At 42.6% G+C, this 65364-nt stretch overlaps 1 protein-coding gene across 3 annotated transcripts; it reads right to left on the bottom strand.

Annotated features, from left to right (window-relative positions):
• Window positions 1-10125: 10125 nt before the first annotated feature.
• Window positions 10126-60163, bottom strand: LOC139663872 (arf-GAP with coiled-coil, ANK repeat and PH domain-containing protein 2-like). 3 transcript variants are annotated; one of them, XM_071542641.1, is made up of 22 exons: window positions 60109-60163; window positions 56650-56769; window positions 55633-55686; window positions 53100-53158; window positions 51084-51267; window positions 46081-46125; window positions 45876-45971; window positions 40290-40364; window positions 30760-30872; window positions 29504-29555; window positions 28635-28735; window positions 28031-28136; window positions 26788-26996; window positions 24900-24969; window positions 24529-24623; window positions 23773-23975; window positions 21292-21384; window positions 20711-20943; window positions 19830-19939; window positions 18903-19013; window positions 17380-17441; window positions 10126-12903 (listed from the first exon to the last, which is right to left on the bottom strand). In XM_071542641.1, the coding sequence occupies exons 2-22, from the start codon at window positions 56746-56748 to the stop codon at window positions 12824-12826; spliced, it is 2250 nt and encodes a 749-aa protein (XP_071398742.1). In that variant the 5' UTR covers window positions 56749-56769; window positions 60109-60163; the 3' UTR covers window positions 10126-12823. The 3 variants fall into 3 exon arrangements, with proteins under 3 accessions (XP_071398742.1, XP_071398743.1, XP_071398741.1); XM_071542642.1 differs by having other exon boundaries at window positions 20711-20903; window positions 21297-21377; window positions 23826-23975; XM_071542640.1 differs by lacking the exon at window positions 10126-12903 and having other exon boundaries at window positions 17294-17441.
• Window positions 60164-65364: the final 5201 nt, after the last annotated feature.

Here is a 65364-nt window from a genome sequence, read left to right as displayed (position 1 = left end):
AAAGATAATCTTGCCATGAGATTTTTATCTACCTTCCACTGGAATAAAGACTTTGCAGAAACCCAGCTCTGATTTGAAGAAGACCATGTTGATCATCTGTTATTTTGGTCTTTTCATTTCCTAAACGCAGCTCATTAACGCTTAACGATGACTTCAGTAGGAAGACTCCTGATGTGAGGAGGCTGTTGCTAATTGAGGTCAAGTGGCACATGCTGTTTATTCCTCTCAACACTTGGTTTTGGTTTGGTTTGTTTTCAAAAGCCTGCAGTTTTTCAGGCTGCAAAACACCAGGTGGGGGTTGAAGGTCTGGGGGAGCGTTTGATATTTGACACTAGAGGCAGCTTAAGCGTTTAGTGTATCCCTCTTTTTATCATCGCCATCTGGGGAAAAGATGATGTTCATGTGAAAGTCTTGTCACGAAGAAGCAAAGCAAACGGCACATCTGGTGACATGCCAAGCTGCAACAGACTTTTATGTACAAATCAATGATGAAGTGGTAAATAAAAAGATGAGCAGTCCGTGGCCTCCAGCCGATGATTATCACAAGGCAAACATTCACAAAAATCAATTATATGGTGAGAAAAGCATTACGGCGTCACCTCAAAACAAACATTTATTCATAGTTTTCATTTAGACTTCAAGCATTTGGCTGACACACTTTTGCCTGGAATGGAGGAACTTGCAACAAACCAGTAGAGGAAGCATAAATTCCTTGATCCCCAACATCACAAGGAATGCAGAGCCACAGAGCCCAATGTTGATTATTCCTGTGACTGGAGAATGATCATATACAATGGCACATTTCATATAATATAGCATACTTCCATCAACACTCATGTTGCTATCATATATTTACACCTGCCATTAGATTTCTATCGCACATTTTAAAGCTACTCAGATGGAAATACAGCAACAAAATCTAACACCATCAATAAAACATAAATTATTAGTACATGATCATTCTAGGGATACAGGTGTATTTGTTATATTGCTCTGACCTTTGCACTCGATTATTGGTTACCTTTAATGCAGGCAGTCTAGGACTTGAAGCTTATTCTATTGCAGCGCTCTCGAGAAGGACATCAGCCAAACGTTTTCAAATAATGTAAATGTGATGTAAATTTATACAAATGTTCCTTTTGTAGTGCCAGGTGAGCTGAAGTATAAGCTCCTGTCAGATTAGTCAGAACTCACATCACAGCTTCATTAGATTGGGTTCCCCAGTTGAAATAGTCAAGTAAGGATTTTTTTCATGGAATAACTTCCTAAACTTCTAGTAAAATTTAACTTCTTGTCTCCATCGAAGTGATTATTTTGTTCCTTTGCATTATAGAGAACAAGCTGCTCCTTCTCTGCTACTGAAGTAGTGCAGTCTTGACGTGCAAATATAATTTTGATTCTGTTTAATAGAATGAGCTAATCTGAGAAAATGTTGTCTTGAGTAATTATACGTCCAAATATCCATTATCAGTAATGCATCCAATCCGTCCGGCTTGTGAACAGATTGAAGACTGCAGCAGCATTTATTGGGGTTTTTTTTGGTTGTGGGGCATTGCCCCAAGAGTATGTTCATCATCTTCAAGTGCCCGGCTTTTCTTAACGTAAGATGTATACCGGTAATCATATTTGGTAGATCAGCTTTATTTGGAAAAATATGTTTTTGTGAAGCCTTTGGGAAATTCTAATAGTCTACAGGCAGTTGTTTTCTGCTCGATATATATTGGAATGTGTCTCACTTTGTTTTTCGTCCATAAAACTGGTGGAAAACTTCTGTGCTGTGCTTGTCGGAGATGATTTGTTGCCCGTCTACTCCCATCAATGAAATAGCATGTAAATTTTGGCAAGACTTTGTAATCATCCCGTACCTTCACATTCCCAGATACAAAGTCATGGAGGAATGTATAACAAGACTTTTTTTTTTTTAATTGAGAGAGCGTCCACACTTTACATTCCTAAATCTTTCCTCATATTCGTCGTCTAGGATTGTGATTCTGAACAAGACGTGGATGGAGAACACACACACACACACACAGAGGAATATACTTGACTGAGGTCTGGTTGAGTTTGACCTAATGACCGAATCCATCATCATTATCACTCAGCATCTAGATATTTGATCCAGTGAGGCCTAAGAGGCGTCTCGTGTTTGACTAATGTAGAGCGATGACCTGCTCCGAGCGGGTCAACGTCTGATTCGACACATTCTAAATATAGCGACTGGTCACACCGGCCAGCGTCTGAGGGAACGTATGAGCGATGTACTTTCTATTATAGGATCGCATTCCTGAAGATGCGGTAACACCGTGCATTCCCCACAGGAGGGAACGTTTAGTCACAGCTCAGCTCCTCCTCCTCATTCTCTTTTCCCAATGAAGATGAGAGGGCCACCGAAGCCTTCACTTCCCGTACGTCCCGGTAACGCGGGTGGGATGCGATGTAGATTTGTCAGTGTGTGTGGAATGTCTGCCTCTGTTTGCAGCCACATCTCTTACATCAGACCACTCAGACATTTCATCCTCTAACATTTTTTCTGTGATGTTCAGTAACAGGCGGTGGACTTTTTCCTCTTCCTCTCTTCCTGGCAAACTAACATGCAAAGCGAATCGGCCGTCTACCGTGGATTATTCAGCCTCACAGAGCTCTCCATCATTCTTGCCACGAACCTTTCTTTGACCTCAGAGCAAAAAACGCATAGCTTTGGAGCTCTGTCACATCCATAAGTACTGTGAGTCTACATCTAAAAAAAATCAACTTTTGAGCTCAATACTCACAAGCACCATCAGTCAATAAAAGGAATGAAAATTGGTGCACTGATATTTATATTTTAGGCATCTAGCTGACACTGTTATTGAGATGGACTTACTATGAGTGAGCAGGTAGGGAGTCAGCATCTTGTTGTTCTGTACTAGATCCAAAATTGCCTTTTGTAGGGATCGAGTCTGGGTTACGGGATGGTCTCTAACCACGAGGCCGCCCTAACCACTTGTGCTTTTTAGGAAGTGTGAAGAAAATTGTAAGCTCCCGTTTCCCTAATGGGTACGACCACGAAGCACCATACAAGGCAAGAGGTTGGTCGTGTCCAGTCAAGCAGGCCAAGCCATGGACTCTGGAGAGTAGTTAGAGACGGGCAGTAGACCGATGCCGCTAATGTCTGTCAGTAAACTGACAAACCAAACCGTCGAGGGGGAGGAGGAGGGAGGTAGCGGCGGCGGCATGAAGGAAAGATGACGGCTGCATGTGAGCAGACGCCACGCATGCCTTCGGCCATGTAGTCACCGTCTGTCGAGGCAGCGGCGCTGAGTAAGCCTCGACGAAAGGATGGCAGGGTCAACAGCGCTGTTTAAGCAAACAAGCGGACCCACCAGGTTGTTATTGGCCTGGGTAGCGAGCTTGGAGGCTTGGAGGCAGGGGTGAGTGCGTGGCTGCAGGCCTGCGGACTGAGGTCAAGGTCCCAGAGAGTTCTGGCTGGACTTATGGACCAGCGAGTGATGTGCCGGTGGTCCGTGGGAGTGCTCTGGACAGGTCAGACTGTTTTGACTCATCTGGATGGAAGTTCACATTTTAACAGAGGCAGGCTGTTGTGGATGTTGGCCCAAGTTGCTCGTTCCTCGTAAATCTTCTGCTATCTCTCGCAGCTAAAAGATAGAGGACCTCCCACGAGGAACAAGTAGTCTGAAGCAACATGGGGGAGACTTGTGTGTAGTGAGCCTGAACATGTAGTTCAGCTGTTTTTCTCATGTGTGCTTCAGGTCTCCTGATGACAATCCCAGCTGACTTTTATTGAATGAACATACCTAACTATTTGATGTGTTCTCTTCTTTCATTTTTAGTCAGTCATAAGCCACAGGTTCCCTCTAACATTGCTTCATCTGTGTTCAGAAAGGCTGGCAATCTCCCTTAATCAGTCACTGTGAACTTTGGCTGTTGAATTTCAATGTGCAGCACTGTTCAGCAATGTTGTTGCTTCTGCACAGGATGCCGGCTGCAATGTTTGGCTGTATTATAAAGAAATTGTTGCCTAAATTAAAAAGAAATTCTGTACAGGTAGAGCAATGGATTTAACATTGCATCAAGAATGGTTGCTCTCACACAAGGTAGCTTTCTCATGTTTAGTCTGATTGCAACAGGAGCACTGGGGTTTTTTTTTTTTTTTTTTTTACTTTTGCAGGTGGTTTGTGTTCTTCATCAAGAGAAGCAGCCAGGTTTGGTCTCAATGTTCAGGTGGTACATCCAACCCACCAAGGACAGCGTATATGATGATGGGAGTGTTTCTGGAGGAACTAGGTTGTGTAACTTCTCTAGCAAGGACCGGTGAGGTTGTTCCACCACCCGTTGGAGCGCTTCAGGAAGCACATCAAGTTCCCAGTCAGTTGCCACATGCGTTGCCTGTTTACCCAACCTGCCCTGCCCCAATGACCAAAGTTTAGAGTGTGTTGACATACGCTTGGCCCCTGTGAGCCCAGATAGCACAACGGATGTCAAAACACAGTCTGAAGAGTTATATAATTCTCTCCGTTGTCACTGGCATCCGTCAGTAGCAGCTGGGCAGGACAAGTGGCAAGTCTAAGCACTGCATTTAATCCCTGAGCAACACGTCTTTGATTAATTACCTTCTTGAAGCCTCTGAGCTCTGTGCTTGAATTCCACAACTGATGAGAACTGTATGAAACCCCATTGGCTGCTGACCCAGAGGGGCAGTACTCTGTAGATTCCTGTGTTTTCTCTTGGCCGGCAGCGTGGCCTAGTGGTTAGAGGAACCGTCCCGTGATAGAACATTCACAGATTTGATTCCCACAACAACAAACATTGTGCAGACAAAAAAGAAAAATAAAGTAGAAAGACCAGCCTTTGTACTTTAAACTGGAGGACCTCAGTTGTAGCCCCAGTGTAGACGAGCATCCGCCCTGCCGAAGTGTCCTTGAGCAAGACACAGAATCCCTTCCAGCTCCAGGGTTAGTTGTTGTTCTCTAGCTGAGCCTGAGTATAAAATGATCAATGAAGTATCACATTATTATAATTTTTATCCTTTATTTATCCAGGGAAAGTCGAGTGAGGACGCTTTCTTTCTTCCAGTGACGCCATGCTTTACATTCATACAGTTTCGCACACTCCCACTTGCTCAAGTGCACCGTGTTGTTGAGGGAGGGGAGAGTGTTGCTCATTTACTTTCCCCACCCACTGCTTCTCGGCTAGTCCAGGAATTTTACCCGGCAAACTTCTGGCCACAAGCCCGCTTCTCTGACCTCTGACCATCCAAATATTATTATGATAAGTCACTCAGGATAAGAGCATCAGCCAAATGCTTAAAATGTATGTTCTCCTTTTGAGTTCCCTGTAGCTGTCTGAGAGGACGGCTCCGTCCCGAGGATCTCAGAACAGCTGGACACCAGACCTGGTGGCGGTGGAGCAGCAGGCTCGTTTTTCCCCACAACCTGTTGGACAGGCTGACCGCTGGCTGCTCAGTGCGGTGTGGAGGGCAGCTCTCCGGGGAGCCCTCACTCAGAAGAAGAATCTCCTCAAAAAATATAAAAATAAGGGGAGGCAGCAGGGCCGGCCCATTCTGGGAACCCAGGCTGGAGACATAAACTAAACAACCGCTAGCTCTGGGGAATGAGGGAGAGATCTGGAGGAGGGGGGTCGGGGGTGGTGGATGGTACAACACGTTACTGCACGTTGTCTAACACCTCAACCACCACCACCTTTTTTTCCCCTCGTCAGTGTGAGTGTGGTAGAGGATATTGCGGTATGAAAGAATGCTTGTAACACTGCGCCTATTCATCCCGTCCGTCCATTCATCATCAGCATTTAGAGTATACAGGCAGGGCTGTTTAGATTCCCTGAACAAGGCCGCTCCAAAATATGAAACCCTAGCCATTCTATTCAGTGTGAACACTAGAGTAAGCATTAGTGCTACAGGCCGAGTGCTGGAGGTCCTGTTGACGCTGTGTAGCTCAAGTGCTAGAGCGTGGCACTAATACTGCCAGGGTTAGGGGTTTCATTTGCAGATTCAGGTTTTGGTATCACAAACATTTCTCGGAGGCAGAGCTGCTCTGGAGACAAACAATCTTATTGGTTGAGTTAACGCTCAATGGGCGGAGCCAAAGAATCATTGTTTTTCTGGCTAAGTAACATGACTGATGCCCAGTGAAAAAGGCAAGAGGTAAAAGAGGAGGTAGCTAATATTATGAAGTCTAGTGCTCTTGATACTAAGCTACTATAGGTAAGCCTAGCTGGCCTTCCAAGTTCAGACTCGCCATATTAGCCTATAGCTATCCACGTAAGCTAGTTAGCTAGCCTGCTGATTTTTCAAGATCATAAATGCCATGGTCATGAATGAATGAAAAAATAAGTAATTTATTTCCATTCATATTTTTATCTTGACTACAGTTCCTTGCCATTTAAAATTGCCATTTAAAATTGCCAGTTCACAAAGTTGCGCTCTGAAGCACTGTGGTTTAGCTCTGCCCATTGACGTTTCACTCAACCAATGAGATCATTTCTGCCTCCAAGAGATGTTTGTATAACTAGCCTGCATATCTTCATCCTGTGTAGCTCAAATGCTAGAGCCTTGTAAGCACTATTGGGGTTAGGCGTTTTATGCTGACTGGGGCCACCTATGGTGAAAATGTATGCACTTATGGTACTATAAGGTTGGATAAAGGTATATTTCAAGGTGCAGTGATGTGAGGATAGAGGGGAGAACTGATCTCTGGCGGACACTTGTGAAATCCAGTTGTATTATTTAAAATGAGTTATGACCTTTTCTTGTGACAGTTGGTTTTGTCTGTACCTGATGAAAAATTATGGTCCTCCCTTTAATGCAAACTTGGACATAAATTACTTCAGTGTTTCTACCACTTGAGTACCTCGGTAATACAGCATCAGGCAAAATGAAAGGAGCACCCCCATATATGTATGTGTATGGGGGTAGTGTAAGAAGTGTAGTATAAGAAGTGTACTAACTGGTAAACTATCACTTTACTTTTAAATGTACAATTGTGTTACTTGATGGGACCAAATTGCCACACTTTTTCGTTTATAGAAGTGTACTTGTAGGTATACTTTAAGTTAGATAACTTAACATAACTTACTACTTCACTTTTAAGTTTATAAAAATATACTTAGTATCATTAAAAGTACAAGTTAGCCTAAGTATACTATTGTCAGTACTTGTTGGAAAAGTGAAAAATGTATTCAACAAGTATGCTATTTTCAAGTGTACCTTTTGCATTTCAAAAGTATATAAAACAAAAGTATACTTTCTTCTTATACTCTCTAGTTCTAAAGAAGTATACAAGCAGTATACTAATAAGAGTGAAATATACTTTTTTATAACCGAGGAATTTCTTGAAACAAGTGACAATTATCTTGAAATGAGGTCACCACATGTCCCTTAATTAAATAATCTTCTTGAAAGCTGATTTGCATTGGAAACCAGTGAAAAATTTGACCCCACTGGTAGATTCTGTGCATGTTTCAAGAAAAATAAGATGTTAAGACTCAATACTAGCCTTGTTAACATGGATATTTTCAGTGGTTTACTCCCTGGCAGGCCCTGTGCAGAGACCCTTGGATGTCACGGCGGGGTGAGTGGTATTAATGGAGCTTGGCCCTCTCAGCGTTTGTTCACATGGTGTTTTTATGGAGGGAAACGTCTCCAGCGGCGGCCCTCCATTTCCCAACAGGGGAGCAGACCGCAGACTTCCTGGAAAAGGTCTGGTGGCCGATCCAAAGACTCGGTCCATAAGCTAGGCACAGTGGCTGGACCGGCTCTGATCGATTGATCTTGTTCCCATGGTGGCCATTTTGAAGTTATGTCATACTTGGGGTGAGAAACTACTGGGAGACTATAAAACTAGTGCTACTTCAACACACACCAGATAAACCAAAGCTATCAAATTAGCTAGTCAGTCTCAGAACAACTATGACTGCTTGAGTTTAGCAGGGAAGTTAGCTTACTTGCTAGCTATAGCTACTAGCTAGCTACCTAGGCTAGAGTCTGGTAGCTAGCTATAATGGGCCAAATATATTACCTTAAAATGTGAATCTTTATCCCTCCCTGTTAGTTTCCAATATGTTTTTCAGAAGCCAACTTGAAATGATAAATGTATGATGTGCATCAATTGGGACACAGCTGGGCTGCATGAACTCTTTCAGGTAGTTTGCTAGAGTGAAATATTTTTGAAAATGGCCGCTGTGGAAATACGGTCCTTGATAAGGTTTGGTGGCTTGACTGTCTCCTTCAACCCAGCAGCTGTTGTTCTGTATACTGACAGTACAGCTGGACGTTTTATCATGTCCCCATCTTGTTGTCACACAAGTTGTTTTCTACACTGCTATACCAACATTTTGAACTGTGATTTAAGGAAACACAACCTCAGAAGGTGTAGTTAGTACAGCATGACTGATAACACGATAGTATTTCCAGTAGCATTCAGGTAATTTATTCTCTTGCTATTGTGGAAGCATGATGTGTTTTCAACATTATCTTGCGGCAGACTAAACAGTCGTACTGTACACACTGAGAGATAACTATAACTCATTTTAAGTGGTGGGCACTACTGGCCTGGATGCCTTTCATTTGAACACCAGCAGAAATAAACAAGCCATAATTATTAAAGGTAGAATAGGACTGGGTAACATATTCATGGATGTATGTCAAGATTGACTCTGGGAGGAATTCACTTTCATGTAGTGACTTCACTGGTGTATTCAAAGATAACTGAGAAGACTTGAAAAATCCTCTATTAACCCATTTGAAAATCAATGGTCATTTTTTTTTTCCCCATCTGAGTTTATGGTTAGGGATAAGGTCTTGACTGAGGTTAGGGCTTTATAGGTTTAGTTTATTTGCAGTGATAATACAGCTGAGTGGAAAAAGTAAAATAAACTACAACCCTAAACAAAGAAGAGTGTGAAGAGAAACACAAATTTCAAGATCAACAAAAAACCCAAAGGGGGCTTATAAAAACCCAAACCGTGGTTCGGTTTATAATCAACTTTTCAGGTAAAAACTGAGTTCCAGCTTTGCAGCAAAGTCAGTAAATAAAAACCCGAAGGACACTCAGACAGATTGTATTCTGTTGCCTTCAGCGATATCGAGGAATGTCAAATTCAGCACCAAGTGAAGACAATGTAGTGGAAGCAAGTGAGTGAATTGTCGTATCACTATGCGAACTTCTTTAGGGTTGCGAGACAAAAGATATTCATGAAGCCAGCTCCATTTTTGGGCTATACAGGTCAAGATTTTTCCTCCAAAGATGAAGGAATGACCTGCCCTCCCTCTACTTGGCAGACCAACAGATTAGACTGCTGTTTTCTGCAAGACTAAACACAGGACACCATGTTGGAGATGCGACAACAAAAACATTGTCTTTATAACGAATCATCTTTTCCTCCCTGACAAAACAAAGAAATTATTAATTTCTGTGCAGTGGTAGTTTGATCCAATTACACTATAAAATGAGGGAAAGATAAAGGAAAGAAGAGGCAATATCGTTATAACTTCCTTTTTGTCATCACTCTGATGCTGGAAACTACTACAAATATTCAGTTAAAAGCCTCTAAATGAGACCATGTAGGATTTCTGCTCACATACACAAACATGTACTTACTAAGGACATGAAACACTTGCACATATATTTGAGATACTTGCCTAATGTATGTATGGAGGCTACTTGCACTGATGGAGAATTGTACCTTTGTTTTGACAGGTCGGTCCTCTGCCAATCAGTATTTTTCCATCTCTGTACTTTTCCCATTGAGATGAACAGAAACCTTATTGTTATGACGGATCACTGCGATCCAAAGCCAGTGTTTTGAAAACCATGGAACCATGAAAAACACATTTGAAAGATTTTGGATGCTATTCTTGGCGTTGTCATCTTACATTCACATTTAAAGCATTCAGCTGATGGTCTGATTCAGAGTGACTTAGAATGAGTCCAACAGTAGGATAAGCTGAAATTTGTAGATTAGTAAAAATACAAGCAACAAATAGTGAAGAGTGGAAGAGTCGGAGCCCTAAAAACATCCCTAGAAAAAGAAATAAGATCTAAGAAGTGCAGTAAAAGGTGGTTTTGTTTTGGATGAGAGCAAATTAAAGCGAGTTGCGGAAGATGTGAGTCTTGCTCCATGCCACACCTTTTAATAAGAGTGTTTACAATTTCAAATACCTTTTCGTAGACTATGGCACCGGTGCAGCCCTGTTGGTCGGAGCCAGGGTTAAATGTGCAGAGTCAGACCGACTCCATGCTGACACTTACATTCCAATAATGACCTTAATAGCACTAAGAAAGGCAAAGTGGTTGAAATTAACTCTTGTGATACAAAGCAAACAAAACAGATTCAACATTCAGCAATGAATCTTCAGTCCATATTTTGCAGCATATGTATTAAAGTCCTTAGTTATTACAGGTATAATATACATGTATACTGGTATACAGACAGGCAATATAAAATGGGCTAAAATTACCGAAAGATAAAAAGAACAGCATTTACAAAAGCTTATTTAATGATTCAAGTACCACTACTTTATACTTCAGTTCTCTGGTGTATTCAAAAGCATCTGTACAAAATGTACAAGAATTGTATCCCATGTTGCATTGGCGAATGATGGTTTCCTCTGCGCTGCACTTTACATTGCACTTCAGATCACATCTTGCAATACACTGTGACTGTCAAACAGAAGTGAGGCTTTTACAGTTTTATAAATGGAGCACAAAAACAAAACCACAGTCCCTACAATACATATCTTCCATTTTGAAATTCCAGACTTAATTACTTGACTTGCAGATTTTGGTGTTGGTAGCTGGGGTTACACTAGGCCATATCACTCTATAGGTGAACATTAACAACACCCCAACATATGAAATGACAGTGGGTTTACAGCTGCATAAAATGTGCAGTTATATATATATATGCTGGGACACCTTTGTACTTTTACAGAATTTTCAGACTGTATATTCAATTTAAGACCTGAAAATCATTAATTTTCCATACATGTCCAGACTGGTAGCAGACCTGTGTATTAACCCTGTAAGACACAGCTAGTAGCCATGGGGACAAAATGGCCGAACATACTCTAGCGGTCCAACATGCTGATGTTGTACAAAGTTGTTCTCAGCAACTTTCAATCTCATATCAGCGTGAGACTGAATCTACAAATCAACGATCATCTCAAGATGACTGAAGCTATTTCATTTCACAAACGCACACAAACAAGGTGACACTGAAAACCTGATTGCCCCGATCACACATAGGTGCAAGTGTGGTGACAATGTGGAAGATAAAATCATCAAGTGGAACATTTTCAAAAACAACTATCTAGCATTTAAAATCAAATAAAAGGACTAAGAGTTTTTTAACATTACAGACTCATCAATACATGTGCACTTCCATAATGACTGTACATCGTTTCACACGTCAAAGTCTTACCATCAAAACTGGTAAACATCAGTGGTGATTTAAGACAAAGGGATTTGTGCAAATAACTAAATGCATATTGCCATATATATGTATGCCTGCACAGGGTTCACTAGAGCAAACCTCTGTATCTGCACCAGAAAGAGTTCCTGTAGCGTTTGCCTATGCTTTTAAAGAAGGGAATCCTATTGAATAGAGTATTTGAAAATAGAAATGGAAAATTTTCAACAGTCTATCATGCACTAACCTCTCTTTACAACTCTGAATGCAACAGAGTTGTTTTTTTTAAATAAAGAAATTGTATTTCAATTTCACCTGTCAAGAAGTCAGAAATAAAAGCGTAACTAGGGGCAACCTAATTAAGAGCCTTGATGACAGCTCTACATTCTGAGTGAATTAAATTATCATTTGACTTTTTTTAGATTTTTTTTTTTATGGACTTTGCGCGGATGAAGCAAATCCTTTCAAAGGCTACAACACTGTACCATTCACTTATTGTAGTTCGTCCTATTGAGAAGCGTCGTTAAAAAAAAAAAAAAAAAATTAAAAGAGTGGGGGTTGCAGTTCACGCAATTACTCATCTATGTTCCTCTTCACTTTAGTGAAATGCCTGTACTTTTCAACAAGGGATGAAACCGCAGCTGCAGTTAAAACTCATCACAATGTGATGAAGGGCGGCTTCGGCCATGTTGGATCTGGTGAAGTGAGTCCTGCTGTGGCAGTGCTTTAATCCACACATTTCCACATGCTGCTGGGGAGGAAGTGGACGTCTCTCTGGGTGGAAGTGGACGTCTCTTTGGGTGGAAGTGGACGTCTCTCTGGGTGGATGTATCTCTGGGTGGATGTGGATGTATCTCTGGGTAAAAGCGGACGTCTCTCTGGGTAAAAGCGGATGTCTCTCCGCGTGGAAGTGGACCTCTCTCTGCATGGAATGAGGCATCTCTCTGAGTGGATGCGGACGTCTCTCTGGGTGGATGTGGATGTATCTCTGGGTAAAAACGGACGTCTCTCTGGGTAAAAACGGACGTCTCTCTGGGTGGAAGTGAACATCGCTCCGGGTGGAAGAAGACGTTTCTCCGGGTAGAAGTGGACATCTCTCTGGGTGGACGTCTCTCTGGGTGGAAGTCTCTCAGGGTGGAAGTGGACGTCTCTCAGGGTGGATGTCTCTCAGGGTGGAAGTGGACGTCTCTCTGGGTGGAATGAGGCATCTCTCTGGGTGGATGCGGACGTCTCTCTGGGTGGATGTGGATGTATCTCTGGGTAAAAACGGACGTCTCTCTGGGTAAAAACGGACATCTCTCTGGGTCAAAACGGACATCTCTCTGGGTGGAAGTCTCTCAGGGTGGAAGTGGACGTCTCTCAGGGGGGAAGTGGATCAGGGCCGCTGCGGGTCGTACTGCTAGTAGCGGTTCAGCTTGTCCGGGTCGTTGGAAGCCATCTGGGTGAAGTCCTGGAAAATGTCCTGGTAGGTTTCATCTCCTGCGAGGACAAGAAGGAAACTAAACGTCAACAAACAAAACACTGAGAAGGAGTCAAGAGCTACAGGATAGGGCTGCACAATTAATCACGCCCAATTCTGCCCTGCAAAGACAAACAGCAGTAACTATGTTTAACTAGTTTATCACCTGTGCTGACAGAAGCATTGTTGGCACAGAAGTGGACAGTGTATAATTTAATAGCACTAATGGGTATAACTTTTGTTGATAAGAAATCTTACCTTTTGTCACAACCTTTGACATTTAAAACACACAAAATAGTCGGTGCTGTTTGCGTTTGTCAGGCAGAATTGTACATCATAATTTTTATGTCCACAATGAATAATTATTGTGTATTGGCATGTCGGCAACATTGAACGCTTTCATTGCACTGTGGTTAAGAAAAGTTGTTATGCTGATATAATAATGTAATGTGACGATGTGATTCTTTATTCATCCCTGTAAAGAAATTCCCTTTTTCTTTCCCCCCCTCCACAGTTTGTAGTGATCAGGGCAGGATCATTTTAGCCATAATCGTGCAGCCCTACAGGAGGATAAAACAACAACAGTGGTTTGTAGCGTGAAGAAAGCATGCACAGTGACAGTGTCATTAGAACAAGAATGGAAAAGAGAAAGTCAGCCATACCTGTCAGAGCGTCGGCGTGGCTCGAAATATGAAACAGAATAACGCAGAGGAAGAAGGATGGGAAGGAACAGAAGAGGCAAGAGGCAAACGTTTGAGAAAGCGGGCAGAGAGGCCTTTCGTTAGGGTTGGCGATCGAGTCGGAAAGAAAAGACAAAGCCCACAAAGATTAGTTTTAGTTAACAACTGTATTGTGTTTAAAGTGCAGGATTTTATGTACAAAAATACAGTTGTGTTGGCCTCAGCACCCCAAAGAAACAAGAGAACAGAAGAAAGGCACAAACTCTGGGGAGGAGAGTGAGAAAAGAAAAGAAAAATACAGAACCAAGAGAGTGAAGTTACAGAGAAAGACGAGTGAATGAAAGCAATAAGGAACAGAGTGTGTTATAACAGAGAGCCAGCAGTTCTCAACCTTTTTGTCTTTTTGCGGCCGCCTTGTTAACATGCAAAATGGTGAACTTTGACACCAAATGATGATTTTTATTTCCCCTTTTCAGGCTATTTTACTCAATTATCAGAAGAAGCATATTGGCTGCAATATCCATTAAGAAAAAAGCATTTATCAAAAAGATTAAAAACATGATCATTAAGTTATATATTAAAAATTGTTCAGATTCCATAAATCATCCAGTGACCGCCCACAAAAATCTTCACCATCCCCCAGGTTGAGAACCACTGCTCTGCACTTCTTCCATACACTTAATCAAGTAAAACCACTTGAGTCAGGGGAGCTGTAATTTTAAAAGGGGGGCGTTGATGAGGTTAGTTCTCCCTCATATTCATCACCCCTGAATGTCCCTCATCAGTCCCATCACTCATCAACTGATTGGAAGCGCTGATGAAGAGGCCCTCGGGTTACCAAGGAAGACTGCAAGTTGATGTTGGAAACAAGGCTAATCCTCTCGCAGAGTAAAACGAGGCGAGGATCATTCACCGACTGACTGACAGCACATACTTCAAACTCTACTCTGCCCTTCTACCTAAAGCCGAACCTCCTCCTCTTCCTCTTATAATCATTACTAGTGTATCTGTTGTTTACCTTAAGGCAGTGACAGTCAAAAATGGCTCCCGTTTCATTTAAAGCAACTGTTGCACACAGACAAAAACCAAAACACATGATCTTTCTTTTCTACTCAAGTAGCATTCTTATCATAGGTCCAAAACATTACTGACTCATTTTTAAATAGCAAGAAATGACCATGGAGGGAATTCCACTTTTAAAAAAAAGCAGCATTCAGGCTACTGCATTGTTTTGACGAGCTAATGACAGAGCGGCTACCTACAGCAACACAACATCTAGCCCTGAATGCAACATAGTACTCCATCCATCGAGGACGAATAGAGGAAATTTCTGAGCATAGCCCTCCCTCTTGTGGTCAGCACACATAAACGCAAGCAGCTCTTCCTTCCCCCTGTGAGAAACAAACTACTCTCTAGAAACATCTAAGTATCTCACTCAGGGAAATGAGAGCTCTACTTTCCCTTTTTCACAATCACAACACAATCATCAAATATCTCTCACATGGTGTTCGTGAACACACTGTTCTGCCAGCACTAGGGGGCGCTGCTCAACGGACTTGAATGAGCAGAAATGACCATTTAATCAAAGTGCTTTTGTGCCCTATGAAATGAGCCCTTAGGGCCGGGCTGTATGGAGCAGACATGGGATGAAACTGGGGTACGATTCTATTATTCATTCATTATCGACAATACTCATGTGAGCTTCATACACATCTCTAGCCACATTCTTCATGAATGTCTAGTTTTCTTTTTTTTTTTTGTTAAGCTCCCAAATGATTAAGATAAATATAAGCTAGGACTAGTAGGTGATAAAAAGCTGTACATGGTTACATGTGGATATTTTTCTAGGCTATTGCACTTCTTGCTTGACGGTGAACCGTCCTCAAATGGTTTGCCTATATACTTGAGTAAAACCCTTTAAGGATCATTCTGGTTATTTTCAACCTGGGCCCCTTAGCTTTTGCCATCATTACAATTGATTATGTTCAAAATCTTGTCACTTCACTTCACTGTAGAGTTTTGCGTACGTCCAGTTTGCAGGAAGTGCTGCTCTCCAATACACACCGAAATCGCTTTTTGGGTTTGACTGTTGCAGATTGTGTTGGTCCTTTCAGTGTGTTTTGGTGAGCAGCACTCCCTGCGAAATGAAACTATGTAAAACTCTACAGTGAAGTAAATGAAATTTTGAACACAATCAGTTATCTAGGAAAAACTAGGATAATAAGGCCCAGGTTGAAAATATCTGGAATTATCCTTTAAGAGTGCATTAACATTCGAGACAATCAATCAGACGCCGTTTAAAGGCCTTTCAGCTTACAATTCTGGATTTCCCGTGGCGATGACGGGCGAGTAGCAAGCACACTTACCAGACTGACTAACAACCAAGACACAACATTGTCAGAACAGGTAGAAAATACCACACACAAACTAAAGAAAATCAAGGATGCAAGCAGAGACCCTCGTGGCACTCACCCTTGTGCAAACTGTGTTCTGACAACACACAGGGGAATACATTACATAACTCCAGAGTCACTCTCAACTCTGCTTATTCTGTCAAATACTGACTATATAGAAATGTATGTATACACATCATTTACAACAATGTCCGTATGCTTACATGGTTCCTAGGATTATCTTTATAAAAGCAACAGTTCTAAAATAGATATTTTTTTTCTGACCAGGCATGTCAACTTCACAACATTAAGATGCATAATGGGGCCAAACGAGTAAACATGACCTCAAAAAAGGGAACCATACAAGCATGGGGAAATGGAAAAGGTAATTGCATAACCATTAAAAAGGAATGTGCATAAATTATTCCCTCAGGTGAATTTAAAATTAAACCCAGTGCTCCAGACACCCTACGCCACTCCAAACTGGTCTGATGGTCAAAACTATCATTCATAAAAGTCACGATTATTGCCAGATAGAGAAGACTGCCTTCACTTTGAGGTTTGAGTGTCACTGGATATTGGTGGCAGTTGCCAGGTAGCTAGCTTTCCACAAAAGACATTGTGATTTACAGCTGGGACACAGCAGACAACTCCAATGTAACAGCGAGTGTTTCTGGACTTGCTGTTCCTCCAGGAGAAGTAAACAACTGAAGAGTTTTTCCCCCCAAAACACAACATTTTTTCCATTCGCTGGTATTTGTCACTCAACATCTCTAAAATACAGCCAGTAAACATGCTAACATTTTATCATTCAAAGACTTAAAAAAAAGGAGGATTTACCTACTATCCAGTGAAAAGTACCACTGTTTCTTTTGATTTTGTGCTATAAATAAGTAAGTAACAGTCACTTCCTTGTCTTATTTTGGAAGGAATCTCTTCAGTTGTCTCCAGAGTTGATGGCTTTTAACCGGGTCACATTAACACCGTCTAGCACCTGACTCAAAACCACACACCAGGTGCAGCTCACCCAGCGCCTGGCCGGGGCTGGGTGGTTAAAATGGCTGTCGCACACAAAGCACAGTAAGACACAGGGGCAAATCTGGCAGAGTTAGGGTCAGTTCACTATCAAATTTCTTCAAAAATTCTAAAACTTGATGTTTTTTACCAAAACAACTTTATGTCCAATCAATAATGAACTAATTCTCTGAGAGATAATGTCATTCTCCTGCGAATCTGCAGTTTGAAGTCAACTGACCCAAACCCTGAAACCTTTACATCTCTTCTGGTTTGCTTGGTTTTTCATGTTGCCCCTGTGTTTTGAACAGAGTGGACAGTTACTAAGTTTCGTCCAGCTGCAGGCTAATAAACTCCTGCATGCATTTCCTGTACTGCATCTCGGTGGGGCTGTTGGTGGGATATTGACCTGACTGGCTGTAGGGCCCCTCCGCCTCCCGCATCTCCTCGTTCATCTTGGCCAATCGCAACCTGGGGGGGGGGGGCAGGGGACAGAAACAGGAAGTTGCAGATTAGCACAGGTGCAGTGAGGATATTACATGTCATTCATTAGACTCTTAAATTTTAACAGTAATTATAGGGTTCCTTTTCCATTTTTGTAATTTCTATCCTTTTCTAGAACTCAGTTTTCAGACACAGCAGGTTCATTACACAGAAAGGTTATTTCTGAATAACACAACGCCGTTTCACATCTAATCATATCACTCCTCAGTCAAGAAGTCCGGTATTAACCGGTGACACCTTGTGGCAAAAAGACGTTATTCCACGGTTACTGCAGACCTGTCATGTTGGAGTGGTGTTTGGTTAAAGTTTGTAAGTTACTTAAGCTTATAATAAAATCATTTTAAATCACCATTTCATGTCAAATGATTAATGCCTTTGGTAAGCAGCTGTGTAATGAGCAGGATAATGTTCAGCGAATGGGTCATTACTGCAAAATAATCCCCTTCAAGGTGATCAGGGTGAAGTCTGCTTCACATCAGGGTCTTGATTCACTCTGTCGAGGCTTATTTTGTGATGACCGGCTTGCTGTCCATTATGCCTTACTTCCAGATTAATAATGTTACTAATAATAATATTACATAGATGTTTACAGTGAGGTGTTGAATTTACAAAAGGATTCCCTATTTAAACTAGAGTGAGCACCTATATATGGTAGAAAACTGGTTTGGATGTTAGAAGAGAGGTGGGGGGGAGTCAGGGTTATGAAGTGGATAACTCCAGTGGCAGCAGTAGCCTAGATGCTAGAGAGGCAGGTTTGTGACTGGAAGATCAACTGTTTAAAGGTCCCATATTTTACACTTTCCAGTGTTGCATTTTATGTCTTGAGGTCCATTCAAAGCTGTGTGTGTGGTGTCATGTAACAAAAACACTTTCAATCCATTTTTACACGTTCATTTTCCAGCATCTCTCTGAGCCTTACCAAGAACAGGCTGTTTCTGTCGCTGTGTCTTTAAGGCTCATTAATATTAACGACCCCTCTGTTCTGATTGGCTAACCGTTTCAAGAGTGAAACGTGAGACACCGCGGCCCGGCAGCTACAGGTAGGGAAAACTCTCCGGTAATAAACAATGACAACCGCTCAACTGCTTTGAAAAAAACACTTTGTTAGTCTATTATTTCTTACAAAAATGATAATGAGCAAACCTTTGTGACGCCACAAAGTTACGGCTCCTTTAGAGGCTCGCTTTTCTAATATGGATTGTGTGGATTTAGTTGCCGACTGTGCATTTTGATACTTTCACCATGTTTAGATAGCACATCCAACTCCTTTATAATCAAAGAGGCATGGGAAATCCCGTTTTCCACAATATGGGACCTTTAAATCCCAGGACCAGCTGGGGAAATCTGGGAGGACTGTGGTTGTACTGGGAGCTCCCAGGTGTGAATGTGTAGCTGCCTACATTAAGGTGAAAAAAACAGGGCACTCACAGCGTAACGATATCTGCGTTGGCTGCCTCCACCGCCATGGACAGGGGCGTTTTCTCCTCAATGTCTGCAGCATTTTGATTAGCTCCTCTTTTCAGGAACAAACACACTTGCCTGAAATAAAGAGCAAGGTTAGTTAATTTCTGGGAGGTCAAACATAATCTCAGTTGATAGCCTCCATTCACAGTGGGTCAACAAGCCCAACATAATTAACCTCAAACAAAGGTATCCATAACAAGCTTAGCTCCTCTGTGTTAATGAGTTGTATCCCAGCAACAGAGACTAATAAAACTCACTGTAAGTCACTCTGGATAAGTGCATGTACTAAATGCCTCAGGAAGCAGTGTAATATAAAGATACTCGCCAAAACAATACAGCTCAAGCATCGGCAGCATACATCACAAGCTTAGTTTCATAAGTCTTTTCTTATTAGAGACTATTAAAATGTTGAGGGCAAATTAAATGGAACTTGAAGCAGTGTGGTGTTATTGACAAAAAAAACAAATACTTTTATGGGTTGTTTATGGCCATGTTAGAGGAAATATAGAGTTTTGTACCAAAATGAGATATCCAACCACCCTTTGAAAAAAAGTGACACCTACTCCAACAGAATGACTGATGACTCTTAGAAAAGGATGGTACTTTTTATAGGATAGTAGGTAACTCAAGTCTTTGGTTGACAAAATGATCACACTTTTACAATCTGGATCCTCTAATTTAGAAATATTGAATATTGAATTACAGGTTATGATTTTTTCCAAACTGGATATACTGTTTTGGAATGGAACTCTACAAATAAATATGTGAAAAATGTCTTTTTATTTCATAAGAAAGAGATCTGGAATGTTATAGCTAACAATTTTCTGTTGGAGTGAGGGCATATTGACATTCTCAGAGGAAAGTGTTGATAGTGAGATGCGGAAGACGGACCCTGTGTGTCCCAGGATGGTGGCGTGGTGCAGCGGTCCTCGGCCCTGGGCGTCCTGCTGGTTCACGTTGGCTGCGTTTTGGAGCAGGAACTCACAGGTGACCAGCGAACCCTGAAATTAAGTGTTGATAGAACATTATACACAACACCACATTAGCCTTAGGAACAATGTCCATGGTCCACAACATTATGAAGTTGCATGCTTTTCCATCATACTCTACTCATACTATTATCTCATGATTTGTTGTTACATTCGACTGCTGGACTCTTACCAATGGCTGCAACTTACTTCATGCCACGTTGTCTGAATGAGGAGTGATTTTGGTGCATGTATGAAGAGGGAAATTTTATTTTCTGCAGTCTACTTTATGTCCTGCAGAATCCCCTTTTACTAAATGTGAGGTCCAGTTGTCCCAGTACCATGTGTGTCTGTATGTGGTGTGAAACTCTTTCAGTTGACAATATCTCTCTGCACCAATTACATCAGGACAAACTTCTGTGTCTACTGTACTCTGTAAATACTGTAAATAGATCCTCTTTCTGATACTGTAAACAAGGAAAGACTTTATTAAGAGTGAACCTGACAAAGCTATTAGGCGAAAGGTATTGTTTGTAGCCAAGTTTACTTGCATTATGATAATTAAAAAGACAAGCAAATGAAACAAGTTGGTCTACAGTGTGAGTGGTTTCGTTTGTGGCAAACTGCAGTTTTTTAGAGACTGATATGATAAATTTGTAACTGAAGCATATTACAGTACTGTTTTTTAAGTTTTCATCTTTTTAATAATTAGAGATAACATTGTATATCAAGATAATTTTGATCAAGATAATCGTACTATGAATTATTCATATCGGCACAGGCCTAGCTGTTTCTCATGCTCACCCCCTGCACCGCCATGATGAGCGGCGTCCTCTTGTCGTCGTCCGTGTTGACCCAGTTGACCTCGGCTCCGTGGGCCAGGGCCTCCGCCATGTCCGGTAGGCTGCGGGCGCACGACGCCCAGTAGAGCTGCAGGCCCGGGCTGTACTCCTTCGGTTCGTAGAAGACCGTCTCCTTACAGGGCGAGGGAGGGGGCAGCGTGGCCGGCATGGGCATGGGCGGCGGCTCAGCGGCTTCTGACAGAGGAAGAGTCATGTTTTTAGGCTCAAACCTGTGTCAAATATTACTTGCAAATACTTGTTATGGTTTGTTTTAGTCTACTTCAGAGCTCAGTGGGTGGGTGACACTAATACAATTAGTGTCAGGATGTTTACACAGGAGAGTATTTGAAATTCAATTTAGTATACATCTGTGATTTACAACTTATTTGACGATATCTGAACTGTCCAGGTCCGGTAAATCCCATCCACCTGGTACTCCAATCAGATTAAACCAAATGATGCAACTGTTTGATCCTGCTTGTGCTTGTGTGTGTGTGTGTGTGTGTGTGTGTGTGTGTGTGTGTGTGTGTGTGTGTGTCTCACCTGCGTCTCCCAGGCTGTTAGTGGAGGGGGTGGTGGCCAGCATCTCCCTGCTCCCATCAGCACTGTTCTGGATGCCGCTGTCTGCACTTCTTACTGTAAAACAAACAGTCTGAGTCTGACAATCTCTACTTGTACAGCAACACACTTAACACACACTGAGTGTATAAAATAGAAGGAACACCTTCCGATTGTGGGCTTTTTTTTCCCCACGGTAATTTTATCCGTGCTGGTTTTCAGCATTGCCCTGCTTCACACTCATCTTGTTGGCCACTGAGCAGCTCTACTGCAGCAGATGGGGGTTGACTGCCTTGCTCAAGAGCACCTTGGCAGTAGTTCTTGAAGGGGGAAGAGAGTGTTACTCATTCACTTTCCCTGCCCAGATTTTCCCACCCACTCTAGGAATTTTAAATCAGCTCAACTTTGCACTCACAAGCTCATTTCTCTCACCTTTAGACTTTCTACTGCCAACTCAGAATTGCAACTCCCTTTCTTACAATCATGTCTTACTTGTCTCAAGGTTTCAAAGTCCATCCTGTCTCCACTTCTTCATCTATATATCCCCTTCATGACTGAAGAGGATTTAACGGGTGGAATCAACAATCTTTCAACTGATCATCATATTCACAAGCTATTGTCTGTGGCCCTGAGGAAGGCTTTCTGCTAAAAACGTGTTGGTTTTTTTGTACCAGTAATGTCATTTTTTCGAACATCCATCAGCCTCTAATAGTTGGTAATTTCATTCTTCCAGTCTTATGGTTGGAAAGAGCAGGTGGTCCTAATATTTTGTACAAGTGGACATACAAAATCCCCCACTGAAACCAACATGGAAAGTGAATTGAACAACAGATCACCACCTTACGCAATGAGTCAAGTCCCTGAATACCACAGACACGATGAGACAGATACAACCCCAAGTCCCAGATACAAGACACTGGCCACAACCATGTGTGAGAGAGACTACCCACCCCCTCCCTGGGAAGAACACATAGTATATTCCCAAAGTACATTCCGCAGTAACATGATGGGATGGTCCATTAGAAGGCTTGGGATGGGGGAGGAACAGGATGAATGGGTGTTAGTCCACAGCCCCAAGCAGTGAGTACAAATGGACGGAGGGGTCGGAGGAGGAAGCGAAACATTGAGCCTTTAGTACTTACTGCTCCTTAGCTTGGAGGAGGTGTCAAAGTAGGAGAAGAGCGAGTCGAGCTCGTCGGGACAGAAGAGAGAGTCGCGGCGGGCCTCCAAGCCACTGGCAGCAGCTACGCAAGGGATGATGGGAGGTCGGAGGGTTGGAGGGGCCAAGGGTGTAAAGTGAGTGGCAGGGTGGTTTGAGGTGGGGGGGGTGGGGTTAGGGGTAAGGCAGCGAGGGCAGGGGTTAGTCCAGAAGCACAGAACAGCCAGAGGAAGAGGAGAAACAAAAAAGAGAATGGATTGAGAAAGAGAAAGAGGAGAGAGAGAGAGAGAGAGAGGAAGCACAGGGTGGAAGCACAGGAGGTTAGACTACCAGCTCAGCTACACTGGAGGAGAGACAGACCACGAGAAGCAATGGGAGGCAGAGAGGGCCGAGACATATGCTGTAAACAGAGAACATATGCCACTGGGCGGACGCTTTTATTCAAAGCACCTTGCAGCAGCATGATTGCGTACATTTTTAGGAAGGGGGTGGCCCCAGTGGGAATCAACCACGAGCACAAATGACACTGGCTTTGTCCTCTTGCTGTAGTGTAATTCCCAGCAGGCTTTCATTATATTGTATTGTTTTATATTGTTTTGGAAGAGGGGGGTTAGAATAATCGGCAAAAATCTATTAACACTAGAAAGGCCAAGCCACTGTCAGTTGACTGCTGTTTTGGATTTTAGCACTGAAATATCTCAGCTTCCAAGACGTCCCTCCAAACCCGTATTGTTAGATTTTCAAAACCATGCAAGGAAAAGATAATTATATTTACTCCCTTCAGTTGACCTTCTCTTAGACCATCCAAAACCCACTGGACTTTCTAGCGTTAATCATTTGTTTGATTGCCAGACACCATCCAGGTCTGGATCAATACCTCTAAATGAGTTTTGTTGCCATTTTGATTCTGTAATCCATATGTTATTCCATGTAATCCATATGTTATTCAATTCAGTTGTGTCTTTGTTTATCCTCATTTGGTTTGTCCTGAGGTGAGATGTTCTTATTATTATATATTATAAGTCCCATGAGGTTTCTTAAGATTTTCTCTCTGTCTTCTTCATGTGTTTTATCATTTATATGTGCAAATAAATGAACTATACAGTAATTTTAACTAAACAAGAGAATAAATTACAGAGTGCACCTTTAAGAGTCTATCGTGATGTTTGAAGTCACCCAATCAACCTTCTTCCTTCCTTTGAAATTCATCTTTAACCTCCCTCACAGGCTTTGGGTACAGAGGCCAAGGAAAAGGTTACAGGAAAGACAAAGTATGGGTAGGTCGAGGGTGCGCTTGTCTTACTGACCGGACTGTCCGGAGACGTTGGAGCCGGGTCGTAGTTTGGGGGTGGGCGGTGGCGGTCGGGGGGGCAGATGCTCAGAGCTGCTGCTCAGCCTCTTCTCCTGTTTGCTCAGGGAAACCACCTTGGTGCGAAGCTCCTCGTCCGACGGCCGGCGAACAAACCGGCGGTCCACGTATTTGGCTTTGATGTAGGCCTCGATCTCATGTCTGGTGGGAAGAAGAGGCGCAGGGTTTGTTTGTGAAGAAGGTGTGAAATTAACCCCAGCTATCATATACATATCTATTCTAAAACGGTGAAAATGACAGGTGAATTTTGGAAGCCATTAGGTCTTTATCTCTTCTCTAGGTGGAAGACAAATTTATATTTAAAAAAAAATAACAGGAAAACAGTAATCTCCTATTAAAATGCATGGGAACCTCCCAAAAAAGGAAATCCAGAAAAGATGTCAGAGTTTATCAAGGTATGAAGGTAGGAAGGGAGAAATTAAAGGAGGGAGGTCACTCCTGATTACAGCCCAGGGTGAGGTGAGGGATTATAGTATGCTAACTTAACTCAACAATTTTGGTGCTTTGATTTTTTAACAGAAAGTTTACTAAGTTTGAATTTAATTGCACTTGTGCCCCTGAAACTTATTAAAACTTTAAACATGCAAGGACATCAGTGGGGAAATAAGAATTCTTTGGTTCATTCCTAAAAAAAAAAAACTTTTTCCAGATAAACACCAATATGATATGCTACCTGTATCTACTATTTCCATACCTTGGGTCTCCTGGCTGAGGTTTTCTGGATCCTAGCTCCTCTCTCCGAGCCTCATAGATCTGGTTGATCACTCCGTTCCCCAGTTCACACATTAACTGTCAAAGATGTACAGCAAAGTAAATGAATGTGACAGCAGAGAGCATGTATAACTCAGTCAGCTACAATGACCAACTATTATATGGATCGTACAGCATTGGTATTATGACACTCAAAAGATACAGATGGGAGATAAGTGTGTGTGGGCAATGTAGCACTTGGATGTGAAGTATTTCAGTGTGTTTTGGTTCATGTAAATTTGATAGACATTTAGGACCACAAGCCAATCTGATTCTCCAGAAATCGTCACCCTCTCTCATCCCTTCCTCCCTCACCTTGAGTAGTTCTGGCTCCCATGTATCCAGAGTCAGAGACCGCACCTTGGAGAAATGCACTCCCAGGCTCCTGCAGATGGAGGAAATCCACCAACAAGTGTTAGGAAAACGCAACAAAACCACAAACATGAACAAAACACATTACTCTTTAATGGTGAATGGAAATGGTTAAATACTGGCAGTGTGGCAACTGCAGCCTGCTTCAGTGATGCAGCTCTGCACATGTGGATAGGAATGCTAATGACACAATTTCTTGCTTTTTTTGCTTTCATTCTGTTCACCTGTAAAACCATCAAAGTTTACAACACACATGGGTGCAGTTTATGTTTTAGCCACAAGGTGGAAGTTGGGGTCTGTAGATTTACTGGCCAAGTGGGAGTGATCAGAAAAACCCTGTATTCATCTTAAAACAGCTGTGTAGGCCAGAAGAATGAATACTCAGGATTTCAGACTTTTCCCCAAGATTGGCTCTCCTAAACGCAATCACATCTCCTTCCATGAATAACAAATACCTTGAACTAGAGGGGAAGTGCAAAAGATTACCAGATGTTGTAGTTCAAGAGCCTGTACTTTTTATGATTCATACAAACTGCATAATCTAAGGAACATCTGTTCTTTTCCATCAAATAGACAGATGGATCCAGGTGAAAGCTATAATCCCTTACTTATGAAAGCCACTTCAGTGATAAAGGGGAGATAGAGGTGAAGTAGAAGGAAAGGTGACATATAAATGTTGGATTTTTAAGTCTTGGGACAACTGAGAAATCATTTGTGAAAATCAGGTGTAATTCGATATGTTTGTTAAGTGGCCCATCCTACATGAGATTATACAACATAGTAATTTATAAACCTAAAAATAAGTGCTGGGTAAGGTTTTGCAGGAGAGGTTAATCCCAGCTGACCAGTTACCCCAAACACAAACCCAACATAGTAACACAGACTCAAAATGTTGCCAACAGTAGATTGCTTTATGCACTTTTACAAGCCTGCTGCTGCCGCCTTTCAGCCTATGATTATGGCTGCCAGTGGGTTCTCCAGAGAACCCTCCCAGACACCGAAAAAACCTTTGTCTGGTGTGATTTGGACTGATAGTTTTGGAGAAAAGCAACACTTCACTCCCTGTGTTCATGCTGCCGTTTTATCCCACTGTGTTACAGACAGTCATTCAGTCAGATGGGACCGGCTGCTCCGACACCTTGCTGGAGCAGTGCTGGGGAACTTATCAAAATCTGACGTTTTCATGTTCATCTCACTTAATACATTTGCAAACCGCAAGTAAAAAGTTGTTTGTGCTGTCTTTAAGAAACAAATACGACATATTCACCATGAAGATTGTACTGAGGCATGAATCCCTGGTGACATTTTTTTATGGAGAGGGAGGGAACTGACCTTGACACATAAATAGGAATTACAGTTGAACTTAGGAGTAATTATTTGTTTTCCTTGCCATGTAATTAAAGGTTGTCACAAGTGTAACATTTTGACCACAGGGTGGCCCTCATGTCCATGCATACATGACTTCCTGGGTTGAATTTTATTTCTTCAAATGTTGTTTTTCAGCTCAGAAAAGTTCTAAAGGGGTAAATAGTTTGTCTCCATAGCAAGCCCAACTGTAGTAGAAACCAAACAGCTGACAATCCACTATCTGATGCAATAAGTGTGTGAACCAAGTTGTAAAATGCATTATGCTGTATTCCTGTGAAGTTGTACAATTCCTTGATATTCCCCGACTTCCCCAGAGAAATATTCTTTTTCCTGTCTAGAACACAACTCCGTTTTACTCTCTGCTGTTTTCTTTGCTGTCTCTTTTGTGTAAAGCAGTTTGTAGTTTGAAAACCGCTCTATAAATCAACATTTATTTACTTACTATCACACCACAGTCCTTTACCTGTGAATGCCTGAGCACTGTATGCAGAGGGTGATGCCTAGGTTGATGCTGGCCCAGCGGGGGTCTGGCTGGCCACAGTCGCAGCAGCAGGTGTTGCCCGGGATGGCCAGGACCCTCTGGAGGGCGCTCTCCCCCTTCAGCGACCTCTCCTTGGGCTCGCCGCCGGAGTCCAGGCTCCCTGTCGACGTGGACGACTTCCTGTCCAGCTTCTACCGTGACAGAGACGGGAAGATTTATTTATAAGGTAGGATGAGATGAGATGAAACTTAAATGATCCCCGGGGGGAGCGTTGCAGCTGCTAACAGTAACAGGATACAGCATGGGAAAAAAATATGGATTACTGCGGGGTGTGGGTGTATGAATTATCAGCATTAGGATGTACAAAATAACAGCATGAAAGAAAGAATGCAGTGCAATGCAATATGTACAATATAAAAATATACCAAAAACATGAAATATGACCTATATTCAGGTGTAAATACTGTATATGTATTGATATATGCTATACGTCATGGAAAACATGAAATACACAGTATGAAATAGGTGGAGTCATTATAAAATATTAATACATACATATATAACTTTAGTATAGTACTATAGTTACAACAGCATAGAATTTATAGTGAGGCTTCCTATACATTTTCTATTTTGAAATGCCATACTTTTTCCAAGCCTTCATTTTTTGACTGGATTTGTAGATTTTGCTCAGTGTTCAGTATTATGTAAGTTAATGCTGCCTGGGCAATATAGACACTCAGTTGCATTATTATTCTTCAAAACACAAATATGACAATATGAGAAATAACATTGGAGTCTACAACTACATATATTGTACAATCATATTGTATTGTGCATTGGGACTGAACAGATGAACATTTCCATACCTTTAACAACTTTTCTGTGCAATTCCCAAACGTATAAAAGGAAAATATTATATTTATTTTCTTTTTTTCCTCCATAGGAAAAAGTATGGTAAATAGACAACCTTTTACTCCCCTATTGATGACCAGTGGTCAGTTACAACCCTCATAGAAGGGTCTGTTACATACATTTAATTTGATTAGTTATATTTTAAGTGACTGTACTTTAAAGTACTTTAAGTATCTGTCTATCCAACTATCTATATCAAGGAATCCACACATCTATCCATCCGTCAATCCCTCCATCTACATATCCATTCATCCATCTCCATCCCTCTAACCGTCCATCTGGTCTCACAGTGTTTTTTTTTGTTTTTTTTTACCTCGGCGTCGTCTCCCTTCTCGCGGAAGGCGGTGGCGATGCTGTTCTGGACGGCTTTGATCCAGGCCTGCCGCAGCTTCTCAGAGTCCGCCTGCATCATACAGCTCCTGTTGGGACAGATGGGGCATCACACCACTGCTGTCTGCTCTGTGCATGTGTGTGTGTGTGTGTGTGTGTGTGTGTGTGTGTGTGTGTGTGTCTGTGTGTGTGTCTGTGTGTGTGGTATTCCACCTTCCTGTACACATTTCAGTGGCAATTATGCTGGATTTGTATAATTCTAATACCCAAAGAAGAGGTGAGCATGATGCATATACCTGCAAATACTCTCCAATACATTACTGTGTGTGTGTGTGTGTGTGTGTGTGTGTGTGTGTGTGTGTCTGCATACACATATGCATGATTGTGTGTATGTCTATAATTAGTGGTGTTTGTGTGTACAGCATGTTATCTTGACATCTTGGGAGTTTAAATGTGCTTGAAGAGGAGTTTTAATAATGGCCCAATTAAGTGTGCTTTGTCTTAAGATTAAATTTGTCAGTGTGTGTTTGTGTTTGAGTGTGTGTGTGTGTGTGTGTGTGTGTGTGTGTGTGTGTGTGTGTACTCACTTGGTGGGTGACACCACCTCGAAGCAGAAGCGGCGCTCTATGTCCTCACAGTGTTTGACTGTACATAGCCTCAGGTCCTCCACCACCACTGTAGGGTTATCCTGAGGGAGGCGGAACAACAACGTCAGTCAAACATGACACACACACACACACACACACACACACACACACACACACACACACACACTGCTGGCACAACTAACTAACTAACTAAATCAACAGGCCAAGTGTGTAAAGATTTTTCCCCGGATCAACATTATCTGATTCCTCATAGCGTCGTCACTTTGCCATAAGCTGTTGAAATGTTGCAAAAAATAAAATGTGAATTAGGTGAATTTCCATCAACTGGGTTGAATCAAGGAGAGAAATTGAAAGTGTCATTCTTGTGCAATTTACCATTATTTTTTGGTGTCAGCGCTAATGTTGACCATATTTCATGCTTTCATCCAAGGGCAAAAATCCAATAAATGCACTTGGCAATATCTTAATGCAAAAACTATTGGCCATATAACCACAGTGGCCACCTGAAGCATGGGAGCCACAGCATACCAATGTAACTTCTGGCAGTTAGAAAGACAGCAAAACTTCAAAGAAACTTTAAAGTTCATAAAGCGTGCAGTAAAAAAAATAAAAACAAAACAGGAGCTCTATAATTGCTAGATCTCGATGTACATGTGCACAAACAAAGTCACAAAACTACTCAAATCCATGGTTTATTTTACATTAGAGGCTGTTTTGGATGGGTTTCCACTGCTCTAAACTGAAGCTAAGTCCTTCTGTTAAAAATGCATGGGGGGGGATATTTGTGCTGGAAGTCAAACACATGCATATTTGATTGCGGTCGGGGTGCGGGGAGTCACTTGACGTACCTTGAATTTCTTCTGGTAAACTAGCTGATTGTTTTGGATGGAGAACCAACGCCTGAGGAGGAGATCACATGAGTTACAAAAAACAACCGCACCAACAACAAAAACACATGGTCACATTTCACACAGCTACACACAGCGAGAAAGGGAAATATAAACATTGATCCTCTTAAAATATTACACTTTGACATTCTTTTACTGTGGTTGAACAGTTTAACAGTCATGGCAGACAAATATAGACATGCTGTTATTCAGGAGGCACCAAATGTGTCAGCCCACCTCAGCACTGAGTATATTTAAAAACACCCTGGCCTAGAAATGCAAAGTCAGCCTCATTTTGGATTAAAACTCTTCATATACACACACACACACACTTACTGCTATCTACATCTAGCATGTGCACACATAAGCACAAACACTTCTGAAACCTGGTGGGTATAAGATGCATACTAAAGAGGCACTTATCACCTCAACCGCAGTGTTAAATCAATACATCCTCAGCTAAAGGTGTGCAAACCGATTATTTAACCGCTCAAGTCCCATGTGGGAGGTCAATGTGTCGACCTGTCAGATGGAATTAGCAAACCAATGGATTTACATGTCAACCATCTTGTCTTAAGAGGAGGAGAGGGAACACACTGTTGGGTTAGCGAGCTGCCGGGCGCCGTAATATTCAACTTTAAATCTGTAGACTTTGTGGCAGCTGGACCTTGTGTCTCCTCGTAATTCAAACAGAGGCTTGATGATATTTTGTGTCTTAACATAGGGGACTTTGATATCAAACTGGACTACCGTAGTCTAGTCTTTCAAGATAGTCAAATGTGTAACTGACATACTTCTATAGCTTTGTTGATATTCAATTTGGATTGAAATTTATGAGAAAAAACAAGAATGCCAGCCAAAACCTCAGCTGTGGATGTGTTCTAGAGGCATAAAAACAAAAAGACTGTGTTGTATTTACAAGAGAGAGGTGACGTATAAGTGGACCATGCAAGGCTTTTCAATCACATGCAATTGGGTCTACTTGTGAGTCCTCTTTCTTCTAAATATGACACAATTTTTTCTTGTTACAAAGACATTCCTTGTTAAAACATTTGTTTTTTAAAGTACTGCCTAAGGTATTCATTTATAGCGCCGGTCACATTCCTATGCCATCTTTGTTTTGAAGACAGTGCTTGCCCTCTTAAATCCATTCCTTATCATATTGTTGGTTCTTTGGTGTTTTCAATAAGATGCTGATTTAGTCTTGCCTGTCGTACCTATTCCATGTCTTGAAGGCGTTGCTGGCCCTCTTGAACAGGTAGCCCTCCATGGCGATGCCGTTGTCTGCATCCACATTGTACTCCAGCTTGGTGTCGTCATTCGAGAAGTCCTGAGAGAGGGAGAGAAAGAGGGAAATGGGGGAAAGAAAGGGGGAGAGAAGAAGAGAGAGTCAAAGACAAAGTGAGAAAATTGGGAGGGAACAGAGACAGCAATACGGAAAGGAAGAGAGGAAAGAGAAAAAAGAAAGAAACAATGACAGTGGTAAAATTAGATTTTTCATGATCAACATTAACAATGTCGATTAGCCGATGTTTTCCTATGGTGCTAGTGATATTCTCTGGTCCGAGGGATGACTCCGCACTTTTCCCAAAGTCAAAAACGAGGGCTATCTGTCCCAGCTCAGCCAGGTGACCTTGTGCAAGGCAGCGCTGCACGGCTGCTGCTCACACCGACCTGAATGATGCTCACACACAAGCCACCAGAAAAGACAGAAACAGCAGCCACAGCTTACCCAGGCAGAGTGACACTCCACTCCAGCACATTTCACATACTGCCTGAGGGAGCAGGTTGAAAAGTATATCTACCAAAAAAAAAACAAAACCCCAAACTTTCTTATATTGAGTTACACCCCCTCTTGCGCAATTTGTCTTAACAGTCTCGAGGCTTAAAACTCCTTTAATCTGTCACATCTCGCCTCCATGTTTGAAGCTGATCTGACAGGTGAAACTGATACAGGATCACAGCTCGCCCCAGGATTTACCCGGTTTGTCTCAATATTTTTCACACTCAGTGCATGTAGCTAATTTTAACTTTAACTCTGCTTAAGGAGGTAAGGCAAGAGTGAGAAACAAGCACATCTTTGGCAGGTAACCAACTATTTTTTTTTATTTTTATTTATTTTTTTAATCTCACCTGGACAAATTAGTAATTAGTAATATCTTATTTCTGCGTTTTATTTTAATCACAGTTTTTTTAATCACCTTACTTATCTGTTTTATTTATGTGGAAATGAATTAAATTATCATAAGAATAACCAGAAGTCATGATACTGATGCTCATTTTTCATGCTGAGGTTTTTTGGTCATTACCTGTAGAACAAATGCTGATACTGATACTTCTATAAAAGGCCAATATTGTGTGATAAACTTGCTACACCGATATATTGATCACTGTTTTTATGCTGGTTTCTATTTACAACCAACCAGTGACAACCAACACCGGCCATTCTCTCTTTAGCAGCACTCTCCTTTCTCCTCACTTCCTCCTATCTCTCACTCCTCTGACTCCATCTCGATTTCTCTCTCTCTCTCACTTTTTCTCTCTCTCTCTCTCTCTCTCTCCTTCCTCTCTCGCTCCAGACAAGCTGACCATGGCGAGCCGCGCCGGGACGCCTGCTGGTGTAACCCAAACTGTTGTGTTGTCATGGGATTGTCCCTGTGTTGTGTGTTACTAGCCTGGACTTCACTACCTGAGCTTTCCCAACAGCCCCTCCTCCTCTCTCAGCTTCGAGTGACACCGGACACCGTGGTGCATGTGTGTGTATGTGGTGTGTGTGTGTGCCCTTGTGGAGTCACTTTACACCCACCGTAATGCCATCGCCATCCCCTCAACCAATCAGAGCTCGACGTCTAGGTTTATTACCGTAATGAGCCGGGGCAGCATCATCATCATCGCCCTTCTGGAAACATCCACAGCCTTTCCCCGACTCAGGCTGGACTGAATCACCTTTGCCTCCCGTTATGAAACCGAGACCCCCCCCCCCCGTGTTACGAAACCAAACGTACTGCTCTGATCCAGGAAGTCGTTAAGACCCAAGACTCTTTTAAAAACAAACTAAAATCTTCAGCAATGTTGTGAAACAGCTACGTTACAGGGCCCTAACTAAATTAAACTAAGCTAAGCCAAACTAAAACTGAATATCTTCTCGTCCGTCGTTCACTGTTATAAGGGACTGTTTAGTAACTGTGTAGTAAAACTGTACGGTTCCCCTGAGATTCACTTTAAAGCTTGTTTTGAGATAACAGAAGTCTGACGGATTCAAACAAAACCAGATGAAACGCCAACTCTTGGGCCGTGACCGAACATTGTGAAGAATACAGAATAAACAACAGAATGTAAAAACACACAAACCTTTTACCTGCGTTTACATTTTTATCTTAGTACAGTATGCTGTGTACATGAGATTTGTCAACATGGGTAATTCTGTGCGCTGAGTGGAAATGACCTCAGTGGTTCCAACCCTAATTCCAACCCAGAAAGCAGCGACAATGACCACTATTTCCTGTTTACTTCCTGGACAGCAACCATGCCAAACATGCATAAAAAGAGGAGATAAAAATACTCACTGAGGGGAGAAAACTGTAAAAGGTTGAGGTATTTTTTTTCCCATACTGAGTCTCTCCCTCTCTGGTCATATCAACTGGCTCTTTCTAGATGTTTCTCTGTATGATGTGCTGATTTCTTAAAGGTTATATTTTAAACCCTATCTGCAAATCAGATTTTCCTTACGGGGTGAAAAGGATTTGAATTGAATTGAATATGAAACTACTCCATGTGCACTTCAACACGCCTGCTAATCTATACTGAACAAAAAGATAAGATAAGATTTTAAAGATTCAAAGATTTTACTTAGTTAAAGTTCATATAAGCAAATCATTCAATTGAAAGAAATTCTTGGAAAAGGAGAAATGCTCACTAACATGGATGTAAACTAACTTGTGCACAGGATTTGAGAGAAATACGCTTTTTGTGGAAAAATTATGGAACAATATTTTATTTTAGCTCATGAAACACGGGACCAAAACTTTACATGTTGCATTAATATTTTAATGCTCTAAAAGCTTTCAATCAGGCACATACTTTTACCAAGTTAACAGATCAGATCAAACAATCACAAGAGCTCGCCAACCGGCTACCAAAGTGACATCCGCCTCAAGGTTTCGACGTGTTGCATTCTGAGATGCTTTTCTTCTCACCACAGTTGTAAAGAGGTTATCTGAGTTACTGAAGCCTTTCTGTCAGCTCGAACCAGTCTGGCCATTCTCCTCTGACCTCTCTCATCAACAAGGCGTTTCCGTCCGCAGAACCGCCGCTCACTGGATGTTTTTGGTTTTTCGCACCATTCTGTGTAAACTCTGGAGCCTGTTGAGCGTGAAAATCCCAGGAGATCAGCAGTTTCAGAAATATTCAAACCAGCCTGTCTGGCACCAACAGCCATGCCACGGTCAAAGTCACTGAGATCAAATGTTTTCCCCATTCTGATGCTTGATGTGAACATGAACTGAAGCTGCTGACCTGTATCTGCATGATCTTATGCATTGTACTGCTGCCACATGATTGGCTGAATGGATAATAAGCAGGTGTACAGGTGTTCCTAATAAAGTGCTCGGTGAGTGTGTGTGTGTGTGTGTGTTTGAAGGAATTTGACCACTGTGTGCTTCATCATCACTTCTCTTAGTCCGTACTTACATCTAGAGCACGTTGTGTGTATGTGTATGTGCACAACCCCCCCTCCCCGGATCTTTTGAATGTAACCTGAGCAAAAGCTTAACAAGCTAAACATCTCAGCCCTATGATACCCTGGTTTAACACAGACACACATACACACAAACACACACCCACAAACACACACAGACAGACAGAGACAAGCACAATTTTCCAGCATGACATACACTGGGACAACTGAGGTTATTTTGGGTGCACACGGGGTACAGAGTGCGTCTGTCAGGCTTCTGAATGGAAAGATAATGGAAAGTACCAGTCCAGGCATTAACACTACCACCCACTAATCAAACCTTTCTTCCTATAGGCAGAAATGGGTACTGAGGACTAAATTCACCTTGGCAGTAAGGGACACACGATTCTCTTCTCTGTTCCCAATTACTGCAAACCTCTCAGCTCCAGAGACATAGAAAAATAAGTCACACACACACTCCCTGCATAATTCAAAACCTCAGTAGTGGTATGATGGCTGACAGAATAAGGAAGTTGTCCTATTTCGGTCTAGGACAAGGAAAACATGCGATGCTTACTATGACTACTGTAGCGCATGCGTGTGCTCACTCACACACACACACACACACACACACACACACACATACACACTCACACATCTATAAACAACCCCAAAACTGAGACTGAGACCAAAGAATGCAAAACATCCAGTACAATATTGTCTCTGTCGGGTGAAAACCTCATAACACCAATTCTGGCGATTTTTATGTTTTGTGAACCCTTGGGCTTATGAAAAAACATCTCAAAAATGCATTGTGGTCAAGCTAAAAACAAGTCTGTTTTTCTCAGTTCATGAAAAGTTGATATTTTGGAGACAAGATTTTCACCAGACAACAGCGATCCATTCATTGATCATCCAACCGATCAACCAGTGCTAATCGATTGTGGGGCGCTGACGTCAAAACCAGCAGCCTGAGCTCACTGCGTCAACAACAACAAGGCATCAAAAACCATGCTTCACAATCAAGACACAATAACACTAATGAATGTATACTGCAACACACAAAGGCGCGATAAAGATACACAAACACTGCAATGGAGTCTCTTGGTGTATGCAGGCGAGGAGGAGGAGGAGGAGGAGGAGGAGAGGAAAGGGGGAGGTAGGGTTACAAAACGGAAGTCAGATGGAAATCGATGCTACGTACGGAGGTCGACCTCCAAGCGCAAAAGCTGCGGCCGTCTGGTAAAGGCTCGAGCTCTGTCACCTCCTAAAACATCACACACACACATACACACACACACACACACACAGTGAGAGAACGACACACACAGAGAAAAGGAACATGTAGGTTTCCTTACTCTGACACTGAGGGAGATTATTTCAGTTTAGTTGAAACGCACACAAAAATGGCACACGCATAATCAAACACACTCACCCTGAAGAAGCACAAACAGAGCAAGGGACCATTACTTTCTATAAATAGTCATAGGCGCGCACACACACACACACACACACACACACACACACACACACACACACGGTCCCACTGTCTCATGGGTATTCACCCGATACACACACACTCAAACTCACTCCTTCTGCCTACAGTGCACTCACCAGATACCAAACGTAGTGGAAGCGGCTGAAAATCTTCATCTCTACCAACTCTGTTGAGTGTGTGCCAGTGTGTGTGTGTGTATGTGTGTGTGTGTGTGTGTATCCCAGTAAGTCTAGTTAAGCGTTGGCTACCTCAATCTGCCCCTGTGTAGCATCTCACTGACAGTCTCTGTCACTGTAAGCAGCATAGCTCGTCTTCTAAACAAGCCCTCACCTCCTCCTCTTTGTGTTTGTGTGTGTGTGTGTGTATGTGTGTGTCCCATCAATACTTCCCTCACCGCCTCTGCCTGAACCTGGCTCCTCCTCCTCTTGAGGCCCTATGCTCTCTAAGCGAAGGTCACCTGTGTGTGTGTGTGTGTGTGTGTGTGTGTGTGTGTGTGTGTGTGAGTGATGCTGGCTGTTGCTGTGGGGTTAGAATAATCAAGTGGACCGTGCAGAGGAGCTGGGGCATCAAACATTTATACTGACTTCAGTTTAAGAGACGTGCACTCAGCTTTTCCCTTCACTCTCTCATCTCTCTTCCCTCATGTATGTGTGTGTGTGTGTGTGTGTGTGTGTGTGTGTGTGTGTGTGTTCCTAAAATTACTGTTAAAAAGGAGCCTATCCAAAACAAGGGATTTTCACATACTTAAATGTTCCTCACGCCATGCTGAACCACTGCAACATCTGAATCTTTTTATTTGTAATGAATTAAAAAAAAAAGCCTTTACAGTGTGTGTATGTGTGTGTGTTCAGTGTATCTGTCTCATTCCTGCAGAAAACAAGCAGCCTCGCCATTTTAAAAGCCCCTTTCAAAGCCAATGTCTTGTCCTCTCGGTTCCTTTATGAGATGAGACAGATAATACTTCACACCGGCAGCGCTCCTCTCTCCCCCGAGGCACCGCCGCGACACCGCCGTGCCCCGCGGTGATACTGCCGCTGCTGAATAATTCACACAGGCAGGTAGGAGGCATACTAAACACAACCTCAGGACCCCTTCAGCCCTGATGAGGATGGGCGGTTTCATCGATATAACGATGACGACGGGGGGAAAAGTTTGTGCGCAAGCTTAAAATGAAATGGGTAGTATTGTCCATGGGGATGAACAGGGACAGCAATCTATCCTTTAAAGGGGATATAAGTAAAGTTTTTACTGGCCCATAGCACAGAATGTCAATGGGTTGATAGGGTTGCTGATCAATACGAATGACTCAATGATTACTTCGCCAGGTGCTGGGGTTTCTGGATTTAAAAACTCACTTTGGAGTTTCACAACACTCCCAGTCCCCGCCTCCACCTACTGGCATTTTCAACTGTTCAATGATGGAAGTGTTGTTAAAAGTGTCGTAAGGAGGTTATGTTTTGTCACAATCAGAAACAGAAAGTAAAGCTTGTTTTGGCACAGTTACGGCTGAAAAATGGCGGCCTCTTCTTTACTGGGAGTAACTTGTAATATTTAGACAGTAAACTATTTACTAAGACAAGAAAATACCAAATATCTGAGCACTAGAAAACGATCTATAGTGATGTGAAACAGTAACGCAATGCAGGAAATGAGCAAAAGCTCCAATCACACTGGAACTGTCCTTTAATAGCAAAGTGTTGAATCTGTTCATCCTTACATCCAAAGTGAATTTCCCCAAGGGGAGCAATAAAGTGCTATCTTATCTTATCTTATCTTATCTTGAACATGTCAGTACAATACATCCCTTTAGCACTGCTCTCGTACTGCATTGTTCCCATACTGGGCTACGATCAGCATGCTTTGATTTTCAATTTGGATGTCAGCCAGTACCAAATATTTTCGGGCACCTGACCAGCACACTTCAAATGAAGCTGTATCGAACTGAGCTGTGCATAAAATACAACGGCAAAACTACCATGCTGCTGTGCCTGCAGTACAGCGTAGAAAAGACACAAGAGTTCAACTATTTGTAAACTAAAGCCTTGTGCAATAAGACATAATGCTATATCACAACACAGCCAAAATAAGATGAGGTTCACTACAACATGCACACACACGAGACACAGGGGGCACGCAACACGCGACAACTTAAATCTGTCATATGGCGTCACATCATGCTGTCGGTTTAATCCCATGACAAACCGGCTCGCTTGTCTGAACACAACGAATGACGTGAGCTGCAGAAGTGGAGTCCAAGCATTCACTGAAATCCCTCTACTAACATGCAGACATGACTGGGACACAGGAGGGAAAGTTGAGGAAAAAAGGGAAGAATAAAAGCTTACCTGCAGAGCAGCCTGGAGGAAGAGAGGGAGATACGAAGAAGAAGGAGGAGAAGAAAAAGAAGAAGAAGAGGCTTGGTTAGGAGTGTTGGAGCACAGACTGGCAGACGGGAGAGAGCGGCGGGAGCGAGACAACATAAAAATAGCATCTAGATAAATGGGAGGGAGGGGAGGTGGAAAGATGGGCGCACAAGGACAAGCGGAAGTTGGCCAGGGTACCGTCACCGGCCGAGCGAGGGAGGGGAGAGTTGAAAGATGAGAGAGAGAGAGAGAGAGAGGGAGAGAGGATGGGATGGGGGGGAGGGGGGCAGGGAGAAGAGAGAGAAAAAGAGGCACAAGAGAGAGAAGAGAGATGAGCGAGAGGGGGAAGGAGGGAGAGAGAGAGAGAGAGAGAGAGAGAGAGAGAGAGAGAGAGAGTTGCAGGGGATAAAAATTAAAGAAGGAAGAGTGGGAGGGGAGAAAAACAAAAAAATGAAGAATTGGGAGAAAGATGAAAGGGAGAAATATGGAAATAAAGAAATAAATATGGAAATAAAGAAAGAAATACAGAATGAAATGCCAAAAATACAGAAAGAAATACTGAAAGGAATAATAAAAAGCAGTAAGAAATAAGGAAATACAGAAAGAAATAGAGAATGAAATGCCAAAAATACACAAAGAAATACAGAAAGAAAGAAAGGTTTTATAAGAAGTACTGTTGGGTAACGAGCTGCTCGTCTCCACAGACGCAAGACTGACACACACACACACACACACACACACACACATCACACATCACACACACACACACAGACAGCAGGGAGAGAGAAGTGAATCACGTCGTCAGGCAGACAGCAGCTGTCGTTAAGACAGCTGGATAAAGAACAGGCAGATGTTGTCTGTCTGGTTCTGTGTGATTTTTTCCAATTAAAGCTCAGTACATACCGTACATAACAATAAGACCTCATGCATGTCCTATTCAACTTCTATTCCATTCTGTTTTACTCTATTCTATTCTATTCTTGGCCAGCAGGGTTCATGCGGCTCCAAAGGCCATAGTCTGTCATGGTTCTGACCGGAGACTCGGGTTCGGTCAGCGGTGTTTGAGGATCACTGGGTCGGGGCGCTGGGCAGAGACGCTGAAACCCATCCCAGTTTGTTTTGGAAGTCAAACCAGCGGGGCTTCCGCCGGCCCTCAATAATGCATGGGGCCGTGTGGCTGAGATCATCCTTGTGGATCACCTGACGCCCGAGGGCTGAGTACTACCGCCCCATTCACTCTGATGACGAATGCAAATGACCTGAATCGATCAAGTCTTCCAGAGACGAACGCTGCTGCTTGGGGGCGGAATTGACTCCGATTTTAATTGTGGCTGAAATAGCTCGAGGTTTGATCAATGATTGTATATTTCACACTCCTTTTCATTGCAATTGACCGATTTTTCCATCGCATTTCAATTGACTTTACATAAAAATTGCGATTTAATGAATGTTTTTATATCCAAAGTGCCTTACAGTACCACCAAAAGCCCATACAAATTTAGCATGGTGGCTCCAAATTTGGCAGCATTCGTATCATTTAGCTACGTAGGACCTGCACTAAGAGAGTTTGAGAGTGTGTGTGTGTGTGTGTGTGTGGGTGGGGATTATCTGAGTACCTGGCCGTGGGGTAAAGAGCACGTCCTACAAGATCCCAGCAGAGTACTGTGGCTTTACTTTTAATGGGAACAAGCCTGAGTGCAATAAGAAAGGCTTTGTGACCGACGGCAAGGGGATCAAACTGCCATAAAGTCACTACGCAAGACTGGAACCCAGGCTCAGAGATGTACCTGTGTGTGTGTGTGTGTGTGTGTGTGTGTGTGTGTGTGTGTGTGTGTGTGTGTGTGTGTGTGTGTGTGTGTGTGTGTTATCCGCATAGCCAGTTTGATAGACAGACTGGTGTGTTCGTGCGTGTCTGCGAGTTTGTGGCAGTGTGTGCATGTTTTCTGGAAATGAAGGAGGATGAAGTGGAAGCCAAGACATTTTGAGGGGATTTAAGTGTGTGTGTGTGTGTGTGTGTCAGTGTGTGTATGTATTGAGTTCTTATTTTCATTCACAATTGCACACCCAGTGATATCCAGGTAGTTAGGTACCATTTCAAAGGACATATTTGATCTGTGTGCCAAGTGTGTGTGTGCGCATTTATGTTGCGTGCGCTTGGTGCAGTATGTGAATGTGTGAACATATTGTGTGTGTGTGTGTGTGTGTGTGTACCTTTTGCTGGATGGTGGAGTGTTTCTGCTCCATGTCCCTCTTCTCTTTGGCTGCGTCCACCACCAGCTGGTCCAACTGCAAGAGACAGAACCATTGATTAGTCAAGCTTACCGAACCACCTGCTCACACACACAAATACATACACACACACACACACACACGCGAGATGGAGTCAATTTACTTTTTATTCAAAATGTGGAGTCTAACTGCTACTCATTTCTTAGAATATTCTATGTTTCATTTGAAGTAACTCATTCAAGATGGCATACACAAACCTTTAAATGAAGCTTTTCAAGTTTTTGATTTTGATTTCCTGAATTGGGTGACTTCAAAAGGTATTGAACCCACCCTGACCACACACACTTCAACCACATACAGACTCAGGAGAACATTTTCTCTCCTACTTCCCTGTGTTTCCCATTTTCATTTAAGGCAAAATGGGAGCTCATCTCATTCTTACTTTCGATTTATCTCAACATACAACGCTGTGACTACTGACCACTAAAAGGGAAGCAAAAAATAAATCTCATTTACTCTTTCAATACCACTCCTTTACTGTTATTTCGAAAAGGTGGGTGTGAGTGAGTGCGCACCGATGCTTCTATCTTTCCTTTTCCAATCTCGGGATCATAAACGAGTCCAGCAGATAAACAACCGTTCCACCTGCCGGACCGGGACGGGACGGGCCTCCTCTTCTGTACAAAACGGACCGTGCTACAGAGGCTTCATCATGTGTGAAATTGGATGGGGGGGGGGGGGGGGAATGATTGATTCTCCTCTTCTCCCCGCGAGCTGCCGTCGCACGTGGAGAAGAACACAAAGGATCCATTGAACGGAGAAAGAACGCCGCAAATTAAAAAACGGGAGTGCCGGAGGTCATTGGGTGACGCCGGAGCATGAGGATGCGTGCGCGGCGGGTTTGCCTTACAGCGGTGAAATTCTAGTTGATGTTTTGTTGCCGCAAAATGACCTAAATCAGCGTTTCTCGAGCCTCCAACACACAAAGGGAACACTATCTGATTAAAGGTCACTGATTGAGGGGGGGAAATGCAGAGGAATGCACGTGAATAAGGGGTGAGCAGGTTTATAAGTTCAGAAAAGAAATTGCTAGGGGAGTGCTGTACTTGGTCTATTTAGGAGTAGGAGGAGAAGGAGGAGTAGGAGGAGTAGGAGGAGTAGGAGGTCTATTTGCCAGGTAAAGATCCTTTCTTGTAGAGACTCAAATTCTACTTCTATTAGGCCTGGATAGGAGGAGAGATATTTTTATAAATGCCTTAGGGGTTTTGTCCCACCTACACAAATGAGTAACTTGTTTCTCTTCTTTAAGTCTGTTTTATAAATGCGAAAAGCCAGCTTGATATCGAGAACCTTTTCAGTAGTGGTCATTAAGCCGACCATGTACTCAATACAACTTCAGAGTAATATAGAGAGCCAGTATCTGAGGGTACAATATGACAACTTCTCAACATTAAAATACCAATAAATGACTGGGATGTTACATATTAATCAGGCTGTGTATATACACGCTTTAATCCCCCACATTTCCCTAAAATCGGCTTTTCAATGATGTTCAGGACGTGTTTGGGCGTATAATGTTTGCTTTGGGCGTCTGTCGTGTGGGCGTGGCCAGCGGTGAGCCGAGTTGTGGCCGTCAAGCTCCGGGAAGTCATAGCAACAACAACAACAGCAGCGGAAAGCAGTAAGAATCGGCAGCGAAGCTAAACGTGCGGCGGACGAGACCCACTCGAAAAAAACATTCATCTTTCCATTAGAGATTGGCTGTGTCCGCCGTCTGCTTCTTCACACTGTGGAGGCTTTATGGATGCCAGTCAGGCTAGATGCCATTTCAAGTAGACAGCTCCTTAAGATGAATGACAAGTGTTTGGGTGGGAACTTAACCAACTGAGGGGGAGGAGGGCGGGACTAACAATACACTTCCCGTCTCAAGGCGAAAAGTAGCAGCTCATCTGATACGGCTGCAAATTCCATCAAATCAAAGCAGACAGATTTCACATTAACCTCACAATCATCGTGTTTTAAATATCACATCCAAAGTATTACAGACTTTGGAGCCAAAACATCAGAAACATGCTGCTATCCAAATAATTTCGGAGCCGCCTATCTAAGGAAGGCGGACGCTTTTTGTTTTGTTTGGAGAGGAAATGGGCGGGGCAGCGGGGCGGCAGGCAGATAACATCAGATGGGAAATGTTTTCCCCTGTCGCTCCATAACAACCAGTCCGATCCAGTCACTGTTGTATATCTGTATCTGTCTGTGAGCGTGTGTGTGTGTGTGTGTGTGTGTGTGTACCTTTCAACAGATTTCGTGATGGTGATTCACCTTGCTTGTAACATCTTATCTCTCTCACTGTGCGGTCCCACTGACGAGGTCAGAAGAGACAAACTGCTGCCTCTGTTTCTCACCTACAGGCCACTGCACCCCACTTTCGGTCAAAGAGACAGCCTGCTGCTCAAATCTGTCCTGACATGTGACTGCGATGAGCCGCCGTATGATTCATGGAAAAAGACACAGAATATATATCTCTTTGGATGAATATATTCGTTCAAACGGGTCAACGTGTGTGTTGTTCAGGCCTGGGGGGCTGTGTCACGGAGAGATGCGCTCACCAGAATAATTTATCTTGTGATGCAGTTTCGCTATTTTCAACAGGCAGGGACGGAAAAAGCAGCACATTTGAGATGAATCATAAGATTGTCATGAAAACACATTCAAAATGGAACTTCAGCGATCTTGGCTCACGCTGGTTATCAAGACATTTGATGCTAGATAATGTTTCTAGATAATGCCTTGTCCTCTATGTGCCCAGAGTAACTCAATATATCATAGCTCAGTCACTCATCCTCCCTTTAAACAACCAGAGAAACCTTATTGTAACTGTTTCAGGGTTTTCTGTGTATGTGTATGGCCCATCTCCTGTTTTTTTTCTGACCATCAGTTCATGACAAAATAAAATATCCAATATATTTTTTATCTGTTCCCTGCACAAAGCTTCTCAATGAAATTCAAGACTCTATTTCATTCTCCAATAGTCATACTTTTGTCCCTACAGGTTGTTGGGTGATTTCAGAGAGTTTTCAACCCTCTATTCTCAAGCAAAGCCCATCACACTGGTGGCATTACCATCGCTTTCACTCCTAGTCAGGGTAGGAAACTTTTTTTCTGTCCACCCTCCACAGCAGCTGATGCATCCCAAAATTCCCCTGCCATTTCCACCACTTCTAACCAAAACGAAATTTCTAGGACAGATAAGAACCTCTAAACGATCCAGCCACAGCTAAAATGCACTTGAATGTGGCTGGTGGCTGGTGTTAATTTCCCACCCTGCCCCTTGATCTCTCTCTCAGTTGGTTTCCAGTGTTAAGTGGTAGTGTCAGACCTGTTGGCAGCTCCTCCACACCTCCCTGCACAGCCTCTCCACCTTCTTCAGCTTCATGATGGAGAGAAGAAAAGAAATAATCCACAATCCTCCTGTCGCCGCTTCTCACGGCTCACCCCTCTGATCTTCCTCTCCTTTCGTTTTTTTTTTTTTTTCTCCGCCGTTCCAAATTCGGAGCGACAGGCTTACAATCCACACTATTCCCTTTATACTTCAGTAGCTGGTCGGCTTGAGGAAAATCACCCTCCGTCTCTCTCTCCCTCCCTCCTCAGATCTGGTTTCTAAAGCAGACCCTCCTCGCTTCTCTCCCTCTTCGGTCTCGCACTCTTTGCTTTCCTCTCCTTCAGTCTTTTGAGTGTTCAAGCCTCGGAGCTACAAGACTCACAGTCCGCACCCTTCCATTCGGCTTCAATCATTCCTTGGTTGGAGAAGACCACCCTCCACCTCTTCTGCCCTCCTAAGATCTGCTTTCCTCTCTGTTATCCCCCTTCTCTTTTCCCGGCACTCTCTGGTTCTTTTCGGTCAATCTCTTGATGTTTCGAACTTCAGAGCAACCCGCTGAGAAACCACGTTCTTCTCTTCCACTGAGATTTGGTTTCCAAAGTGGTCTTTTCCCCCCTCTTTCTCACAAAAAAAATGGTTTGGTTCCTTTCCGTCAGTCTTTTGATGGTTCCAACCTCAGAAAAACACACTTGAAAACTACAGTCTTCCCTTCTTGGGTATCAGAAGCACCCGATCTTCTCCACCTCATCCCTCCTTGGTTACACTCCTCCTTTCCTTGGTCCCTCTCCCACAGTATTTTCAGACTTTAGAGAAACACAATCCTCTCAACCTCAGAGCAGCCTGGTGTACAATCCACAATCTTCAGCATCAGAATCACTTTAAAAAAACACCATGTGCAACAGGCGTCCAGACATTCGTCTTTGTTGTCCTACATTTCCGTTCTACATTTGTCTCTCTAAAAGCAGCCTCTGTTTCGTTCCTTTCATCTTGAGATCTAGTCCTATTTTTTTTCTGTTTTCCTCTTAGGTTTCTTTGCTGCGTTCCCTCAGCTGACTGTCAACCCTGTGAGTTTTTCACGGTGGGAAAACCCTTTTCCAGCCCTCTGGCTGCCTTCTTCCTCATTCCTGCCCCCCCTGCTCCACTGTGATTCTGTGATAATAATCATCCTACGGTCGCGTTCAGGCCCTCCTCTGGCTCAGAAGGAAGCCTCTGTTTATCAGGGGGGTGCACACACACACACACACAAATAGAGCTGAGATGTCAGTTGACACACACTGACAAGATAGCAACGCACACACAAAAGTGAGGGGTCACCTGAATGTCAAGGCAGAAGGTCAAAGTCCAATTGTAGCCCTGCCTACTGGTGCCAGTATAAACTCAGGATCGTTTGTGTATGATCTGAGAGGATGGGCAGAGATTTAGTTTTGGAGTCGTCAGCTGAAACAATGCCTCCAACTCCAGATGAACTCCTCTGCTTACATAATGTAAGAATATAGGCTTCGTCTACGTAATAAAATGTCTGTTTGCCTATGACAGTACACTGACATGTAAACGTAACTTCTTCCGCTGTCCTCAAAATAGCTTCATGTTTGTTTATGCTGCATGAGTGTATATTTTTGTATGCGAACAACATTCCAAGAATGTGAATCGTCAAGGGCCCAGAGAGAGTCCCATGTGTATGCAAAGCATGAAATTAATGTTCGTCAACAGACCCAGTAGGAGGTGAAATATGATTTTCACCAACCAATTTAATTTCTTTGCTGACAAAGTAGTTTTGAGAGAAGAAAACACTGACTGGAGATAAATTGGACAACTTGTAGCAACTGATAAAGCTGGATAACTGTCGGATAATTAAATAAAATCTAATAAAAAATGGTTTCATAAACTTGTCAAGCAATTTTACATTACAGTTTAATTGCATTTGTATTAAATTTTGACATGTTATTACATCATCAGTTTCTACCCCAGTGTCAATTAAAGACAAATACTATATTTAGCTGTATTCAAGACGTGCTAAGGTTTTGAGTTCAGATTAACTAAGACAAATTAAGACCTTTCAGGGCTGGCAAACACCCTGGTGCACGCGGATATATATGTGTGTGTGTGTGTGTATGTGTGTGTGTGTGTGTGTGTGTGTGTGTGTGTGTGTGTGTGTGTATGTATGTATGTATGTGTGTGTCCTGTACCTGTCCCCCCAGCTGTTTCATAAGAGGTTGCAGTTCGCTGAAGAGGTCGTAGCCTTGGTGGAAGAAGGTCAGGTGGGCGTACATGAAGGACAGCATCTGTGGAGAAGACAGTGACACGCTGATAAATCAGGAAGACAATATGGCCGCCGCATCGACCCGCCCATGTTCATACTGTCATCTGAGGTGGTCGGAGAAATATATTTACCGATTTCAGGATTTCCGATCTTCTCTTGGATTGTAGTACGTTGATCTGAATTGAAGAAAGAGGGAGAAAGAAATTTAGACTTTTGATGCTCTTTAATGAAACTGAAAATCCAACACCAACTAAAACCACCTTAAAAATTCACTTTCATACCCAACAACCCTACATACACGACAAGCAACAACAACCGAACTGAATAGACCAAAATCTGCAGTGCCAGTGACAATATCATTTCTGAGAGAAAAACACACAGAGAAAAAGAAAGTGGGGGCAAGGAAGAGAGAGAGAGAAAGAAAGAGGGACGGAGAAAAAGACTTAAAGCGAGGAAGAAAAGACAGACAAGACGAGAGAGAGAAATAGAGAACCACAAGATAAGATTCTGGAGATGAAACAGAAAAAATGCGCATGAGGAAAAGACAAATGAAAGAAAGCAGACAAGCGTGAAATGAGAAGCAGTGAAGTTGAATAATCACAGTGTCACCCCCAAAACATTACTGGACGGCAGCGCCTCGTCCCGACACCAGGGGGAGCCCTTCGTCTCAAGTTTGACCCACTGCCTGTCCCACCTACCATCTACACAGCCTGCTGCAATGTAGCCTCTTCTCTGTGTGTGTGTGTGTGTGTGTGTGTGTGTGTGTGTGTGTGTGTGTACGTACACGTGTGTGTGTTAGGGAGTTATGGAGAGGAAGTGAGAGCAAGAGACAGAAACGGAGACAGAGAGTGAGCTCAGATCTAAGCATGCGCATGTGTTATTTAAGAGAAGAACAGTGTGTGTGTGTGTGTGCCTTTGTGTGTTTGTGTGTGTGTCTATGTGTGTGTGTGTGTGTGTGTGTGGCAGACTCTTCCTTCCCTTCCAGAGCTAATTAACATCCCACAGCTCGTCTGGCCAGGGAGGTCAGCTTAGGTTAACGTCACAGAGAGCGGGGATAAGTTATGGCGGCTCGTAAACAGAGACACAGACGCTAGCCGGCTTCATCGCGACTGACAGGAACTAATTGAGTTCTGTGTGCCGGCCGAGCCGCTGGCCGGGCGTGGCAGATGGGGTTTGGTTTGCTTCTCAATGCATTTCAAGTCTCTGCTTCATTCTCAGGGATGAACGCGGGGGTCTATTGGTTTTTACTTTTGCGAAGAAGAAGAGAGGCGTAGCGAGCAGGGGGAGATCGTACGCTTTCACCGGAGGGCTTAAGTTCAAGAAACCACCCTGCTGAAGTGTCTTTGAGCAACACAATGAATCCCCCTACCAGCTCCAAGACTGCTGTTCTGTAGCCGTCCCTGACCTCCCTGTGGAGGGGGGGGGGGCAAGCAGAAAGAGAATTTCCCTCCCCACGAGGATCAATAAAGTATCACATTATTACATGATTATATTTGTTCCTGGTGGTTTGTAATGTCATTTCAGGGAGTTTTCACCTCCCTTTTTCCCCCCCAAGCAAAACCCAAGCACACTGGTGACATCACCGCCTAGGCCAAGGAAATCCGGAGGAGGAGAAGCAGCAGCAGCAGAAGAAGCAGAAGAAGAAGTAGAAGAAGAAGCAGAAGAAGAAGAAGAAGAATCAGCAGCAACTATATTTATATAGCGCTTTTCTAAAACCAGTGTTTATAAAAGTGCTTTACATAAAGTGAGAGAAACAAGACACAGAACACACAATAAGGACACCAACAAAAGATTAAAAACACGAGAAACAACTACATACGAAGGCCAGTCTATAAAAGAAGTGATTGAAAAGACACCGACTTTGCTAACCTAATTTCCTCTAATGGCAAATGCCTGATCCCCTGGGCGGGAAACTTACTTCTTTGTCTTCCGGCCACAGCGGCTTGTACATCGCAACATTTACAAGCCACTTGCGCTATTTTACAGCCAATTAGTTGTTTTCACTTGAGTAGCGCCTCCAAATGATGGCTGGTTAACTGGCAAAGTGCCTGACGGAGTAAACAAACTCACCAACCACAGCCAAAATTTACTAGCACTTGGCTGGTAATTGGTGGTAATTTCCCACCCGACTTGTAGGACTGTAAGGAAACCGAGTCTGAACAAGCTTTTGGCATTATCGTAAAATCATGTTCAGGGATGGGATTTTTAAGGTTTATTTGGAGTTTTGTAGACATACAACCCCCATTTATTTCTAATGAGAGATTACTGTGTTCCTGGTTTTTGGTGTGAATGAGTGTGTGCAGATTATAGGCATTGGTGTGTATGGCGGGGGGGTGCTGAGGGTGAGCACTGTTGAATGAGCGGGTGACTCATTTGTGAGGCTGAGTACAGAACAGTACATAATTGTATTATCTGTTTTACTGCATCATCTGTTGTTTTCCTTTGTATTAGATTCACATCCTGTTTTTTGCTGCAGTCGACCAACAGATCTTCCGTGAAGGGATAATAAAACCAACTATGAGCCTCTGATGTATTTCTCTGCTCTCCTCCCTGTGTGCAGTGCTTCATGATCTGGGCACTACGTGGCACAGCGCGGGACAACAGACATAACTACGTTCTTACAATGTCGTGAATGTAAGTCTGGCTCATAACCTCTCTCATATATCATCCTCTCTCTCTACCATCTTGCCTGTCGCTGTCAAGTGTACGCTATATAATTAAGCAAAAATGCCACAAAAACAATCTAAAAAGAAGAACAAAAAAAAAAGAAAGAAAATTGAAGCTAAAATCCGTCTCAAATGTTTCCTACAAGCTGCAGTTGCAGAGGTCGGCTGGATTTTGAAAAGTGCTGACAACACTAGCCAATGTGGAACTTCTTAAATGGGGGGAGGGCCCATTTAAATCAGCTGCGCTGGCTGCTGGGCTTATAGATTTCCTATGAGCAGACTAACAGGCGAGATAAAAACTCAACTAATTTCTCACAGCCAGGCCCCATTTTATGAAAGAGGCTGATGAAGCAGCAGGCCAATGCAAAGGACCACCAGACTTGTGAAACATGAGTATATTTCTTCCCCCCCCCCCCATCTCATTTTGGAGCAAACACTCCACATACAGCATTTTCCGTTCCTTTGAGATAGATCTAATAACACAGCTTTGGCTGGCAGCTCCCTTATCGGAAAGCATGGCGCATTCATCAGTACTGCAGCAGCCTCGGGTGAAACCAGGGGCTCTGCTGATGTATTCAGTGATACATGGCCAGAGTTTCTACTGCGAGAGGTCAGAGAAGCCATCGGGATTTAACACATACACTGTCTGGCTTTGACAAGAACATGCCTTCAGATTAATTGGACCTCGAGGTCTTGTCCGCTAGACCAGTTTGAGTATTTATACAAGAAGAAGGGAAATATTTGAGCAAAAGACACAAAGGGTTTTGATATATATCCAGTTTGGAAAAAAAATCTTTCACAAACACAGATGATTCTCTCCTTAAAAACGTTGCTCTTTTGCAAGCGAAGGTCTTAAGATGACTCATTTATGCCTCACTTTGATGTCAGCAAATATTCTATAAGAGTATGCATGCGTTTTTTAGTTTTGAGTGGTGGATATGTCAAGTTGGAACAAAACTCTTCTTAAAATGTCAGACTTTACATACGCTCATCGTCTCATTACACCGCCTATATAAAATATGTCACCTGTAACAAGTCAGTCTACTCCTGAGGGGTTTAAACTGAATAAAAAAAAACTTTAGTCACTTCACATGAATCGTCTCTTTACTTCCTCGTCCTCCTTCCTTCCTCCTCTACTTCTTCTGAACTTATCCTGTCCGGTTTAAACAGTCATCTTCTTCTTCTCTTCAGCTGTTATTTCTCTTTCCAAGCACTTTATCAAAACATCATGGTTCTTGGGGTCGAAGGAACATTTTGTTACAACTACTGTCATGGCACTATGGCTCTGACCGTTCCTTGCACTCCTTACTACTTTTAATGTTGCTGACCTCAATAATTAATGCTTATTCTGCACTCATTTTAAATCACTTTGGAGATATGAAAATGTAAATGTACTACTTTATAGGCCCATTTATAAAGAACTGAAATGACCCATTTCTTTTATTGTTTTTTTTTGCCTTTTTAACTGAAATCACAAAGGTCAGTGTTGTGTAGTCAGATGTTATTTGTGGTAGGGAAAGAATCTACAGGAAAACCACTTTACCCATGAGGAATGATCAAGACCTACAACTACTATTACCCACTTTGACCACTACTACTGCTACTATTACTACTGCTACTACTACTGCTACTACTATTACTTCTGCTGCTAGTACTATTACTACTACTACTTCTGCAGCTGCCATTACTATTACTACTGCTACTGTTAGTGCTGCTACTACTACTACTACTACTACTACTGCTGCCATTACTACTACTACTTCTACTATTACTGCAACTAACGCTACTGCTACTGCTTCTATTGCTACTGCTTCTACTACACTACTGCTGTCTCCACTGCTACCACTCCGTAGCTAAATCCATTCTGAAGCAGTCGATAGGAGCATGATGGGTGGATGAGTTTGGGTGTTTCACATTGAATGCAGCAGAATTAAACACAGCTGCGGTTCGCTCTCTGCTGTGCCACATCAGCATTCTCAGCTTGACTCAGTATGTTATGTTCTATATCCTAACCCATGTTGGCCCAGAGTGAGCAGATACATACCGTACTTGACATCTGCTTTATATAGAAGTCTGTATGCTTTCTGCATTTTAGCAATCTATATTTTTCCATATTTCAGTTTCATATTGTATCACACCTAAAGGAACAGAATTTATTGTTTGATGATTGAAGCATTTAAGAGTAAAAAAAGACAACCCAACATATGGACATGCTAAGGCTTAGGATCTTCTAGGTTGAATAAAATAAAAGATTATCTCTGACATGTAATATGATTTGCAGGCAAGGGATTCTGCACAACACAAGAATACCTTGCTTTATGAAGCCATCATATTTTTCCCCTCAAGGAGCAAACTGACCCCTTGCCGATTTAAAAACTGAAGTAGTAAATGTTGTAATTTTGACTTTTGTTTATTACTGGCGCACCCCAAGAGCGCTGAGATCTGAATCCCCGGGTGAAGCGCTGTACCTGTAAGACGTAGTCGAGGACGATGTGTCGGAAGCACTTGCGCGTGGCGGTGAGGATGTTGGTGGCCTCCTCCACCTCGTGCTGCTTGTTGCGGGGAGCCTGGGCGTTCTTGGTCAGCGCCGCCTCCTTCTCCTCGCTCACCTTGTCAAACTGCTTCTTGGCCTCTTTGAACTTACGCAGGTCTCTGACGGGGGAAGGGAGACGACAGAGATTAATGGAGAACCGCTTATTAAATTTCAGCCTGGTGAGGGAATGTGTTCATTGTTTAGGTATTTATTAAATATGTGGGTGAGTAATGAATAAGGATTCAAAGTCTGTTAAAATCAAGTTAAAAAAGAAATGTAAAGCTCCTCCTAGTTTCATTAGAATGTAATGAATAATGGTTTGATGAATAAAGTTTTTCAGCAACTAATCCTGAGCATATCTACTACTTGAAGTGATAAGTTGTTGTTAACTGGTTGGAGCTATCACCAGATGGTGCAGCAAATATCTAAAGTCCGATGGCACTTTTACACAATTGAGGGAGAAACTTGCACGGGTTTTGAGAAATTCCCCCGACTGAGGTCAAAAAAGACATTTCCACAACTTGTTTTCGACAATCTTGTGAGGTGAAAGGTGGCATGTAAAAGGAAGCGAGGCTATCTCTGGTTAAGAAATAACAAAAATAAGGTCAGGTGACAGTATGAACACACAAGGGTCAGTGGTGATTTCACTCATCCGCAAATTAAAGAGGGTTTAAACAAACAAAACTATTTGCCAAAACTGCCATGTCACTTTAAATGACACAGGAAGGTAACCACTTATTTTGAGAAGTACGAGTCCTCCGGCTCTGTACCCTGCATTTGTTCCTTGGTGCGTTTACACTAAGTGAGATTAAGTCACATTTGTGTGCAACAAGGCAGTGAGTAATTGTGAGAGGAACATGCTTCCCAGCATTCCCTGAGAAGCCCGGTGCTGCTGATGTGGGTGTTTAGCCTTTCTGCGCCAGGGGCAAAGACGGCTAATCCTTAATAATGAAATAAACCAGAAGCCCCCACGGCTTTCCGCTCTCGTACAAGCCGTCTGGAATGCAACGCTGTATTAGGCGGTCTGAAACTAGATTTGAATGGGAAAATATTATTGACGATACTAATTGCTTTTTACAAGCGTCCTCAAATGCCTCGTCTTATTACACATCAGATATGCAACAGCCCCCGAGCTTCTCATTCATATTCATGTTTTCAATGAGAGCAGGCTTTCTCCCTCTCAGCCAGTATGTTATCATCAGTGGGATATTTGTCAGGGTCTTATCATGCTATACGCTTAAACCAATGAAGATTAAAGAGCAGCTACTGGGAAATACATTAAATAAAAAGCAGTGATTGGAAGGCAGTGATGGAACTGTCAATGCAATCCAAAACACAACAAGACAACGGTACTATTTTTCTTTCCTTTTCCTACTTGTTTCTACTTGTTAATTTTTTTTTGTTGAGGCACATTAAGACTTGCATTTGATGAGAAATGCATTAAGAAAGAGAAGCATTATTACACACACATATACATTATTAAAGGTCTTTATTAACCTTGCATTGTTCTATTTGACAATTGAAAAACAAATTTAAGAGACTGATGCATTTTGGCCAAAGTACTGCATTGGCGTCAAAACAGGTGGCTGAAATAAGTCAGTTTTGTTAATAAATGAATGAATGTTTTATTTAAAAGTGAAAAAGGCCTGGGTTGTCTTCACTTCTGGTTCCTATATGCTTATTTAGCAGTTTCTGTTCAGCAGCGTCTACTATTCCTCTGACATGAATTTGAACGGAAAGTTTTCTTTGTTCACCTCAAATACTTCCAGTGTTCCTCATTGTAAGTCGGTCGGGATAAAAGCGTCTGCTAAATCCCTAAAATGTAAATGTGCTTTTGCTCCTACTTACAGAGAGATTACAGGAAAAAAAAGTGAATTTAGGCCATTCTTCAAAAGCTGAATTGCTCGGAGATATTACCCGCTTTATCAATCTTTGCTCAATCGATACTCACTCTTTGACAAACGTTTGAAGCTGGGTCTTGATTGATCTCTGGGCCTGATCAAACAATATCTGTGAAGAAAGAAAGGGCGATTACTTCTTTCATGTGCTTAGCAAAAGAGCTTCCCTCTACAAGTCCCACAGTTCAAGCATTTCACATCTTGTAGGCACTTCTGTAAGAAAGCAACAAATGTTGGATAAAGGATTCAATTTCCAGGCTGCAGGCTTTTCTGCAAGTCAGCATTCAGCACCTCCGCATACCAGGGTGTTTCTTAACATCACAGGGTGCAATTTAGCAGAAATAAATGCAGCTAAATTTACACAAACAGGCTGACTTTGTAAATTCCCCTCATAAAGGCATAAACATAAGCAGAGAAATGACGTGATGTGCTTATTCTCGTTAGTGAGTCATACCCTTATTAACCTGCATGCTTCCTTAAAAACAAGCCATCAGCAAAAACCCCCTCTCTCTCTAAATGGGGTCACATCAGTCTGATTTCAGAGCCAGACGACACAATACGAGCAGTGTGGCTGCGATGGCCGACCAGTGACAAACAGATTGAGCACTGTGCTTGAATGGATCATGTGCTTGAAGATCGCTGAGTGGCAAAAACTTATCCGGCAGTCAGCTGACGCGACCGCAGTCTCCGCTGTTGAGTCACGGTCTCAGGCCCCGCACTGTGGCTCCTTGAGGCTTTTAGGGGACTAGTCTAGGAAGCTAATAAGGGGACTTAGGGAAGAAAGTCTCCACTGTCGAGTCACGGTCTCCCGCCCACCCTGTGGCTCCTGTGGAATTTAGGGTGCTAGTTGAGAAGACATATACCTCGTCTTCACTGACCAGGGTGTAGCTTTGCAATGTCACCGTCTGGCTCAACGCTACAACCGAGACTGTGTTTAAAACCTGACCAAACCTGAAAAAAAACCACCCAAAAAACTCCCACATAGGGGATGAACAGGTTGTAAATAGACATGTAAGATGTAATCCTCTCCCGAGTACTTTTTTCACTTCATATTGTGGAAAAGTTTTGCACAGTATTTACCTTTAATCGCTAACAGCAATATTAAATTTATCGGTTTAAAAAAATGAAAAGTTTGGAAGAACAACAATGAAACTGTCAATTGTCTTTCTATTTATTTTGCTATTCTCTTCTCTTACTCTACTACTGAAACTAAATGCAAATTCAAGGTGGACGTGATATTACTTCCAAATCCTGACGTTCCTGGGACAGCTGCCTAATCAATGGGAGACACAAAACAACTGAATAGATATTAATACAACGGTCTGCACCAATGTTGAAAACTATTGGGTTACAACTGTAAATATAGCACCAAAATGAAAGTTAAAACATCTTTAGTTGTTCATAGCTGCTATCTGCATTGTTTTGTGAAATCGGGACCTAAATATCTTTCTGATATCACTTCAAAACTGTTTCCAAAGCCGTTTCAATATGAATTTTTACATGAAAATTTTTTTATGAAATGCTTGCCGGAAGCTCGCCCCCAAACGTGCTACACAGAGCTAACAGAGACACAGCATAACAAGGGTCAACTTCCACTGTCGAGTCACAGACTCCAGCTCATCCTGTGGCTCCTTCGAGTGTTTAAGGGACTATTCTAGGACACTAATAAGGGGACAAACAGAGGAAACTTCAGTCTCCATTATTGACTGCCAATCTCAGGCCCACCTTAGGATTTATGGGGCAAGTCAAGGAGGCTAATGAGGAGACTTGCGGGAAAAAAAGGCCACTAAAATCAGTTAATGTCTCAGGCTGGATCCTGGGCTTCTTGGAGAGTTTGGGGCGACAAGGGAGGATATAGTAAATCCAAATAACAAGGGATGCATCTGGCGTCACGTTTGTACATTGGAAGACCACACTATAAAACCTGCAACCAGAATAACTCTAATACCCTGACTCAAACCTACAAAGCTTCTCCCTTGTATTTCAGCGATCTCCGGGACGACGACCAAGTTGTAAAAAGTTCTACACGGCAATGTTTATCTTGGTAACGTTTGGTTTTGGTTCCAGCGGGCAAACACTCCATAACACTGGAGGTAGGGGATGTGTTTTACAAGACAGGAAACCTCTCTCTCTGTAACATGGACTTTATAGACAGGAGATTGGTTATTTTTACAGTTTGGTTTGTTTTCTCAAGCTATGTTGAGATTCCAGTGATGGTTGGAAAAAAAAAAAAACACCTTCCAGGGAGCGAAAACACTCTTTTAACCATTATTTATGAAGGGAAGAGTTTGCTGGGCACGTTTTCAGCAACACTAAGTAGCTCTACTGGAGGAGTTGGGGGGTTCAGTGCCTTGCTCAAAGGCACCTCAACAGCAGTTTCTCATTCACTTTCCCCTTCCCAGCTTCAAACTAGCAATCCCTCCACTCACAACCCCACTTCTATCTCCATCCTCTAGACTTGCTGTTGTCCTCCCCAGCAGTAAATAAAGCTCTGACAGTTAAAGAGCCGCTTCGGACCACCGGCCCGGCTCTGTGTTTTGTTATCCTCCATCCTACATCCTGTTTCACACGGCAGCGCTGTCATACCGTGTGATAGTTGATCATCTCCTGCAGGCTCTCGGCAAACTTTGTGAGACTGGACTGTGGAGAGAAAAGGAAAACTGTTAAACAAAGGCAGGGAGAGAGAGACACACTGTCTGAGTATAATACTAATAGCACAAGTGCCACTTAGACGTAGAATGACAATACATTATAATAAAACACAAAGCAGTCTATGAAGCAAACAATACAAAGCTAGGCATGAATTAAAATGAGGTTACATAAGAATAAAATGTCAAATGCACATTTCTACTGCATGCCGGATTACAGACACACACACACAAATTCTTCTGTGAGGCAGGTACGGCTACGAGGAAACCGTAGTCGTTTTGGAGCAACAATGGCGCTTTGGGAGAGAATTCCTCAGCTGATGTATTCTCTCTCTAAATACACACTGCGGCTGAACTTCAGACCCAGGGGAGCGGCACTGGGGGAAATACACAAAAAGGCAGAGAGGAAGCGCAGGCCTCTCCATGCAAAAACCCGTATGAGAAAAAAACCAAAACATCTGACCTCCGCAGGGCTCGGAGGACCAACGCTCACGTTTTCATCGAGGACGGGATTTTACCCAGCCTCAGGTTTTTTTTTTCCCCATTAAACTTTTTTCTTTTCATTTAATCTGGTAATCGCATCAAGATTAAAAATCTCTTTCCTCAAGAGAGACAAGAGAGAAATATACACAGGCAGAGAGGAAGTGTAGGCCTATCCATGCAAAACTTGTGTGAGAAAAAACAGAAACATCTGACCTCTACAAACATAGGAAGACAGGCACTCTGCTTTTACACAGAACATAATTTAACTCAGCCTTGGGTTTATATTTAGCCATTATTCAATCATTGTAATTAGAGAGATTTCCCAAAAAAATCTGCATCATGGTAAAGAAACAAAAAACATGTACAAGCAAAACAGCAATAGTCATATAAGTCAAGACAAGTCCAATAGTGGAAAGTAATAATGCTATCAAGTTTCTATGGTGCAGATCAAGCTGGGTGTTTTTTTGTTTACCTCGATGACCTCATCTTTGGTGGACTGCTGAGCTAGTTCCCGGATCCCGTTGACAAACTGTTTGTTGGCTGTGTTGTAGGCTTTGCCGGCATCAATCATCCCAATACACAGCTTCACCAGCTACAGACAGACAGAGAGAGAGAGAGAGAGAGAGAGACAGAGGGAAATGTATATATATATATATATATATATATATATATATATATATATATATATATATATATATATAGAGAGAGAGAGAGAGAGAGAGAAAGTAAGAGAAAGAGAGAGAAAGAAACGGTGAGAGGGAGATAACACTTGAATTAGGGAAAACTAAAAAACAGTGCTAGTCATTGCTTCAGGGCATTCTTTCATATTCAAACACCGGAAATTTCCTGCTTAAAATAGATTTGGGAATCTTAGAGAGAGGTGCTGCAGGATATAAGACCAACACTGAAAAACAAGACGTTTATATCAATTTCTTGGTAATTAACAACAGACACTTCTTTCCCTTCTGACTCATTGGGGGCGAGGATAATTCCAGGTTATGTAAACTCACAAACAAACCCTGGCCGTTGTCCATCTCCTCCCACACAGGAGGTGGCAGAGAGGCTGAACGCTCCTCTGCAGCCTGAACAGAATAACTTAACAACTTCTTTTTCACTTTCTGTCAAAGACGAAGGATTTCATTCCAAAAACACTATACATCCATCTTCAGAAAACACAGATGATTTTAGACTCCAACATCACATTATTTTGGTAGCAAGGGTCAGAAGATGAGAGGTAACTTTAATGGCAAGCCATGATGTGCTTTACTTTAATGCAAACAAACATCATGCAAGAGAAGATGTCACTTTTTCCCCGCAAATCATGGATATAAGTAGACTAAGCAGCCTGTGTGTTAGAGTTGTCAAAAAATATTACTGAGACAAGGAGGAGGATCCTACTTGTCTTGGTAATACTTTACTTCTTTACTGTTTCTCTGAACATGCATGAATATGCTTACACACACTGTCACTCAATACCACACTCTCACTTCCTCTGTGATTTCTTTCTCTGTATGAGTGTTTTTTATTTTTTTTATTTTATTTTATGTCGCTTACTTGTCATCTTACACATTTTGCCATTGTTTCGACCTGCTTTTTTCTTTAGTTTGGCATGAGGTGAGACATTCTTAGAAGGCTCTTGGGTTTCTTTTAATCTCACATGTGCAAATCTGTATTTTTGTCTATCACCGTGCTTCTAATTCCCGCCACTTCTCTTTTATCATTCCGCAAATCAACGGAACTTATAAAACGCCCATCCGCCCACTGGCAAGGATTCTTCCCAGAAGCTTCATTCTTGCTCAACGACTCCTGAGAAGCAAAGAGAACTGAAACTACGCACCATTTGGCACAAACTCCTTCCCCCTCATGTGCAGCCATTCATTCATTCACCCTAGCGGCTCCGACCACTTACCCCCCCGATCACACTTAATGAAGTTCATTCATTTCAAAGAACAGTCTGTTACCGCTGCATCATTCTGTTGCAGATGCACTGCGCTGCGTTCATTAGATTTATTCTATTTCTTTATTGACACAAACTAAACCAACTGTTGTTTTGCCCTGTTGTCCACCATGTTTGTCGTTTAGATTTCCGACATGAGCCTGTGGATATTTGGCAGAAGAAAATTATTATTACTTCAGTACATTTTTTCAGCTTATTTTATCAGTAGTTAACTTCTCAACAGAGCTTAGAAAGCTTTGCGGGGGGTGTATTTTCTCCTCCTCTTCTTCTTCTTCTTTTTTTTCTTCAAAGCTAAACTGTCTAGTAATCATATCTGACCTCAATCTAACCTGAACCAAGAAGATCCCAAGCCCTCACTATGAGGCACCAGACATCCACTGTTATTGTCTACAGTCTGTCTACTTGACATCTTGGGGAAATAGCTCTTGCAATAGAAGATTTAATATTGGCCCAATTAAAAGTGTGTTGTTTTAAGATTAAACACGGCTGTGTCAGTGCTTGTGTGGCAGAGCGGGGGTGGGGGCGAGGGGGGGGGGGGGGGGGGTATTCTAAGAAAAGCACGAACTCTAGCCTCTTCATCCCCTTGTCTCCACCCACCTACACACACACGCACACACACACAAACACACACTCCAGCAGATCCTTCCTCTCCAAGGCCAGAGGGAAGTGAGGCTGGGACTGAGTCACATCCAGGGGGAGGAGGGTGGGACTCTGTAGGTCCAGGAACAATGAGCTGGGATCTCCCAAGTCTCACCCTCAGCATGTGAAACTACTGCTCTCAGGTCAGCAGGGGACCGTTATGAGGAGGGAGTGGTTTGCTAACAGGACAGGAAACTGAGGGTGGGTTCACACCGATCATGTTTGGAGCGGTTTATTCAAACTCAGGAGTGTTTACTGCTTTAGCTGGGGTCGGAAATGCTTGAAAAGGTTGAAAATGCAGGTCTTGGTTGTCTTCCAGGAGTGAGAATATAATTCGAACAAACTACAGGAAATATTCCCAAAATGCAAGGCTTTGTGGGTATAAGCAGTTACAGATGCTTGGAAAGCCTAGTGTAACAAAATGAAATGAGGGCAAACAGCAGTGTGGACTGATGCTCATAATCAGCTATTTCTTCATGTGTTCTTCACTAGTATGAAAACTAGAGAAGGTAAACTATGCCGAGCACAAATAAGTTCATCATCCTTAGCTGAAGTTACAGGGACTGGAGTTTTGTTTTGACTCCTCCCACCACCAAAATCTCTAACCTTGCTGGATGACAAGTTAAAAAACTCTGTTCAATAATCAATCATTCAGACTTTTGCTTACAAGCCCTGGTTCACCTGAAATTGATCAGTGTGAACCTAAATGAACCAAATACAAAAAAAGTAACATTTTCCACTGAGATTTGGTAGAAAAAGAGCTGTAGATGTGATCGTTCCCAACTTTTTCCAAGGGAATCCATGGGTCACAGTGGCTGGTGGATTCCAAAATTCAGCAGCCATTTTTACAATTTGACCAGCCAAATGTGAGTGTTAGAATAGAACAGGATCTCCAAATGATGGTTGGTTACCTGCCGAAATGGCTGGTAGAGTGAATTCACCAGCATTTGGCTGGTGGTTGGTGTTAATTTCCCAATGTGTTTGCAATGAACAGACATGTGATCTGGGTCAAAGCTTCAGGCTCACTGATCCATCTGAGTTACTGCGGAGTGACTAAGAATTTTTAGGAGTTTAAACCACTAAATTGCCCAATTAGGCCTACATACTGCAGTGTAATGACTAATGGGTTTCTTCACAAATCCGTCTGAGACACACATATCTGCACACACTGTGTCTATTTTAATGTCTTACTCAAACGCACTTTGCCAGAGACATACTGGCTGCTGCGGGGTTCAGACCTGTGGCTCTCCGGTTACAGGATGGCCTCTGTAACTGCCAGGCCGCCAAGTTGAACAAATGAACAATAAAGCAATGTTTTTCATGGGTGGTACTCACTTTGTCGAGCTTGGATTCCAACTCGCAGACATCCCCCTCCACTTCCTCTATGGTGGCTCTGTGGGGACAAAAAAAACAAAAACATTTTGAGCATTAGTCTATATTTTCAGTGTTAGGCAATAATTCAGAGGCATAGGCTAGATGGTGGAAAGGGGATATAGGACACATTGCGGGGGCGTCCTGTGGTTCAGTGTGTTAAAGTGCATACCATGTACTCCCTTTATGAGAATTTGGTTCACCGTCTGTGTCACATTATCCCCATCTCTCCTTTTCCCATCTTTCCTGTCTCCACTGTATAATGTCTAATCAAGCAAGAATGTTTGAAAATAAAAAAAAATCTAAATGTCTGCTTTCCACACAGATATCACATTTCTTTCACTAGTTATAAAGACAATGTTAATGTTCCACATGACAGCATGAAGAGAAGCACGAAACAGGAAAAGAAAAGAGGGAGAAGTACAAAGAGCAGCAGAACTATGGCTAAAACTATATCCTGATTATTAATCATGATCATTTATCTCGATCATTTTTTGCAATTTTTGCTTCTTAAATCAACATCTTGACTATTTTTAACTACAGTGGGCATTTCAAGTTAAGTTAAATTAAATGATGAATGAACAATTAGTAATTGTGGAAACTTAAATTGCGATACACAATAATACACAATTGTGCAGTTCTGGCATGCACACACACATACACACACATACAAACAAACACACACACAAACACCATAAGAGGCAGCCAGATTGAGAGCGGCCATATCGGGTAACGCCACAGGCCTGAGTCAGTTTGGCGTTTTGCTCTTTAAAACGTGACAAAGCACAGCTTGGTTCTCCACAGGAACAACAGCCGACGAGCATCAGAGCGCCGCGGCGGGGGAAGAGGAAACTAGAACAACCTCACCCCGGCAATAATCTCCACACATCTTATTATTATAGCCTAAATAACGTTTTGTAACATTTTACAGTTGCCTTGTTCCAGTCTATTAGCCTGTAGGAAAAGTATGGCAAGTACATATTAATACTCCATAAGTGGTTGATGAAAATCTATCTAAAACACTGTGATCTTACAAGGGTGCAAAACCATAAAATACAAGTGCAACCATGACTAATAATGTGATAGGGTGATACTTTATTTTTTGCCCTGCTCAAGTACATTTCAACAGGGTGGAAGATGTTCCTCTAATCACTACGACACCCTGGGCATACACTTTGTGCTTAGATTAGATACATAAGTCCATTATGTATGGGACATTATTTATGTGACGTACTTACGCAGCTTTATTGTGTTTTTAATATACTTTTCCACAATACAGTGCGATAACACCGTTGTAAAGTATGACCTGATGTTGCACTGTGTGAACACTGATCATGGACCATTAGTGAAAGAACATACAGATTTAAAAGCCACAACAGGCACCACAAGGAGATAAAATAGTGAAAGAAAGAGCTAGGCAAGCAAATGACTGTAGGACTTTGTCCAGGACACACGCATCATAAAAACTGTATGACCTATATCACATACAGTACATAATACTACTAATCTCTACTGTCATTAGTTCCAAATATTGCCTTGTCACACATTTTATAGGTACACTGGAATATTTTAAATCTTTTTTCTTTTGGTGCAGTTGGCGCTCTTTGGCACTCAGCATTTGTTCCTTGTAAATGTGATGATATATAATTCTGAGCTTATTCTACTGTTGCCCTCAGTGTAAATCAGTGTAGATAAGAGCAACAGCTTACGGCCTGAAATGTAAATGTAAAAGTAAACCCCTTAAGGCTCACTCTTACTTTTCAAGGGCAAACACTCCTAGGAAATTATTCAGCACTGTCATTTGAGATAAAACTGGTCAGGGAGATATTTGGCCTGACAAGTACAGTAAGCCCATTCCTCCGATTAGTCTCTATTGTTTGAACTGCCAGCGTTTCATCTGAGTAAATGGGATGGAGGCTTGCAATTTAGTCTAGCAAAGGAATGGCACTTCAAAGTCAAACCCAGCCCAATTATTTTCTGATGCTCTATTGATCCCTGAAGGGAAAAAGGTCAGAGGTCAGGGTCAGCTACAGAGCAGCCCCCTGGAGCTGGTAGGGATTTAGTGTCTTGCTCAAGAACACTTTGGCAGGGTGGATGCGTGCCGAATTCCCTCACTACATCATCCTGCTGTCTCTTGTTCATGTGAAACCAGCATGAGCTCTCAGCAACAGATCCTGGTAAAGGTCTAATCACATTTCTATACCACAGTCCAATGGAAAATTTGAGAAAGGTGACTGCTAGTTGTAGTGGCAATGGTGTTGCATCAACAGCCGGGGCAGCAACTCTAGTTTACGACTGGATGCTGATTGCCATTGTTGCCTGTCAACATTACCTCACCAACAAATAGGAAATAAGACAACCGTGAACCAAGTACAAAAAGTTCTCAGCGCAGTAGGATGTGTATAATTTAAAGTAGTGGGCATTTTTTTATTCATATCTGCCATTTATATTCCTCATGTATTAGCTTTTACTCATTGTTAATTTAATTGCTTGTAAAGCACCTTATAGCTACTTTGGAAAATCCTATAAAAAAGTTACTATTATCATTACGTGATTCAGTTGCCCATCATTCAGTAGAAACATGTTTCTTCTGTCAGTTTATTTGGCAGTGGTGCTTGGGTACTTGGGGTTTTTCAGTGAGTTATTTTTAGTTTTGGTACCTCATCCATCCCTGTTTTGGTCTCAGTTCTAGTTTTAGTTCTGGTTGCAGTGTTCATTTTTTTTCTTGAGATTATTCATAAAAACATAAAAGAAAACCGCCGCACCCTTTTTGTTTTAGGACGGAAATTAGAACATATTAGCCTCATTTTAATTCCATGTGTTCTCTAGCAGTTGTGGTAAATTCCTTTTTTTTCCTGTGGTGGCATAAAACTGCTGAATGAACACAGAGGACACACTGGATTATGAGTGATTCACAGCAGTAGGGCTGTGCGGTTTAAAGGCATAGGACCTGTGTGATTAAGTAAAAAAAAAAAATAAAAAATAAGAGAAAAGAGCGTGTGCTGTCGACAGAGCTTATCTCAGCCTCTCCACACATCCCAGCGCTGTTCCCCATCAGAGTAATGAGGCTCCGATAGGGATCAGGGACGGTCTGAATAAGCGTTTGAGGGGAAGACGGGCTTATTCCTCCACGGACGTTTGGTTTCATCACGATGTAACGCTACTAGAGGTGAATTGGCCGTAAGAAAACTCCTGTAGATGCATAGTTATGCGTGTCAATGTTGTGGGTGGATGGCTGCAGTATAAGGCGTGGGGATTAAGAGTGACACCCAGCGGAGCAGCGGGTGGGCGCTCGCCAAACCCCCTCCAGCTGTTTGCTCGCCCGGCTGGTCTCACGCTGACAGGCTCCAACATCTGGTCACTGTCAGGGAAAAACAAGACGCAGCCGGAGGAGAGCTGTCGACGTCCAAGGGGAACGTACCGGTATGAAGGATGCTCGTAAAAAAAGAAGGGATTTGTATGTAGAGTTACGGGGATATGTGTACTAGGGTTGGGGCCATTCATGAATTGAGCTGAGACTGCATGGTAAAACCCGATTCAGTTCCTGGAGTTGGAATTGGAATTGCACCCAGCTCTAGGGAAACAGAATTGGAATTGAATTGGAATGACAGGAAACACAATTGAATTCCATTAATTTCCTTGAAAATTCACTTCTAAGAGTTTGTCTTGACTCGATAAACATTATAAATCAAACATTACGAATCAAATAAAAGGCAGTTAAACAAATTCATTGTTCACTGTATTTGAGGCCTTGTCATCCTTGTACCATATGTGTCTGCATGTACCGTGAAGGTCCAAGTTGTCAGTGAGTCTGCACCAACATCACAAATTCCTGTACAATCATTGTACTTGGCGATTAAAATGAATCTGATAGAATCCGTACATCCTTTGCATCGGTGTCTCGTTTAAATGAGCTTTTACATTTGTGCTTAATCAGCAAGGAGCAACGCTGACCTAAACGCAACCTTGAAGTCTTTGGACACATTCCTAGAAAAGAATGTAACCGCTGTGCAGAAGGTATTAGGGACCTTCCTGCACAAACAAACCAAGTCTGTCTGAAATTTGTCTTCTAGCCACAGAAACGGCACTACTCTCGGATTCAGCAAGGTTAAGTCTCGAGTGAAAAACCGCTGGATGGTTGGCCTTTGGAAGAATAGCCAGTTACGTTGTGTCAAGCAAATGCAAGGTAGCCTAAACAGTGGTGAAGCAGCAGAGGGAGTGCAGAGTTGACAACAGGGTGGGAAATTACCACCAGCCATCAGCCAAATTCTGCTACATTTTGGCTTTGCAAGTAAGTTTGTCTACTCCATCAACCACTTTGGCAGGTAACCAACAATGTTAGCAAGCATCTGCTCTTCTGAAGTGTCCTTGAGCAAGATGCTAAATCCCTATCAGCTTCAGGAGGGGTGTTCTTGGTTGGGTTCCTGCCATGGTTGGGGGCTCTGAAAAAGGCCCTTGTTGATCAGGTGCTGGCTGAGCTAGACTAAAAGGAGCAGGGAGTGAGCTGTCACTGTACCCATCAAGTGTCATCAACTCCATGCCTCTGCTGATATCTCCTCTTGTTTCACATTTCAGCAAAGGTGGTCTCACAGCTCTGGGATGCCAGAATTTACTGTTGAGCCTGTTGAAAGTGACGTGGGCCTACTTCTACCAAATATATTATGGGTAGTGCCCACTTTATAACCCCAAAGAAATGCCCGCACTCACCCAGTCCCTTAAGCCTGGGTCACACTAGGCGATTGTAAGGGTGATTCTAAGCCTGACTGGAATCTGGGCTATAAAAACATTCAGCACCGATTATCCTGTAGTGTGAACAGTCTCAAGACAGCCAATTCTGCCCATTTGGCCCGACACAACTTTTTCAAACATGTTTGATTTTGTTGGGCCGGGTCTGCTCGGGCTCCTCTAGTGTGAAGCGGTACAAGACTCACCAAGACTGAAATCTGAGAGTGACACCGGCAACAGACAATGGGAGTTTCGATACAGGGGTAAGAAAAAGACAATCAACTGGAAGGAAAGTCACATTTAACAAAAACAGGGCACATTCACGTAGATTTTCAGTTTCCCGCCGGGACGGCAAGCAGACCAGTCATTTAGTCTGAACTTGGAACAGTCTTGAAGTCTGACCCAAGCTTTAGCACATAAAGCATGATGGACAGTTAGATCAGATCCTGTATTTTTGGTAAATGCCACTTTACTCATTGAGTGTACTTAGACTGA

The sequence above is a fragment of the Centroberyx affinis genome, unplaced genomic scaffold, assembly GCF_046629955.1.
Source record: "Centroberyx affinis isolate AG114_WGS23_722 - 3 ecotype Tasmania unplaced genomic scaffold, CSIRO-AGI_Caff_v1 ptg004141l_1, whole genome shotgun sequence".
NCBI lineage: Eukaryota > Metazoa > Chordata > Actinopteri > Beryciformes > Berycidae > Centroberyx > Centroberyx affinis.
The sequence above is the reverse complement of the archived record's forward strand: the minus strand, read 5'-3'. Positions and strand labels throughout refer to the sequence as shown.

Bases quoted from the DNA above. Each gene is read 5' to 3' on its own strand.
- LOC139663872 (XM_071542640.1), bottom strand. From the start codon at position 56,748: ATGATTGATGCCGGCAAAGCCTACAACACAGCCAACAAACAGTTTGTC. The intron at 55,687-56,649 runs GTAAACAAAAAA...TTCTCTCCACAG, and splicing joins CCAAAGATGAGGTCATCGAG to TCCAGTCTCACAAAGTTTGC. The intron at 30,873-40,289 runs GTACACACACAC...TCCCTCTCTCAG, and splicing joins ACTCCACCATCCAGCAAAAG to GACTTCTCGAATGACGACAC.